The sequence below is a fragment of the Microtus oregoni genome, unplaced genomic scaffold (genome assembly GCF_018167655.1).
Source record: "Microtus oregoni isolate MIOR12 unplaced genomic scaffold, Mior012 000007F_ref0000211, whole genome shotgun sequence".
Classification (NCBI taxonomy): Eukaryota; Metazoa; Chordata; class Mammalia; order Rodentia; family Cricetidae; genus Microtus; species Microtus oregoni.
Genome location: NW_024543066.1, coordinates 19,406,197 through 19,477,744, shown reverse-complemented (window position 1 = coordinate 19,477,744; position 71,548 = coordinate 19,406,197). Strand labels below are relative to the sequence as shown.

Below are 71,548 nucleotides of genomic sequence, written 5' to 3'. Positions count from 1 at the left end.
CCTGAGTCCTGGGAGTAAATGTGTATGCCACCACTCCCTGGACTATAGTGCCTTAGTTCTGTACTCTGATCTTCAGGCAAGCTTTATTTCTTAAAGCATAAACAAAATATCATTATAATAAACCTTTGTAAAATCCCAGTATTGATTAGTAAGAAAATATTTTAAGAATTTTTCCAGAAACTTATTTTTTGACATGTATACAAATGTCATTTGTAGACACATGCAAGTTTATAGTTTTATTTTTATATAATATTTATTGGCAAAACTCTCTTTTTTTAAAAAAAAAATATAGCCTCTCTCACTATGTAGCCCTGGCTGGCCTGGAACTCAAATGTAGACCAGGCTAACCTCACAGAGATCTACCTACTTCTGCCTTCTGAGTGCTAGAGTCGACTAGATAATTCCTTATAAACATTCATAGATCAGTTTGGTCTATGAACAAGTCTGCAGTTTTACTTCCCAGATGATTCTAGCTCAATTAAAGCTAATTGAAGGAAGCAGGCAAAAGCACCTTGGTCTGAGTACTGCCATTTTGACTTCAGACTCCATTTTACCTGCAGGGTGAAATAAAGTTCAGGTTCCCAAGCCCTGGGGGAGCTGAGAACTTTCCAGTGACTGAACAACCTCCTCCCCAAACCATAGAAATGGTCATTATGCATCTTTAGTTCTCTAGAAACATTATGGTCGTTCCTAACAACAGAAGGGACAAATGAATCTGATTGGTTGGACTGAAAAACTTGCATTGTTTGTTGGTTGACAATGATGGAACCCACAAGGAAAGTCCCTAATCTTTGATTCTTGATTGGTGAACAATGTAACTGTAACTTGGCAACAAATGTTTGTGGTTTTTATGCTTATAAACCCTGCTTCTGGCCCTGCTCGGGGCTGTCAGGAGAAACAAGGTTCCCAAGTCCTTGTCCAGCCCTGATCCATTAGTGACACACTTATGTATAAATTATTAAAATCTTCAGCACCCATAAGTGTTGTCTCTCTCCTTCCTTCTGGCACATAACAGACTAGGTGTAACACTAACCAGGGCAGCAGACAAGAACCATCCAGAGGTCGGAGGCAACCAGGCTACTGTCACATCTCAAGGCATGTATTCACCAGCCCGCCATACCCCACAGGTCCCATTTTAACCAAAGCTGTTATTCTTCAGCCTTGTGGTCCAACAGCTCCCCAGCTTCCTCCTTGCTTTGTCACATAACACAGAGGTGGGGCTAAAACTGCTTCTGACACTCCTGTGCTACTGACCTTCAATAAATATCTTGCTTGGCAGGGTGAGGGGTGGGGGTATTTACGCCTTTAATATCAGCACTCTAGGGGCAAAGGCAGGTGGCTCTCTGAGTTCAAGGTCAAGCTAATCTTGCTTAAAGACACTTGGTGTGTCTCTCTGTCTCTGAGAGTGTTTTTTTCTTTGAACCTCCTCTCCTAATCCGTTAATATCTGGGGGTGGGAGAATGACGACAAATTCCTATCACACACTTACAGCAGTTATTTCTACTTTTTCGATTAATTTGTGTTGTTTTTGTTTCCCAAGACAGGGTCTCTCAAAACAGCTCTAGCTGTCCTGGAACTCCCTTTGTAGTCCAGGCTGGCCTTGAACTCACAGAGATCTGCCTGCCTCTGCCTCCCGAGTGTTGGAATTAAATTTCTTCCTTTCTCTTTTTCTTTCTCTCTTTCTTTCTTTCTTTCTTTCTTTCTTTCTTTTTTTGAGACAAGGTTTCTCTGTAGCTTTGGGGCCTGTCCAAGAACTAGCTCTTATAGACCAGGCTTGTCTTGAACTCACAGAGATCCACCTGCCTCTGCCTTCCGAGTGCTGGGATTGAAGGTGTGCGCCACCACCACTTGTAAATTTCTTTTTATTAAAGATGTATTTATTTGTATTATATGTGGGTGGGCAGTTGCCAGCATGTTTGTCTGTGTACCCCATGCATTCAGTATCTGAAGAGGCCACAAGAGGGCATCAGATCCCTTGGAACTGGAGTTAACAGACCTGAACCTGGGTCCTCTTGAAGAGCACCCAATTTTCTTAACTGTTGAGCCATCTCTTTGGCTCTCAGTAAGTTTTTTGTTTTTCTTATGGTTTAACTTTTCTACCTTCATCACCAATGTCAGAGGTCAGGTAGGTCCAGGGTGTTCCCATTCCCCTTGCTGTGGTAACAACTCAAAGGTGGAGTATTATAGTAATGTACATTGCTTCTCAGGACCTTGATGGCTAGGTTGTTTTTTTCATCTCGACTTGGTCAATCCATCCTGCACTTGGACGTGTACAGGTGCCCAGGCTGTGATCTTTCAAGGCCAGAGAGTGGAGAGATCCATTCCCAGAGCACACCAATGCTGCTGGCTTCTAAACACGTGACCTAGGAGAATGCCACGGAGTTTGACTGTGCTCACGAACACCCCAGACTGTCTCATGTTCCCCCATGTCTCAAACCACCCTGCTTTTGCATCCCACAAATCCTTGTATTCCTGAAACTATGAGTCTGGGAGGCAGAGTTAAGGTTCCTGGTCCCACCTCCTAAGGACTGGCATGTCTCGAAGTAGGCTTTTCTTCTGCAAAATTTGAAGTTTCAGTGATGAGCAGGCTTGGAGTGGGGGGTGTGCAAAACAGGCCTTGTTTGGTGACAGACTCAGACTGAGGCAATCTTGAAAAGGTATTAATTGTGTGGGTCCGTAGAACAGAGGCTCTAGAAATAAATAGCTACATTCATCAGAGTCTCAGCAAACTCTGATCACTTGAACAAATGATGCTGGGAAAACTGCAAGTCTCCAGGCCAGAATGAAGCGAGGTCCCTAACTCTAACCCTGTGTGAAGAAAGATTCAAAATCCATCAAAGACCAGGGGGCACCACTTCTATAAACATAGGCAATTTTCTGAACGGTTTTCGACAACCAGAGAAACAAACACTGGTAATGGGGTCTGAGGGAATGAAAGGTTCTTCACATCAAAAGAAGCAATAGCAGAGTGAGGCCTACAGAAGGACTGTTCTTTGTTAGCTATTCATCCAGCTAACAAAGTGAAAAAAAAGAAATAAAATGGAAAGGAATGCCTGCTCTTAGGATGGTGGAGGAGAAAAGTTTATTGCAGATACGTGGGAGAACTTAGCCAGAGGCAGGGACACAGGGAGAGTCCAGAGTGGGCACGACCAGACTGAGCTGGAGGGGAGAGGGTTAGGGAGAGGGGAAAGAGAGCAGTGAAGGGCCAAGCCCAAGCCCTGGACTGAAGAATTCGAGGTGGAGGGTGGGGCATGCCAGCCAGGAGGACTAGGAACAGGTAGGGACTGAGGGATGCTGGGAGAACCTGATAGTTCTGTTTTGATATGTTAAACAGGCACCTCAGCCATTTGTTCCAGGTTTGAGACTTAACAGGGATTAATAACTAACCAGAGCATATAAAGAATGAAAAATGAAACATCCCAAGAACAAATACCTCAATCAATCAAATCAGGAGAAAATAAACTGGATGATTTTGAAAAGAACACAAACAGGGCCAACACATGAAATGCAAGAAAATGTTCACTATCTATTCTGAGGCAAATCTAAGATACAATCTTAGAACAAAATACAGTCACAACCAATGTGTTTACCAACACTTTACTGAGTGTGGGGCTCAGTGGTAGAGCATTGTCTAGCATGCTCAGGGCCCTGGAAACAATCCCCAGCACTTCAAAACCAAATCTAAACCAAACACACGTCAGGGTGGACACCTCCGAGGCCGCTTCAGGCAAAGTGGAGCATTCCCCGAGATAGATTTCAGGTGCTGTCTGGCTTTAATTTAGCCTTCAGTTGCTGGCGGCACACCGAGCTGAGCGAGCCTTTGTAAGCAGGTTACCTGGAAGGGAAGCGATGTTAGATTAGACACAGATGAGGATGACAAATAGCTGTTAGGGTCAAAAGACAGAGAGAGAAAAAACAGGCGGTCTGTGACACTCCCATAACCCTTGGGGTCTGATCGGCCAGAACTGCAGTTCACACTGGAGAAGACGGCAGCTGAGCAGGACTGGAGCCCTTAGAGGAAAGTCCCCATATCAACGCACCTCCAAAGTGTTCTTTCTAGCGGCTACAACGAAAACTTTCCTTGGGAAAAGAAGCCGAGCATGGCCAGAAGCATTCCTATCTGCTTTCTTTCTCTCTTCTATTATGATCTCTAACTGAGCACGCACCATTACGTACATTTTAGCACTGGAGAGACAACTCAGTGGTTAAGAGCATTGGCTACTCTTGCTGAGGATCCGAGTTCGATTCCCAGCACCCACGGAGCAGTTTCCATTTGCCAACATCTGTAATGGGATCCAGGCTGTCTTCTGGCCTCTGCAAGCACCAGGCACGCACATGGGACACAGGCATGCCTTTAGACAAAACATGAGAGAGAGAGAGAGAGAGAGAGAGAGAGAGAGAGTTCTCTGTGGTTTTGCTCAATGGTAGAGCTGTATTTACAGTTTTGAACTGCACAGGGTGGAGGTTGCTAATTACCTAATTCACCTATTATAGAAATTATAATTGTTGTGGCAAAAGTTAAGCCATTGGTAAGTAAGGGGATGGGTGTGCGCAGTCTCTGGGTGATTTGGGGAAGAGCCCGGCAATTTAGAGGTCAGCAGGGGTTAGGAAACAATGTTTCAGGAAACTGTGGCTTGACCCAGTTCAGGAGTTCAGCAGGGATGCGTCAACCCTGACTAACGGCCTCAAGACTGGATTTGAGTACCCTACACCATCGCTGCTTCATTTTGACTGGACAACAAACACACTCACATATTCAGACGCATACTATTCTACATATTTTTTTGTTTGTTTTTAGTTAACAGTATGCTTTGATAATGCTGCCAGATTATTTTAATGTCTATTTTGAAATAATCCCAAATTTACTGGAAGTTAGGGGATAATGTGTAGAATACACTTTAACCAGTTTCCCTCGATGGTAACACCGTCTAGAACAGAAGCATACAGTCACGACTCAGAAACTAGCAGTCACAGTGTGGGTGTGTAATTGAGAATTTATCACATGTGTAGACACAGCCACAGTTCTGTCGTTACAATGTTTCCTTATGTGCCGCCTTCAGGGTTGCTCAGACCTTTCTCTCTGTCTCCCCCATCCCCAGCTCATGGGAACTACTACTGTTTTCTACCTCTGACCTTTAAAGAGATACTGTTTCAGTGTGACATAGGAGACTTTCAAAATGGCCGCAAGTGCTGAGCATTCACAGAAAGCAAAAAGGGACAGGACTAGGGGGTGGCTCACTTGGTAGAGTGCTTGCCTAGCATATAAAAAGCCCTGGGTTCATGGGTGGTGGTGATGCACACCTTTAATCTCAGTGCTCAGGAGCAAGAGGCAGATGGATCTCTGTGAGTTTGAGGTCAGCCTGGTCTATAGAGTGACTTCCAGGAGAGCCAGAGTGGTTACAAAGAGAAACCCTGTCTCGGGGGCAGGGGTGAGGGGGATGTGAGCCTGGGTTCAATCCTCAGTGTTGGGATCATTTGGAGTCCTTGCCTCCAGCTGCTCTTCCCTGCTAGAGCTCTTTACTTTCCTTCTGATTTGAGTTACTGAAAGCTGTGTCAAAGTTGTTTACCAGCTCTGCTTCTAAAGCACGTGTTGCCTTGGCCTTGAGGATCAGAGGATAAGGTTTTCACCTGTTGGCCCACCTGACTGTTGGGTATATAAGCCTCCATGGTGCTGTTGAATAAAAAAGCTTCTTAACAGTGACTAGAGGTCCGTGTCTCTGTCTCTCTGTGTGTTTCAATTTCCAGCCCTTGCCCGAAGCTCAAGAACTGTATGGTAGCACATAGAGTGTTGACAGGCGTTGTACACTGTGCCTCAGCACTGCCTAAACTTGTAATTCCACTATTTAGGAGGTAGAAGTAGAAGGATAGGAGAAAGTTCAAGGTGAATCTTGGCTACACAGTGAGTTCAAAGCCAGCATGGACTCCATGAGACCTTCTCACAAAACATCAGCCAAAACAAGTGTATTAGCGGCATTTTAAACTGAGTGGCTGTGGGGGAACACTGGAAATCTGGGAGATACTGGGGGCTTGTAAGATCCAGAGACCTGCCAGGCAGTGGTGGTGCACACCTTTAATCCCAGCTCTCGGGAGACAGAGGCAGGTGGATCTCTGTGAGTTCCAGGCCAGGCTGGTCTACAAGAGCTAGTTTCAGGATAGGCTCCAAAAACCACAGAGAAACCCTGCTCCTGGCAGGTTTCCCCATCCTCACTGGCTTGTGCTCCAAAAAGTGCAGTAACCTGAGGTCTATACTGTCACTCTTCTTTGGAGAGGCAGCATCTTCTCTCAGCCACTCTCAGGGTGGTACAGAGAGGAGCCACTCTGAGAAAGGAACTGTTGTCTGAGTTTGGGTGGCTTACATATCCACTGCACTGGCTCAGAAGTTAGCTGCCTTCAAAACCCAACTGGTCCAGCAAAGTTAAACTCACTGGATGCCCTGCATGGTAGGGGATAGTTGTTGTAGTCCACAGGGGGACGTGGAGTGTGCCACCCTGGAGAACTGGGAACTTGGCCTCTGAGACCAGGGTGGAGACAAGTCGAATGTGCCCCACACTATGCCAGGACTGACGGGCACCGCCCATACACTTCCCACACACCATCCTCCATGCATGCTGCTGACAGGGCGAGGGAATAGCATTTGGTCCCTCTTCTGTCTCCAGCAGTGCCCCTCTGATGTCACACTACCCCCAGGGTGCACAGCCAAAGGCGAGCTGCAGGGATGCTGAGGGCTGTCTTCCCCCGTGAAAGCAGCACATAGGGACACTACACTTCCTGCTGCCAGTCACCAGCAGAGTGTAGCATAGTCGTAGCCCTGAAGGCTACCACTGCCCCTTGTTTGAGCTTTCAAGACTCGGTATGAGGGCTACCCACAAGGGGGTGCTGTTGCTCCTGATACCGCTTCTTATTCCCACGAGATTATCATGGGAATAAACTCATACCAATGGCACCTTGGGAATCTCTTATCGCTGTGTAGGGGCAGTTTCTATTGTAGGAACAGTCTCTCAGGATTCCCCTGACATAATTTCCTGTTTATACCATAGCCGCTTGAACAGCCAGCTAGACCATCCTGTTGCATGGGTCCCATAGGCAGGGGGCTTTTCCAAATCCAACAAAGCTAAAGGGAGATAGCACTGAAACACCCAGCTGGAAGTAAAGCTGGCACCCCAAGGCACATCTCCAGAAGAACGCCACCCACAAAACATGGTAGAAATCTCAACCCACCAGATAAACAAATCTCAAAGTACAAGCACAATAAATGCGTTCACAGATACACTCAAGGAGACAAGACACAATTTCAATTACTCTCTTGTAAGATAAAAGAAAACACACATACACAAACCAGACTGTCCAACTGCTCAATAAAGATTCTAAAGAATTGTCAGGCGTGGTGGTTCATGCCTTTAATCTCAGCACTTAGAAGTAAGAGGCAGGTGGATTTCTTTGAGTTTGAGGCAAGCTTCGTCTACAAAGTGAGTTTCAAGAAAGCCAGGGTCAATATACAGAGAAATCCTGTCTCAAAGGAAAAAAAATTCTAAAGAATTATTACAAAAAATTCCAATGAGGATTGGTAGAGGGCTCATCTGGTAGAGGAGCTTGCAGCTAAAAGCCAACACCCTGAGTTCAGTTCCTGCATCCCACATGGTGGAAGGAGCAAAATGTTTCCTTCAAGCTGTCCTCGGTCCCCTGAACATACAGAAATCATGTGTGACCTCCCTCCACACCAAATAAATAAATAAACACACAAACTTTAAAAGGCCACTGGAATAGAGATAAGGACTTAAAAGAAATTAGATGATGCAGGAAATGAATGAGAAATCAACAAAAAAGCAGGGACTTTGAAAAAGAATCAAACAAAAACCTTGAAAATGGGCATCACCCGTCAAATAAAAAAATCCAGCCTTGCCGGTCAGTGGTGGCACATGCCTTTAATCCCACCCAGCACTTGGGAGGCAGAGGAGGAGGATCTCAGTGAGTTCAAGGCCAGCCGAGTCTACAAAGTGAGGTTGAAAGCCTGTGCCACCACACCTGACTGGGAAGTGAAAACGAAAAGCATCTTGGATCTTGCTGCCCACCAGCTGGAAAGGCTACAAAGTGATGTGGTCCAGTTGGTATTCTCTTGTACTGCTAGGGAGCTTGTAGGGGAAGGGTGTTTGCTAAGGCTTACTTGTGCTGTTTTTTTTTTTTTTTCCTTTCAACTTGACACAAACTAGAGTCGCTGGGGGAAAGGGGAAGATCCATGAGGAATTGTTCCATCAGACTGTTCTGTGGGCAAGTGTGGGGGCATTTTCTCGATTAATGATCGATGTGGGAGGGCCCAGCCCACTGTGGGTGGTGCCACCCCAGGTAGGTGGTCCTGGATGGTATAATAAAACAGGCTGAGCAAGCCTTGAGGAGCAATCCAGTGAGCAGCACTCCTAAGTGTTCTGTCTCAGTTCCTGCCTTATCTTTCCTTGATGGACTGTAACCTGTCAACCAAGCTTTCATCTCATTAGACACTCGGATTAGAAATTCCCTCAGTCCTCATAGTAATGCAATGGATATTCTCACACACTCACAGTGAACTCCTAAGTCAGACATTCGATGAAGTGAGTAGTTTGAAATGACCCTAAATGAAGCTGGGCATGGTGGAAAGTGGAGACAGGAGGATTGAACATTGGAACAATTGAACATTGCCCGTGCTACAGAGCAAGCACAAAACGAACTTGATTACTTGCTAAGGATATGCTGGCCCCCTGCTCCCCCCAAAATGTCAGGAGCCATTTCCCCCCAAAATTGGCAGAGCCTATCCCACACCCAATTATCTGTTAATAGAGAGCTATCTGTTAGTGGAACCCGCCCCACATTCTAACTATCTAGAGAACTAGGTGTGTCAACTTGTGACTTCCTGACCGAGGAATCAGTGACCTGACCCTTCGGTCGCAAACTCTAGGCTGATGACCTTGGACCACGCTGCAAGATCCCTTCCTGCTCTGGTCATGCCCCCCCCCCCCAATTCCTCATCCTATATAAGCTGTAACCATGACTCTAATAAATGGAGGCTTTGACAAATCTGCTTGGCCTTCTTCCTCTTTCCCGCCCATGTCTTTCAGATAGCGCCTCTCCGGGACCCTGGAATAACTGATCAGCCAGGTGGGTTACAACCCTAGACTGAGTGACCCGCCAAGGCAGTCTACACCAAAAACCCTCCAAATACAAACTCCTCTATTGTTCTCCAGTCTCTGATGTGCATTGGGACCTCAGTTACCAAAGGCTAAGTATTCCTATGGGCTCACAGGGTCAGTCCACCAGGGACTGATTTCTCTCCGATTGTCTCAGGTCATGCAGCCTTTGTCTTATGGAGGGCTGGGCAGCTATATTACTCAGTTTCTCGGTACCCACCACACTCAGATTCATCCCTTCCGAGTCTCTGTATCCCACAGCCTCACAAGTCAGGCTGAAAGGCAGTTCTTTCTTTCTTTCTTTCTTTTTTTTTTTTTTTTTTTTTTTTTTTGGTTTTTCAAGACAGGGTTTCTCTGTGGTTTTGGAACCTGTCCTGGAACTAGCTCTTGTAGACCAGGCTGGTCTCGAACTCACAGAGATCCGCCTGCCTCTGCCTCCCGAGTGCTGGGATTAAAGGCGTGCGCCACCACCACCACCTGGCGGCAGTTCTTTCTTTCCACCGTGAAAGTTCAAGAGATCAAACACAGGTTGTCAGGGTTGATAACAAGTACCTTTACCTGCTGAGCCACCTTGCTGACCCTCTGTTGGATCTCAAACCTGGAACAAATGGTTAACTGAGGTGCCTATCAAACATATCGAAGGTGACACGGCTGCCAAGTTCTCTCAGCATCCCTCAGTCCCTACCTGTTACAGGGTATGGATCACAGCATACCCTGCCTCTTTACCCTGAACTCTCCAGCCAAGGGGTGGGCGGCTCTTCTTCCTGTGGCTCTTCTTTATGTAAGCCAGCCATTTTGGTTATGCTGGCCCCTTTGCTTCTTTTGTTCCCTTGACCTCTTTGTCTCTTAGTATCTTGGCTCCCAGATCTCCCTGTTGTAGGAATTGAGCAGAGTCATCGTAACCAGCATACATATTAAAATGAACAACCTTTTTTTTTCTTTTAGAAGTACTTTGACGTTGAAGAATCCTACAGCAAACAGAGATTGTTTCCTCGCGTTCTGTAGAATTATTTTGCAGAAGGGGCATAGTGGCAAGTCTGTGACTTTGATCACAAGATGCCTCAAGCACACCCGAAGCTCTTGCATTATGTATATTGCAAAAGATACATAATAAAGGACTAAATTCACGTGGAGACGTGATGCTTTTCTTTAGCAAGTTATGTAAATTAAATTAGGGACCTTGGAATGAGGAAATACTTTGTGTGACAATCAGTAAACACGCCTTTGTAAGATTGTTTGGAGCTCAGTCCATCAAAGAGACTGAACCTTCCTGATACAACATAGGCCTAAAAATTTCAACTTGGGCTGGGCGGTGGTGGCGCATTAATCCCAGCACTTGGGAGGCAGAGGCAGGTGGATCTCTGTGAGTTCTAGGCCAGCCAGGAATACAGAACTAGTTCTAGGACAGCAAGGGCTGTTACACAGAGAAAACTTGTCTCAAAAAACCAAACAAAATAGTAGAAAAAAAAACTCATCTTGGAGAGCCTTCTTTCTTCAACCACCCTGACATCTTCCCTTTTGCCTTCCTGTCTCTCCTCACATGGCACAGGTCGGTCTTCCAGTCACATCCAGCATGGTTTCTTCCAGACGTCTCTGCCTCAGGCTATACTCTCTGAATATCGACTATAAAACTTCTCCACTACACCGAGGAACAGTCATGTCTTTTTTATATATATATTCACCCTCATGCCTTGTTAAAAGTTTGTTGTTGTTTTTCTTCATTCAAGCAGTTCAGAGGCAGACTATTCTCTGATCACTATAGTTTCCTGGACTGGGCTGACACCAAGGCTCCACCCATTTGCTGTGTGAGGGCTTTTCCTCCTCAGTAATCAAGGTAATCAAGGTTAGACCTGAGGGCTCTCTCCTATCACATCTACCTCACTTTCTCCTGCTATCTGATTCTTCTCACTGATTCCAAAGTTTTGGGTTCCAAGAGAGGGCCTGTTTAGCACAGGTTTATTTTGTATTTTCTTTCCTTTAGTGTTCCCATCCCCAGCAATAAGAAACAAGCCAGCACCTCCATCCCATTCTTCTTCTTTGGTTCCTTCACTTTTCCCAGCAGCTTAGAGGCTGATGTGAAGGACAACATCACACTTGTTTTTCTCATTGTAATTTCTCCCTTACACAGGTAATTTCTTTCTGGGCAGATGCCGTAGCCTCCAGTTGCATGTCTTATGTCCTGAACAAGGCCTACGCAACTGATGTCACATCCTGTTTATGCTCCTGTCTAACACATGCTGCATTTGGGGGCTGTAATATATACTTTAGTCTATAAGTCATAAGACAACATGGGGTATCCCCATTCATTCAGGAAGCATCCCACTCCGTACTGCATAGAAGATGGCTATTATGGGATTCTCCTCACAGACACAGACACTACATTGGAGCAGCCTTAGTTGGATCTTTTCACCTACAGTAGGCTGAAATGTTGGGCATGAAAAGGAAATAGTCGGGGAAATGTAGTTGTTACTGCAGCGGCAGAGCATGCCAGTCCATACCACAGGGGAAAAGAGCCGCACTGGATTGCCTGGGGTTTGCCCCACCTTCAGACAGCTCAGCTCCATTGTAGGTCTGATCACCCACAGTAGAAACAACCCATGTTCCTCTCAGATACATCTTTGGTTCTTTTATGCTCCTGTTTACAGTTCATGCTTTTTCTATCTATTCACCCCAGGTAGGGCACCAAAACCAGACCTCAAGTTTAGGTGGGTGAGTTAATGAGTTCAGTTGGGGGTGGATACTTACAGGAGCATGGGGAGGGGTAACCCACAGAGCATATATACCAGGCTTTTTCTTTTGGGCCACCAACCAGCTCCCAAATCATGACATAGAGACTCATTATTAGTTTTGAATGCTCGGCCTTAGCTTCTGCTCACTTCTGGATAGCTTTTTTTTTTAACTTTAACTTAAATTAACCTATTTATCTTCATCTACATTTTGCCTTCTGACTTTTTACCTTTCTTTCTATATGTCCTACCTCTGTGTCTGCTGGCCCCAGGTGTCTTCTTCTCTTTCTCCCTCATTCTCTTTTCTCTTCTTCGTTATCCCTCCTCTACCTAACTATTGGCTGTTCAGCTCTTTATTAGACCAATCAGGTGCCTTAGACAGGCAAGGTAAAACAAAGGTGACACATCCTTATTATCCTTAAACAAATGCCGCATAAACAAATGTAACACACCTTCACACAATTAAAGTAGTATCGCACCGCATAAACAAACATAACACATCTTTCCATAGTTAACTATTCCACAGCAAGCACAGACAACTGATAGACAACCACACTGCATAATTCTAGCAAGCATTAACTAGGGTACACCCTGGGGAAGGGACAGTGCTTTGTGCCCGTCTAATGCACTCCTTCAGAAGCCGCATGAGCCCACTCTCCCTTCCACACGGAACATTAGTGGATCCAGTTTTGGGGGGGCGGGTTTCATGTGGGTGTTATCGCAGCTGCTCTGACAGCAACAACCATACAGTGCCCAGAGCACAGTTTTTGCTACCTGGAAGCCACTGAAAAAACTTAGAGAAGACACAATTAAGGCCAGATGATGAAGCAAAGATTGGAACGGTGTAGCTATGAGCAAAGGGATATCATGGGCTTTGGGTAAATGCCAGAAGCTAGAACAAGACAAGGAAGGATTCTTCTCTTGATGCCTCAGAGGTGAATGGCTGAGCTGACATCGAGATTCAAGATTTTTGGCCTCAGGAAGGGAGATGAAAGTTGGTTTCTACTGTGAAAACATACCCAGTTTGTGGTTATGCTATAGAAGCCCTGGAAACAAATACAGAATGGAAACATGGAAATTCTTGGTACCACATTAATCGTGATAGAAAAGCAGCTCTATTTGGGGGTAACATGCTATGTTCAAATATTTTAAAACATCTTGAGACACTCCTGCAGTATTAACAATTAAATTATTAATAAATGGTGACATTGAATAACGAGCACAAATCAGTGTTAGTATTGTAGACTAACTGTCACAAATAGAGCCAACAATGTAAAAGGGCTCCAAGGGAACATAGTTGATTTATAATAGGAACAGAGCTAATTTGAATCACTTCCCCCATTTGCCAAGTTACATTTTCTGCTGATTGTAGCACTCACTGGTCGGACCTCTCTAAGAGTTTAACAGGAACTAAAGAAGTCCTTAAAACATGCACTGTACCCAGCACCCCTTCCTCAAAATTTCCTTGAGAATTTTGCCGGCAAGCAAATAGAAAACTCTTAAGCTGCTGCCAGGTGATGTTGATGACATTCCTGTGTGTATCTGTAGTTCTGGCATGAGTACAGGTCACCACATGGCACCTGTGCGTGCGTGCGTGTGTGTGTGTGTGTGTGTGTGTGTGTGTGGAGCTGGCAGTGGTGTTTTTGAACATCTGAATCAGATCACAGGGAACCAAAACCAAGAGGCTGGTATGTAAGGGAGTTTCCAGGGTTTTCCAGTGTTCTGACAAGGGCATCTTACTTGGGTCAGGGTAAAGAAAAAAGAAGTACAGCAAATGATTTTGTAAATGAGTATTTCTTGAGACACTTTCTCAGATTTTTGTTTCCTTTTTACTATTTTTTTCTTTTTTTGATTTTCGAGACAGGGTTTCTCTGTAGCTTTTTGGTTCCTGTCCTGGAACTAGCTCTTGTAGACCAGGCTGGCCTCGAACTCACAGGGATCCGCCTGCCTCTGCCTCCCAAGTGCTGGGATTAAAGGCATGCGCCACCACCGCCCGGCTCCTTTTTACTATTTTTTGAGACATGGTCTCTCTATGTAATCCTGGGTATCCTGAAACTCACCATGCAGACCGGGCTAGCCTCGAACTCACAGATACCTGCTTGCCTCTGCATCCCTAGTACCAGGTACCGCCCAGATTTCCGTTTACCTAACCATGCACAAACACTTACTAGCAATAGGATCCTATCTCTGAGAATAGGAGTAAGCCTATTTAAATTGGTTATGAGAAACCTGTTTTTATTTGCATATAATTTCACCATGAACCATCAAGAATGTTCTATTAAGCCAGTTAGCATCTAAGACCCATTTTTCAAATCATAATTTAGGCAATATTTACTGGGCCGGTTTGGCGCCACCCACCTCCCAAAGATGGCGTTCACTGGCTTTAAAAACCACACCTTCACCCCTCCTCTGTTGCACAGGCCGGGAAAGACTAGGTGGACCCCTCTCTGACCATGCGGCCCCGCCCTCCAAGACGTCCCCCCCACTTCCGGACACGGCGCCCCGCCCACCTCGCGTCTCCGGAATCTCGGCTCGGCCTGGCTCGATCGCTCTGCGTTGTTTCTCGGTTCCGATCGTCTGACTTCGGCGCTGTCTTGTTTGCGACGCTGTCGTGCGCTTTACGGTGCGCTTTACGGCAGCGGGCGGGGGCTAGGGGGGGGAAAGCCGCGAACCGGTGCCAGGGCCTTTCGGCCGGGAGGCGAGACAAGCAGGCGAAGTTGATGCCCGGCGGCGGGGTGAGCACGGCGTCTGGCCGGCTCCACTCCGCAGCGGATCCAAGAGGAGCGCGGGAAGCGGCCGCGACGTTCCGGAGCGGCCCCGCGGGCTCGAGCGGAGGCCGAGGCGGAGCAGGTGGCTCCGGGCCAGGGAGTGGAGGCCCCGGGGGGCCCGCGGGCAGGATGAGCCTGACCCCGAAGGAACTCTCGAGCCTGCTCAGCATCATCTCCGAGGAGGCGGGCGGCGGCAGCACCTTCGAGGGCCTCTCCACAGCCTTCCACCACTACTTCAGCAAGGCCGACCACTTCCGCCTGGGCTCGGTGTTGGTGATGCTGCTGCAGCAGCCGGACCTGCTGCCCAGCGCGGCGCAGCGTCTCACGGCGCTCTACCTGCTCTGGGAGATGTACCGCACCGAGCCGCTCGCCGCCAACCCCTTCGCGGCCAGCTTCGCGCACCTGCTCAACCCCGCGCCGCCCGCCCGCGGCGGACAGGAACCCGACCGGCCCCCGCTCTCAGGTACCGTCCACAGTCAGCTGTGCGGGCGCAGCCAGCTGTTCTGTCGAGAGCTTGCTGGCTAGGACAGTCCAGTCTCTTTGGAGAGAGAGGATCATCGCCTCCCGCCCCATTTACACTCTAACTAAAATAGGGAAGAGGTAGCCAAAAGTTCCAAGTTGGGTGCTTTTTATTTTTATTTGTTTTTTTTTTTTTTAATTTGCTGCACTCCAAATGATCCTTCCTAACCGAAAAAGCCAACAAACACATCGTACAGCTCACCGAAGGGCTGCACATAGCTTAGTGTGTCAAATACGGCTCATTCATTATTTTAAGACCCTGGGGTATGCGAAGTTAAAGCCAGTGACACCGAGTCTACCCCACTCCCCTTTTAAGTCTCAGAGTAAAGAAGTCGGTGTTGAGAACATGAAGATGTGGCAGGTTGAAATCCGCATTACACAGCCGCCTTCTTAGGCTGCTGGAATGTCATGTGGGCAGAGGATGACATTCTTCTCTAAGTCATGTCTCCTGGAACAGATTTGTAGAATGTTTACTTTTGCAGCATTGCCGACATCAGATGTAGGTTAGATTCGAGGATGCACCTTTAACTTTGGTACCACAGATGGACAGGGTCACCCCCTCTACTCCACAAGCCTAGCCCAGGACTCTAGAACAGCTATACCCACCCACTCACACCCTCCACCCCGTCACAAAGCTGCATTTTAGATTTTTTCTTAAAAAATCTATTTTTATGTTCATTGGTGTTTTGCCTGAATGAATGTCTGTGTGAAGGTGTCAGAAGCCCTGGAACTGGAGTCACAGACAGCTGTGAGCTGCCATGTCAGCGCTGGGAATTGAACCCCGGTCCTCTGGAAGAGCAGACAGTGTTCTCAACTGCTGAGCCATCTCTCTGTATCCCCCTAGATTTTTTTTTAAAAAGTGTATTTAAACTGGGCTGTATTCCAAGCCCTAAAAAAGCCTTTCTGAATGCTACCCTATGTAAGCTTTAGCCTTACGCAGGGATTGAAGTTTTTGATAACAGAAAACTCTGAAGAGTTATTATAGCCATGCGTTTCACTGACATTTCTCTAGATCGCAGAATCTCAAGTGATACACTTGTTTATAAACTTTATATTTGATTAACCGGAACTCAGTTACATTTAGTTATAAAAATAGCCTGGTGTGGCAAGTAGCAAGTGCTGTTTTACCAGATTCAAGTGAACTTAAAAAAGTAACCATTGGAGAGAAATCGGTGTACATTTTTATTTGCAGGGTTTTTGCCTCCTATAACTCCACCAGAAAAGTTTTTTCTTTCCCAGCTGATGCTGGCACCCCCAAGGGAACTCTTCAAAAAGACACCTCGCCAGATCGCCTTGATGGATGTTGGAAACATGGGGCAGTCCGTGGACATTAGCGGCCTTCAGTTAGCCTTGGCAGGTAAGGAAGGGCCGTTTGAGCATTCTTGTCTGTTCACGAGAGCCTCTACTTAAAATCCAGATTTATTACTTTTATTTTTTTTTAATTTACCCATGTTCTGCCCCCATCTCCCTGTCTGCCACTGCCCTTTTGTTTGTATTTTTTTGTTCTTTTTTTTTTTTTTTTTGGTTTTTCAGGACCGGTTTTCTCTGTAGTTTTGGAGCCTGTCCTGGAACTAGCAATCCAGGGTTTCTTTATGGCTGTTCCTGGCTGTCCTAGAACTTGCTCTGTAGACCAGGCTAGCCTCTAACTAAGAGCTCCTCCTGCCTTTGACTCCTAAGTATTGGGCTTAAAGTATTGTTTACCAACCGCCATGGCAGATTAAGCCCTTCTACCCCAGCATCCCCTCTTTCACTTTTTATTTTCTGTGTTTTGTGTGCTTTTAGTTGATGCCCCCGTCCATCCTCTCGTCCCACCTCCCTGCTGTCCACCCTTGCGCAGACCTTTTACTCTAGCACCCCGTTCCCAGTCATTTGTGTCAGTGTGGTATCGCCGTCCTTTCCCTCCTGAAAGCCTCCTTTTACTCCCTCAGGTTCCCGTTCTAGTTTTCCAGAATTTGCAAACATTACCACACTGCATATACATATATAAGCAGAGTTAATTTGTATATGTGAGGGAACCTTCTTTGTTTTGCCTGCAGGAGAGAGTGACTATCGGGGCTTTCTGTCCTCCCCTCAGATGAATGCTGTCCAAATCCCTTTCCTCCTCAGAGCTCACCACACGGTTCATCTCTGAGCCAGACATGGTAGCACAGGCCTTTAATTCAAGCACTCAGGAGGCAGAGGCAGGTGGAGCTCTGATTTCTGTACCATCCAGGGTTACATAGTGAGACCCTATGTGAAGAAAATAAAAGGTAAAGCGAACATCCCAAATCCAGATCATCTGTGTAACACATGAAGCAGATATCTTAGTAAGATCTGTGTACTAAAGTTATGTTTGCGGGTGATTTCTATTGTGTTTTCTTAGTTTTACAAACACAAGCAAACAAATTGAGCTTTAGTGACTGCACGGAGCAGAGATTTACCATTAACAGTGTTCGTTTCAGAAGTTTGATTTAAAAGTCCCAACAAATACCTGTTATATATTGATTGGCTTTCTAACTCTTAACTAGTTATGTGTTTTTCTATATCTTGGTTAATAGTTGTTATTTAACTTCTTTTATTTTTATAATCAAGAATGAAAAGGTGGCATTGGTTTATTTCAGTTAGCATTTTTCTTGTTTTTTTTTTTTTTTTTTTTTTTTTTTTTTTTTTGGTTTTTCGAGACAGGGTTTCTCTGTGGTTTTGGAGCCTCTCCTGGAACTAGCTCTTGTAGACCAGGCTGGTCTCGAACTCACAGAGATCCGCCTGCCTCTGCCTCCCGAGTGCTGGGATTAAAGGCGTGCGCCACCACCGCCCGGCTAGCATTTTTCTTGTTGACTGAACAAGACTGAATATCATATGGAATGTTTGAGGTATCTTTTCATATGTCTTTGGCTAGTTTTTCAGTGAGTTGATGGTCTTTATCGTCTAATTTTAAAGCACTTTTTATCATGAATTTAGTTCTTTGTCAGTTAAGCCTCAGAACACCAGAGTGCATCAGTATCATGTTAAGGAAAGAAAGCTGAACACTTTACCTTGGATTAATTTGACCAAGATTAAACCCAAGTTTGACTTCTTTTCTTCTTTCTCTATGTCTTCCCTCAGTCTGTAGTTTTGGTCTGGCTTGTCTGTAGTCTCTCTGTCCCCTTGTCTATGTTGTTGTCTTCCTCCCATCCCCTCAGGGTTTCTCTGTGTAACAGTCCTCGCTGTTCTGGAACCCCTCTATTGACCAGCCTGCCCCTGCCTCTCGAAGGCCAGGATTAAAGGTGTAAGCTACCACTGACCTGTAGTCTGTAGTTGCCCTGGCATCTGTAGTCTCTCTGATGTGTGAGTGTGACTCTGTCCCAGTGTTCCCGTTGTCCTGTCGTGTGTATCTTTGCCTGATGTCTAACTGTCTCTAACAAAGGCCATTACTCTGTTTGAACATTGTGGCATCACATGGGAGAGGAGTGAGGAGACTTAACAGGAATCCTTATCAGCACCTGGCTGTATAAGGTCTCTACACACTGTTTCAGATTACAGCTGTGCATTTAGTTCATGTTGTAAAGCTGATACATGGGAAATCCAAGAGCAAGTCAAGTTGGTTGTTACATTGTTCTTTGAGTAGACAGCAAGTTCTTAGGTCAAGTCTTAAGTGACCTCAACGTATATTATTAACTTGGGCTGTGAAGTCCAGAAAGAATTCCAGTTTCTTAGAATGTAAGAGATATTTTACAAGAGATTAAAATCTTATAAGAAAATATCTTTCAAAAAATTGTATCATTAGAGTCTTCTGGTTTTGTTTTATTTCTTAGATTTAGTTTATATACATACAGATGTATATACACATATGTATGTTTATGTACATATGTGTATATACATCTGTATGTATATATATATGAGTGTTTTGCCTGCATGTATATATATATACATATGTGACTGGTGCCCTTAGAGTCAGAAGAGGGTGTGGAATCCCCGGAACAGGAGTTATGCATGGTTATAGGCTGCTGTGCTGATGCTAGAAATTGAACCCAGGCCTTTTGCAGAAGCAAGTGCTCTTAACCACTAAGCCATCTCTAGCCTCTAGCCCTTTATTTTTAAAATGTCAGAGTCTGAAACATGGCTTTGTATCCTCGTTCCTAACATCGCTTCAAATGTTTATTGGCCATTTATAGTTTCTGTAAAATGTCTGTTAAAATCATTAGTTCTTTTTTCCTTGTCGGGTTATTTTAATGTTATTGTTGTTTGGTTTATAGGAGTTAAAAGATAACTATTTTGTACCCCTGCTCTATTCATGGTGTTCTCAATTTCAAAGTGTCCTTTCTCCCCCCAGTCTCAAGTAGCTAAGGCTGGCCTTGAATTCTTGATCCTCCTGCCTCCACCTTCCAAATGCTGGGGTTGCATGTGTCTTGTCCCCAGGTCTGGCTTAAAATGTTTGTCTGAATCTCTTCCAGAACGTCAGTCTGAACTGCCAACCCAGAGTAAAGCTAGCTTCCCAAGTATCCTCAGTGACCCAGACCCGGATTCCTCTAACTCTGGATTTGACAGCTGCGTTGCCTCTCGGATCACAGAGTCTTTAGTTAGTGGACCAAAACCGCCTATTGAAAGTAGGTATATTTGAATTAACTTTACATCTGGCATTGCTCGGTGGAACTTTTCAGTTTTTGTAATACTTGTTTTCATTGAATCTGATGAGAGACTTCCTGCCTTACTGTCTAGAATATAGTAGAGATGAACGGTAAAATTCAGTTTTTTTTTAAAGCAAATTATACACTAGGATGCTTATTACTTATTTGTTATATGCCTGTCTGGAGATAGAAATTTGTATTTTATTAAAATGAATCTGAGTTTGTTTTGTTTTAATAAGACAGCCTCTTGTGTAGAGTAACATTGAAATCTGTGCAGCTGAGGATGACCTTAAAATCCTAATCTCCCAAGTGCTGGGGTTATGTATGTGCCATACCCAGCTTTTTTGTTTTCTTTAAAGTGTTTGGGATCAAACCCAGGACACTGTGTAAAAGGAAAGCACATACCCAGCTTTTTTGTTTTCTTTAAAGTGTTTGGGATCAAACCCAGGACACTGTGTAAAAGGAAAGCACTCTACAGTGAAGCTACACCTTCAGCCCCTGAAACGGACCTTCGGTAACTTCATGTCTAACAGGGTCATTTTATACTTCTTCACTAATATTATTATTACCTTTTGTCTTTCAGTTTTACTGACTTGATAGCCTTTATTTTACTTTAATAGAGGAAAAAAACAAAACCCCCAAAACCCACTGAATTTGAAATAATCTAGCTGTACCATTTGGTTTTACAAGCTCCTGGGTGATTGAAGACAAAGACATTCTGCACGGGGATAGGAACATCATCTCCTAATTACAGAGCACCAGGACTTGGAAGCTTCCAGTGTGACTTCCATTTGGGTTAAAGTGGTTTTACTGTTTGAAGTTTCAGCTAGTCACAAGCATGTCACCAGATCCATGGCACATGGTGGTTTTTGGTTTTTGCAGGCAGGGTTTCTCTGTGTAGCCCTGGCTGTCCTGGAACTCACTTTGAAGACCAGGCTGGCCTTAAATTCACTGAGAACCACCTAGCCTCAAGTCAGAGATCTGCCTGCCTCTGGGTTTGATTGCACAGGCAGCCAGCCAGCTGTGTGTGTAACTGGGTGTAGCCACACCTTGACATCTTTACCTCACATAAAGAGCACTTCTCTGAAGAGCTGAAGACTGTAAGTGGTCTGAGGAGAGAGAGACACAGGAATTCATTCTGGTGATACTAGTGAGCAGACAGTGAAGATGTGTGCTTGGTGTTACTTTGCCAGCAAGACTTTGTCAGTAAATTCGAGATTCATCTCAAATTTGGCAGAGCCTAGGATCCAAAACAGGACATACTACCTTCTGTCCTATGCGGGAAATGCTCTCTGGGAGGCTGGCAATGTAACTGGGTAAATGTCACTGTTAGGACAAAAAGAGAATCAGTGGAGAGGGAGGGAGAGTTCTTTGTCACAGTTTGCTAGAAGTTACTTGGTTACTCCTGGGTCTTTTGTGGGGTTTATCATGCAGGCAGGACCCATAGCTGGGTATTTAGGTGGCTGGGTGTCTGTCTTGTTAAGTAGTAAAATTTACTGTGCAATTTGTCTTTCTTGAGACTGGCCACTTGGATATAGTACTGTGGGTCACTGGGAGTTAGGCCACAAGTGTTTATGTAAGATATTATAAGCCACTGGGGGCAGGCTTGTTGACTTGGTTGTCATAGTATGGGGTTTAGCTTTTCATCTGTGTAGTGACCAAGTGAGGTGTGATGTTAGTTCAGGAGGAGTTTTACTGAGTTTATTTTACTATGTTGATAACTTACACATCAACCTTGAGTTGCAGGGATAGCTCCAACGACTCCATGTAGCACTATGAGTTTCTGAGTGCAAAAATAAATAAAATCTTAGTTATAAGCTGGGTGTAATGGCAAATGCCTTTAATCTCAGTGGCAGATCTTTGTGAGTTTGGGATCAGCCTGCTCTATGTAGTAAATTCCAGGACAGCCAGGGCTATATACTGACACTTAAAAATAGTAATATTAACAATAATAGTAAAAACTGCTAATTTTTATCTGCAGCCTAATGGCTACATACTTGACTTTAAAAATTCATGCACATGATTTCCTCTTTCCAAAAAGCACATTTGGTTCCTGGCATCATGCTGATTTTGTGTGTGTGTGTGTATTTTCTTAGTTATAATTTGAGTGGAACTCTGATTTTATATCATTACTTTTTGAAGCATGAAGTTGATCATATATTCTTATTAAAGGCATTCTTGCACTTCATTGAATGAAATGAATATAAGGTGTGTGCAGATGGTAGCTCAGTGTACTACTCTTATTATAGGCCACTTCCGACCAGAGTTCATCCGCCCACCACCACCTCTCCACATTTGTGAGGATGAACTGGCCTGGCTAAATCCTACAGAACCCGAGCATGCCATTCAGTGGGATAAATCAATGTGTGTTAAGAATAGCACTGGTGTGGAGATCAAGCGAATCATGGCCAAAGCCTTCAAAAGCCCTTTATCTTCTCCCCAACAAACCCAGGTAAGTATGTATGTATGTATGTATGTATGTATTACAAGCAGTGTCCTATCCTCCCATAAGTGATAAGTCGGCATTCAGGAGGAAGCGATCTCTGAAGCTGTGTTCTGGCCTTTCCAAAATTTGAAAATTTTGCTCTGATGAGACAAGTCTAATGACTGAAAATCTAGACTCTGTTCATTTTGTCTCAGGGAGAGGTGGTGGAATAGGAAGGGTCTCAATTTGGGGCACTGTCAGCGCATATCAGCTAGGTATATCATGTGCTTTGCTATATTAGGCTGGACAGTAACTCGAGGATGTGTGGAGTTACTAATATTTAATAAGCAATGAGGTTCAGGGAGTAAGACTTTAGCATACGATGTTTAATGGTGGACTGAGGTTATATCTCCTGCTGTTCGAGATTACTAGAGGGACCCCTTGGGGAAGAAGAGCAAAGATACTCCAGGTTATGTATTTTATTAGGTTGGGATACTTTCAGGTTAGAATTGGTAGGAAGATACTGTTACCTCCAATCCAGCTTACCACTTAAAATATGCATTTTAAAAAGATTTGTTTTATGTGTATGGTTGTTTTGTTTGCATGCATGTCTGTGCACCATATGGGTACAGTGCCCATAGATGCCAGAGGAGGGCATCAGATCCTTTGGAGCTGCAGTTAAGATGTGAGTCTCCATGTGGGTGCTAGGAACCAAACCCTGGTCCTCTAGAAGAGCAGAAAGTGCTCCTTACCACTGAATCATCTTCTAGCTTCCCCACAAATATTTTTTAAGTGATGCAATAGCAATTGTTTGTAGTTTCTGTTTGTAGTCCAGTGTGGAATATATTAGTAGATAGAAGGATATAACAGTTAAGACAAAAGGGCATGGTGCATGCCTGTAATCCTAGCACTTGGAAGGTAGAGACTGAAAATCAGAAATTAGGTGGTGGTGCACGCCTTTAATCCCAGCACTCGGGAGGCAGAGGCAGGCAGATCTCTGTTCGAGGCCAGCCTGCTCTACAAGAGCTAGTTCCAGGACAGGCTCCAAAGCTACAGAGAAACCCTGTCTCAAAAAAAAAAAAAAAAAAAAAAAAGACCACTGGCTGCTCTTCCAGAGGTCCTGAGTTCAATTCTTAGCAACCACATGGTGGCTCACAACCATCCATAATGAGATCTGGTGCCTCTTCTGGCCTGCAGGCAGACATGCAGGTAGAATACTGTAAAAATAATAAATAAATAAAATCTTTAAAAAAAAGAAAATCAGGAATTAAAGGGCAGGCTTCACAAGATAGGGTCTCAAGACCAGCCTGGGCCAAGGAGACAGCCTCAAGATAAATGATTTTGTTTTAAAGAAAAAGTGTGTATTTGGAGAAGGAAAACAATATTTCCATCTCTTTGAATTGCAGAGTGTGGCTGTAACTTGAACTTTAAAATACTATAGGTAGAAGACCTGAAGTGTCTCCTATTCCATCCCTTTCTAGAGTATTTCTCTTTTTTCTGGATAAGACAGGGCTTGGCTCTTGTTCTGAATTATTCTGTGGTTTATGGAGTTGTGTGTGGCTTTTTTTTTTTTTTTAAACTGAAACAGGGTCTTACTATATATACCTCAGATAGCCTTGAACTCACTCTGTAGCCCATGCTGGCTGCCTCCTGCTCTAATGCTTATATTACAGATGTGTGCTACCACACTCAACTTGGCTTGTATGTTTTGGGAGAAGTTGGTAATTGAGATTTTAAGGATGACACTATTATGGTCATATTGTATACTCCCAGACAAAATCAAGACTGTCATGTCTATAGGAAGAATGACTAGTGGATTTACAAATTGCCTTTTATTTTTCTATCATCACAATTCAAATCTGAAAAAGCATCAAGACATAATGAATATTGCTTTGAGGGAAGAAATTTAACAGATTAACTCAACAAGGATAATTGTATAATTCTTATATAAGACATGGGTTTATATGTAGGAAACATACTCTAATATGACTCAAGAACCTCTCACTTTGGTTTTATTTAGCTCCTTGGTGAGCTGGAAAAAGATCCCAAACTTGTTTATCATATTGGCCTTACTCCAGCGAAACTTCCAGACCTTGTGGAGAACAACCCTTTAGTCGCTATAGAGATGCTGCTGAAACTAATGCAGTCGAGCCAGATCACGGAGTATTTTTCTGTCCTGGTCAACATGGATATGTCCTTACATTCAATGGAGGTCGTAAATCGGTAAGCTTTCATGTTCCACCAGAAGTATAGTTAATATTCAAACCCTTTTCCTTGTTCTTTCTTTTCCTTTTTCTGATACTGTTAGCTTACATTGAGTCTTAGTATTCACTACATGTGAATTTAGCCTCCTCCATTTCTAAGAACTCAGTTGTTAAATTTACACCACTGTCTTTTGTGCCCTCTGCAATCCAGGTATTCCATTTCTTGGCAGCCAGTATTGGCAGCATGCACATGTGGGTCTTAGAATCGGACTTCTAGGCATGCGGTCCTGAAGATTGCTAGTGTTCTCCCAGCTTTTGTTACTGTTGTTGTTGTTGTGAGTCAGAGTCTCTATGTATCCCAGACTGCCCCCCCAGCTCTTTCTTGACTTTGCTCTTCAGTGACCCTCAAGGGTGTGTTCTATATAGGTTTCACCTTTTATTTTCTTTACAGATGTATTTTAAGGTAAATTGTGAATTAAATGTACTTAGGTGGGTGGGTATTATTTTTCTGAGGTAGTCTTTACTGTTTTTCTTTTGAAATAGGATCTAATAGCATCCTGGCTTCAAACTAATAGCAGTTCTGAATGCCTCATTCTTTGAACCTTGGATTATAGGTGTGAGCCAAAACACATTTTTTGAACATCTCTATATAAGTTGGCAACTATTTTAAACTTTAACTGAAGAGTGTGTTAAGTCAACTGGTGACAAAAGCTTGGCAGGTAGCTCGGTGCACAAGAAAGAGGCGGGAGAAGAAAGGAAGCATGAGCTTTCTAATTACTTTGTAAGCATTGTGTCACTGTGGAGCTGGCTGGCTACCTGTTGAAAACATGCTGTTTGCATGTTCTCTTTGCTGGGACCTCCTTTATCATAGTCACAATTGCTGTTTTTGCATTGGCTAAATTTGCCATTGGATGGAGCAATCTGAGTGTTCTTGGATTCTGCCTCACTGCATTCCTGTAGTAGTGTCTTTACCAATCAACTACTGGTTCTGCTTGTTTCCTAGCACTCATATAATTTATCATTCGCAAGGATGAAGCAGCTTTGCTGCTGATGCAGATCTCAGAAGGCAGAGCGTGGGTAGCAGCTTTCTTAAAGTACTTCAGTGCCTTAGGTCAAATAGTTTGCAGTAGCCAGCCCTGTGTCTTAATATTTCCTGGGTTGAACTTGACCTCAGTGTGGAATATTTGGTTATTTTCCTCTAAGGCAGGGTTTCTCTGTGTAGCCCTTACTGTCCTGAAACTTGCTCTGTAGACCAGGCTGGCCTCAAACTCAGATCTGCTTGCCTCTGCCTCCCAAATGCTGGGGTTAAAGGTGTGCGCCATCACCATCTGGCTGACCCATTTCATATTTCATTTAATGCTTTGGAAAATACCCTCTTGAGTTTAAAGACTCTTAAGCTTGTTACACAGTTGCTAAGTCTTCTTCAGGACTTTGTAATGGTCAGTTCTAAACCTGTGTGTCTTGTTCTCAGGAAGGCCTGTTTTGGTCTCTGTCTATTCAAGTAACTTTACCAGGTTCATATTACTTCTGCAAAGCTTCATTTTAATCTGATTATATGTTGTGCTGTTTGGTCACCTTCATCTCAGACACACTGCCTCTCACAGTGCTTATACTTACAGGACTTTTCTACGTTATCAATGATGGTAATAACTGTTGAGGTTGAGCTTGGAAGTGGGTAAGACCAAGACTGACAGTGATTCAGCCAGGAACACAGTATGACACTCACTGCTTAATGGGTAATTACAGAGTAAAATATGTAAATATAAACTTAACAGGACTGTCAGAGGTTTAAGTGGCTGTGGCTCTTGGGTTTAAAACTAGAGAATTGGGTCACATAAATTTTCACTAGATAACCACGGGGAAATTTTGACTTCATGCTTATATTACTTCTTAATATTAGCAAATACAGTTAACAGCTCAAATTTTCTTTCATGAAACAGACTAACTACAGCTGTTGATCTACCTCCTGAATTCATTCACCTTTACATATCAAACTGCATCTCTACTTGTGAACAAATTAAGGATAAATATATGCAGGTGAGTAGTAGAAATGCTGTAATATTATCATCTGCCAGGAAAACAGGTTTCTAAAACTTGCCCCTTTTTCTTTTCCAGAATCGCCTGGTGCGTCTTGTATGTGTGTTTCTCCAGTCGTTGATCCGCAACAAAATTATTAACGTGCAGGACTTGTTTATAGAGGTACAGGCCTTCTGTATTGAATTTAGTAGGATACGGGAAGCTGCAGGCCTCTTCCGGTTGCTGAAGACACTGGATACTGGGGAAACCCCTTCAGAGACCAAAGTATCAAAATAATACCTCACCAGAACTTTCCCTTCTGTTGCTCAACTGTATTTGGATTGGTTGTATTTGGATTGGTTTTTAAAACTGTTCAACTCTTGAGTGGATTGCTTGCTTTATCTAAGAAATATAAATGACACTATTTACTTAAGCAAAATTTCCTTTTTCTTAAGAGGAGTTTCCCATGGGTGAATTTTGGTAAGAACTTGGGGAAATGTATTTTTTAACTCTCTTGCTGATGACAATCCATAGGAGAAATAATTATTCTAAAAAGTTATTGTAGGAAAGGAAGTGCAGGTGTCTTGCTTTTTTTTTTTTTAGTTTAAAACAAATCACCCACTTTTTTCTAGGAGAGTAACCTAAAAGCCAAATATTGTCCTTTGTAGCTTCTAGTACAAAACATGTTCAATGAGAGTAAGTGAAGACACTGAGAATTCATGGTTCAGTCTGTGCTCAGAGCAGCTGAGTGTAGTTATTAAGCAGAGTCTGAACCAAGGACTTAACAATTCAAGGTTTCTCTGTGTAGCTTTGGCTGTCCTGGAATTCGACCAGGCTAGCCTCAAATTCAAGAAAGCCACCTGGGGGCTGGAGAGATGGCTCAGCGGTTAAGAGCACTGACTGCTCTTCCAGAGGACCTGGGTTCGATTCCCAGCACCCACATGGCAGCTCACAACTGTCTGAAAATGCAGTTCCATGAGATCTGACACCTTCACACCAACAAACGTAATAAAGTTAAGTAAAAAAAAAAAAAAAAAAGAAAGCCACCTGCCTCTGTAGTGCTGGGATTAAAGGTGTAATCCTGGTCAGCATACACTTCTTAGCAACAGTGTTTCTTGAGCTTCTAACAAATATGGGCACTCTCATGCAAGGACCTTTTGCTAAGCTGTAATAGCTGGAACTTTATCAATGGTAGCCTAACATGGGCATGTTTTTTGTTTTATAGTTTTCTGGTATACCAGAAGGGTGTACCCTAGATGCCTGTTTGGTGGGGAGGTAAAGTAAGGTCAGTGCTTAAGACAATGGTGCCCTAGACAGGGTCTATGTAGCCCTGACTGTCCTGGAGTTCTTGCTATATGGACGAGGCTGACCTAGAATTTAGAGATCCTCCTGCCTCTGCCTGGTAAAGGTGTGTGCCACCACATCCAGCTATTATTATTTTTTTAATATCTAACTTTGACATGCCTTTTTATTTAGATTATGATTTCTAGAATAAATTTATAGGGATGGAGCCGGGTGGTGGTGGCGCACGCCTTTAATCCCAGCACTTGGGAGGCAGAGGCTGGTGGATCTCTGTGAGTTCGCGACCAGCCTGGTCTACAAGAGCTAGTTCCAGGACAGGCTCCAAAACCACAGAGAAACCCTGTCTCGAAAAACCAAAAAAAAAAAAAAATTCATAGGGATGGAAATCTGTTCTCCAACATTTGGCAAGAGTTTAAGGAAGCCAAGCTTGGTGGTTTTGTTTTATTTTACAAATTAGTGTTCTGACAGTGGGGAAGGAACAGAACTCCAGATGTTTGATACATTCTTCTTATTCTTAGGATTAGAGGAATGGGCATTGAGCCCCTGTAGGAGTGACCCACATCTGAACTAAACAGGTGACTTCTCTCAATGCCCCAAAGTGGCCACCACCATTTCGAAGATGGCACTGGGCAAACACTGTTTTTTTTTGTTGTTGTTGTTGTTTTTTTTTTTTTTCCGAGACAGGGTTTCTCTGTAGCTTTGGTGCCAGTCCCGAAACTAGCTCTTGTAGACCAGGCTGGCCTCAAACTCACAGAGATCCGCCTGCCTCTGCCTCCCGAGTGCTGGGATTAAAGGTGTTCGCCACCACCGCCTGGCCAAACACTGTTTTAAAATGACAAGTTTTGAAGACTCACTGTGGGAAACAGCTTTATAGCTGATGTGCATGTCTAACCTCTAGCTAGCCCAGGGTAGCTCTAGCTGTAGCCCAACGCAAAACTGAAAACTTAAAATAGCATTTCAAGGATGGTGTGTGCATTTTTAAAGCTTGATTATGTGGTTCTTGAGTGTGAACAAGTGTCCTGTCAACATGTCAAAAGGATGGTTGCATGAGTTTAGGAAAATAATTTAACCTGTAGCCAACAAGGACAGAACTGGGACCCATGAATACATGCCTAAAACTTATTAACATATAAAAGCTGTCAGTCTTATTAAGCTGACACCAGGAAAAGATAATTCACCACATTTATTTTAATGTAACTTCCAAGACAAATGCAATGATCCCCACCCTGCTAAGGTACGAGTTTGGAAGGGACCCTTGCAGTGAGAGCTGCAGCAAAAGACAAAAGCAACTCAAAAATTTCTGCACATCAGAAGACAAGCTGTGTTGTGGCACACAAAGGAGAAATCAAGTGTCCATATTGATTTTGGAATCCCAAATGAAATTCTCAAATACAGACCCTACAATGAGGAGGTCAAGATCACAATTGTGGGTCTCACTAGGAAAACAGAATATAAAGAGTAGCTGTGGTTGGTGAACATTATATGTACATAAAGTTGGTAGCACCACTAGGTTACTCTAGGTTTAGCATGTTTACACTAGGTACACACCCTGGTTCAGCCCTGTCATCCCAGCTATCTGGGACTACTGACAGGATTGTGTAAACATGGAAAATTAAAGCCAACCTAGGCCACAAGTTACCTATCATCTCCAAAAAAGGAGGTAGAGTTAGAATCTTAAGTGAGACTGAATAACCACAATCAACTTTTAAGCGTAATTAAATGAGTTTAATTTAACATAGGTTAAACTTCATGACATTTTTTTTAGTTCAATTTAAATCTTCAAATCACCTGTCCAAAAAAAAGAACACTAATCAGTAACATTTTAATAGAAGTTTTTTAAAAACACATTTTGGAATCCCAAAATACAACCACTTAAATTATTCAACAGCATTTATTACCAATTTTATCAATTTTACAGAAACGAGATCACTAAGTTTATAGGACACATTCTCATACCTAATTTTAAGTAGCACACTTCATATATTTTAGGTAACATTTCCATAGTAATTGTGTATCTCAGAAATCTATGATCTACCGGGCAGTCTACAATATTTTGAATAGGTCTTGTTAACAGGGGTATTTTATCTGAGAAATTAGCAATTAAGAAAACTGTCTACATTAGGAACATCCAAGACTTACAAAAGAACTGACACACAAACCTGAGATTCGGTTACTACAATGGGCCCACAGAAAATACTGTTTTTCTCAGACTTGTCATCAGCCCAGCACGTAACCTGCCATTTGTCATAGAGACTGACTGACCTTATATTTTCAGTGAATGGGCACAGATACTTCAACTCATGATTTTCTAGACTTTGCTGAGAAAGAAGTCTCAGCAAAGTGTGTGGCAGATACCACTATAATGAGTGATTCAAACTATTTCTGAAAATGAAATGCTGATGTTTCTAAGGCTTTAAAAGCAAGATTGAGCTGGGAAAAAAAAAAGACATAGGTAGCTTTTCTAATGTACTGTGCCAGAGAAACACATCACATTATACCACAAAGCTATCTCTGCTTCAGGCCAACACCTAGTGCTTAGGAAATGGCAAAGCAATGTTTTCCTGACCTTAAGAACTGCTTTTGTCTCAAAACAGTGTCCTCAAGTTCCAGCTAATAATAGATACACACTGATTAAACCTCATCCTTCCTTGAGCAAATAATATCAACTTGCCTCAAGGAAACTGCTGCCCAATTTAGCTATCTTACTCTGGAAGGGCTACTATTACTTTTACAATTCTAGCAGTCCTTGATTTGGTAAGTGTATCTAAAGGAACACTGATTCTGCTTGATCAGGGTAGTTAGTCTGAGACACTGATTATTTTTCTTAGCGTGGGAAGGCTTTTCCTAGCTCCTCCTGGAAAGTTGACCATAGGCAGGAAGCTTCCACCCTGGCATTACTGAGGTCAGACAGTGATTCGCTTCGGGAGGTTTTGTCATCGTGTGCCCACATAGAGAGCAAACTGTTGATGGAGACACTGCAATTCGGCCTTTTATTGTCATCATTCCTCAGCAGCCATAGGAAGAATCATCTGGGAAGAAAGGTTTAAGACCCCAATCAATTCAGCATGTAAGAAACAATTACCTGCCAAGTGAGACCATGTGCTCACAAATAAGGTTTTCTGCTGAGAGAGCCAAAATATCAATCAATACTGCAGAGTGAAAAGCCAGGAGAGCAGGAACCACAGCAAACCACCGTCTGTGTCATGGACACTGCCTCTTTCAACCACTGCCTCCAATCTTCAAAACACTATTCAGAGTCAGAAGTGGTCCACATGCTTGTAATCTCACCACTGGCAAGGCTGAGGCAGAAGGATGGTGAATTCAAATTCAAATTGCATTAAACAGTGAGACCCTGCCTTAAAAATTCTTCAGTAATCGTAAATAATTAAAAACAATTTACATCGCCCTATCACAATATCCTTTGTAAAAGCCAGCTTCATTTACTGTTGGAATGATGACATTTTCCCTGGTATGTCTTAAAAGACAGCACTAATCTACTTGGTAAAGAATTCCTATTTGCACTGACCACAGTGGTTCAGTAAGAATTTGTAAACCCAACTGAGTCTCTTCACATAAGACAGATTTTCTACTTCAACAGCTCATCATGTTCATCTGGTCCTACATTCTTTCAGTAAAATACACATTTTACTATGAGTAGCTAGAATCCAACTGTAGAAAAATAGCTTAGTAAGACACTTTCATGTCTTAGATACAGTTTTAAGGATAAATTTAGCCTTTAAAATTGTATTTACTTGGGGCTGGCGAGATGGCTCAGCGGTTAAGAGCGTTGCCTGCTCTTCCTATTCAATTCCCAACAACCACATGGTGGCTCACAACCATCTGTAATGAGATCTGGTGCCCTCTTCTGGCCTGCAGGCATATTATGTAGACAGAATATTGTATACTTAATAAATATTAAAAAAAAAATTGTATTTACTTGGTGCTGCCTTGGCATAGCCTCTGCAATTCTCTGGAGACCTGGGGCAGCCCTTGATGCTGATGCCTGTGAAGATGGAGGTGTATGGTGCCATGGTGCTGCCCTAGGGCCAGCTGTAGGACATGGTATCCATGCATAAACAGACACTTGTATGTGAAACTGTCAGTTATTACTACATACAAAAATCTCAAAATTGTACTGACTGGACTCATTTTTAAAATGATAGCAATTCCAGGCTGGAACAATTCCTATATATTATGGAAGCAGTATGTATAATAGTCCAATATACCTATGACTGCTGGACACATACCATCCCATTTTGTTAAGCCCACTAGTTCAGTGACTACTGAAAGCATGTGGTTCAAAATGGGAAGATCTACCTTCCAGCCTTTTGGAGCTTATTCAGGTTATGACTGTAATGCTTAGAGAAGGACCTTTGCAGTGTTCTCCATCCTATCATTTCTACATCCTTTCCACTGCACCTAAAAACAGGACCATCAATGACCTATATGCCAGGCGTGCCAAGGGAATTTATATACTCATTTGGATACCTCTCTCCCTAATCCCAGTGGTTCTGCCAGCTGTCCTTACCCACCAGGTGGTCCATACTCTGCCACAAGTTCCCACTTTTCAGACTCCTGTGGTCAGAGATGACACAATCAGTAAGGACACTATCGGAGCATCTCTCAGCAGTCAGTGACAGAGATGGCAGATGGAGGAAATGCATCATACCTAGGGAGGATTCAATGCCTTGAAACAAAGAAAGACCATAACAGATCACTGGAAACTAGAAGAAATGGTCACCCATTTAGATAAAAAGTAGCTGAAGTTGATCAAAGCAGAACTTGTGAAAAAAGATAAAGAATTAAGTTTTGCGCTGGAGAAAATGGAAAATTGATCTGAAAATGATACTGATGAAGTTATTCCTAAACCTGTATGCAGAAGAGATGCCGTGAGGATACTTATCTTTTCCCTAGCAGAAGCCTCGAGGACAGTAATAGATCTGGAAGTGTTTCTGACTCCTGTTTGTCTCCTGTCCTGTAAGTAGTTTCAGCTGAAGGCATTAATGCAAAAATCAAAAAGACTATGGATCAGTGAGCTCCAGTGACTTGTGGTGCCAGCCAGAAACACTTCTTAAAGCATTCTTTCCTTGGACTGGAGAGATGGTTCAGTGGTTGGAGAACCCAGGTTCAATATCCAGTACCTACAAGGTGGCTCACAACCTTCTGTACCAGTTCATCAGATCTGATGTCCTCTTCTGGCCTCTTTTGGAACTAGGCATGCAGATGGTACACAGACATACATAGAGGAAAAGTACCCATACACACAAATGAACTTTATAAAAGCACTCTCAGTTTATCACTGAAGTGTAAAATATTTTGAATCAAGAATATATTTTTCTCTGTCCTTTGGGCAAAGACTGGCTTTTATTAATAGACTTTTTATCCTTTGTAAACTATTTGTGCTGACTGTTGGAACTATGCTAAATAAAATCTGTTACATAAAATTTTTTTGTCAATAAGCATTTATTTTTGTCTACAAAGTAGACATGCAACACAAGTTCAGGATCAACAAAGGACTCCTCACTCTTAAAAAGTGTATTTGACCACTCTAGAACTTAGGCAATGACCTTAATAGGCTTTACCTGTAGGAACACCAAGCAAAGACAGATAAAAGGTCATAGAGAAACTGAGCTATGTTAAAATCTCATTAGAAAAATGTTAGTCTAACAACAAGAATCAAAATTTTAATTTAAATCTTTTTAATTTTAAAGATTAGATCCACCGAAATATACTTAATTTAAGAACATCACAGTATGCCTACTTGAATTTCTCAATCAATATTTTAATACTTTTAATGTGCAATATGGCATTCCTGCCAATTTTTTTTTTTTGGTAGAAAAAAACATGGATAAATGTCCTCCTTCAGGTAAAAATGCAAACCATAAAATCAACTAGTGTTTTTTTTTTTTTTCCACAATTCCAAACAATAAAAAGGTATGCTTGGTTTTGAAGTCTCTATGGACAATATAGTGCAAGACAGTTGATTTCTCTCTTCCCTCAGTTCCTTCTTTTTGGCTTGAACTCAAAATCCTCTTGCCTCAGCCTCCTGAGTGCTGGGTTTACAGCTGTACACCCTGCCTACGGCAAGATTTCTCATTTTACAAGTTCTAAAGAGTCTCTGCTTCAGGGAAAAGTCATTTGATCAATTACTGAATTATATTACACAATTCTACTTTAACTTAGTGAGCTTTGTCTAAAAGCCCGAGAAACAGAATCTTGGTTTACAGTACCACAGAAGCTAGTCTAGTACTCAGAACCCCGCCCCCCCCAATCTGTGACAGTCTGACACAACAAAACTTATAATATACATCATACTTTAGTAGATAAATAGATCAAGGCTAATTAAAAGTCCTTTTAGGAATAAAATATCTCAGCCCTTTGTATATCAAATCTGAATCTGAAAGGTAAAGTAAAATAATATCCACTGTTTTCAAGTATACAAACTATGCCCTAGAGTAAAAAATTAAATGTCCTGTAGTTCAAGCCAAGGCTCTGTCGGTGAGGCTGTCAGTGAGGATGTGTGCTAGCAGATGGATCCTCCATGTTGAGGGTCATTCCTGCCGGCTCCTACAACAAAGCATCAGAAGCCACCCTAGGTCAGTAGGTCTGTCCAACCTCAGTTACACATTGGAGAAACAAATTATAGAAACATTTAAATAAAACTTACATGTAAAAATGACAACCATGTCAAAGAATGCCAGTAAGAGAAATACAGAAATACCCCTTCCTTCAGTGTGACAGACAGGCTTTCTTTCCAGTGTTACCAGAGCCAATATTCACCCAGTGACTGCCTTTGAAGGACCTCTGTGTTTACACATCTCACAAGTGGGGACATGCTCTTGAGAAAAAAAAAAAATATTTTTTTTCTGGATTCTGAACTCAGTGGCCTAAATCATAGTATGAACTTTGTCTCAACAGGATTTCTAAAAGCAAAATTCCTTACTCTACTGAATATACTGCCCTGTAATGTCAGTTCAGTGTTAGCCATAGATATGGTGAGATCAAGGCCCAGCTTTATGATCCTGTGAAATCCATTCCCTAGTGCTTCTACTCTGATGTATTCCTTTTCCTTTTTCCTCTAGTATTGGTTTAAATTTAAAACTTATAGGAGTTTGGAAGACGGTTCAGCTCATAAGTGAACCCAACCTCAGCCCAACCCCCAGAACACTCATAAAAAAGATGGGCATGGTAATGTATGCTTGTAATCCCAGGGCTAGAAAAAGTGGACAGGGATGATGGATGCTGTGGCTCCCCAGTCAGCGTAGCTTATGAGGGAAGTCCCAGGTCAGTGGGAGACTTCACCTCAAAAAATAAGGTAGATAATGCCTTGATGGTGACCTCTGGCCTACACATGTGTGCACAACTGCACTTACACCCACATACACATGTGCAGTCCACCGCCCAATACACACATATATGTATACAATACAAACTGAAGTTCTAATATTTCTATAAGTTTTCCTAAACACATTAAAAGACACACTGATTCAATTTGAATCCTACTGTTTTGACAATCTTTTAGGATGGCCAAATTCAAAATTAGAAGCATCAATTATTCTCAATGAAAATAATCTATAGATTAATTCAATTCTACTAAAATATTTTTTTTAAATTTTTTATGATTTATTTATCTTTATTTTATGTGCATTGGTGTGAAGGTGTCAGATCCCCTGGAACTGGATTTTTTCAGACAGTTGTGAGCTGCCATGTGGGTGCTGGGAATTGAACCCGGGTCCTCTAGAAGAGCAGTCAATGCTCTTAACCGCTGAGCCATTTCTCCAGCCCCTCTACTAAAATATTGGTGGGGTTTTCTTTTAACAGACAATATAAAAATTTTATTTTATATGCATGAGTATTTTGCCTGTATGTATGTATGTACGCACGTATGTACAACATGCATGTCTGGTGCTTGTAGCAGCCAAAGAGGGTACAGAATTTCCAGGAACTGGAGTTACAGATGGTTTTGAGTCATCATGTGAGTGCTGATAATGGATCTCAGAGTCTGAAGAGCAGCTAGTGCTCTTAACCATGGAGCCATCTCTTTAAGAACCCCCTCTTTTGTTTGCGGTGTGGGGGGGTCTCACAATGCAGTTCTAGCTGGCCTGAAACTCCCTATATAAACCAGGCTGGCCTCACACTCACAAAGATCCACATGCCTCTGCCTCTCAAGTGCTGGGATTAAAGATATCAAACCAGGCTCAACATAATTTCACAATTAGTCTTTAAAGAATGCAGAAGAGGGTAAGATGGCTCAGAGGGTAAAGGTACTTGTTGCCAAGCCTGGCAATCAGAGTTTGATCCCTGGGACCCATGGCAGGATAAAACCGACTACCACTTGCATGATGGTACCCCAACAAATAAATGAATAAATTAATTAAAAGGGGGTAGAAATGGAGACAGAGCTCAGTTGGTAGAGTGCTGGCTTAGCATGCATACAACCCCGGGTTTGATCCCAAGCACTGCACAAAACCCTGGTGGTAATTCATGCCTATAATCTCAGCACTTGGGAGGTGAGATCAGATAATCAGAAGTTCAAAGTCACCCTCAGCTACCTAAGGATTTTGAGGATAGGGTGGTCTACATAAGACTAGGCTGTTTGAAAAAAGAATTTGAAATAAAGGGGGAAAAAAAACCCCACAAATATTAGCAAAACACAGGTCAGTAATTCTATAACCAACACCAAGAAAAAGAAAAGTTTCCTATTTAGCATTCCCTAAAAGGTCTAAGGAGACCCAAGAAGATAGAAAAATTAGAAAGAAACTGAAGGATACAGAAATTAGGCACTGGAAGATGGCTGAATGTCAGAGTTTTCCATTCTTAGCACTTAGAAGAAATAAACGGAGGGAGAAGATACAAAATACATGACAAAGGTCTTATACTTTCAATATTAAATTTAAAAAAGTTCTAAGAAGGAGCTAAGAACATATAGCTCATATAGCCCTTATTAGACAAGCCCAAAATCACAGGTGATTGACATCACTGCAATACAAAAAAAGCTTTTCTAGAGAGTCTATGGTGGTTTGAACAAGAATGTGCATAGGCTCATATATTTAAACACCTGGTACCCAGCTGGTAGAGCTGCCTGCCTGGGCAACATCAGTGGTACAGTCTTATTAGAGGTGTGTCTCTGGGGGTGGGGCTTTGACGTTTCAAAATCCAGTTCTTTTCCTCTCTCTGCCTTGAACTGTAGATGAGATGTGAGCTCTCAAGCCTGCCTGCTGTCATGCTCCCTACTGTGGTCATGGATTCTAACCTTCAGGAAGAGTGAGCCCCAGTAAGGGCTTTCTTTCAAGTTGCCTTGGTCATGATGTTCTGTCAGGGCATTATTAAAGTAACTAAGACAAAGCTTGAACTAAGAATTAGTATGAAAACATTAGTTGTGTTGAGAAGCAGAGGCAAGACTGTGAGCTATGCTATACTACACAATACAATGAGACTACAGAAAACCAAAGAAAACACAAAATAAAATAGAGATAAATTGAGCAACTCAGAAGAATATTTAAAAACTTAAATACAACATGGTCATAAAAATTTATCTACCAATGACATAGAAAAGAACAGTTTTCTGAATATTTACATGATGTTTCTTGAGAAAGTATTTATCAAAAGGTTAAAACGGTATCTCTAAGTGTGAGACTGTATGCTTTCATATTTTTTCTTCCCATTTCACTCCATCACTGATAACACCATCACAGCTGCAGCCACATACCTAGTAACGCTGTGTCTTCCCCTGCATCTTCTTTAAAACTGGGGCGGTGTGGCGCAGAGTCACTCGAGGAAGATGACGGAAGGTTGCTTTCTCCACTCCTGTCCTCATCTTGGGATGTCACACTGAGATTCCCAACAGAAACACTTCCTGGGGCAGCTTCTGGAATGGGCTCCTGTGTATCCTCAGGGTCCCCCTTGAAAGGCAGACAAAGGGCAATGGTTTTCTCAGTGACATGAGCACAGTGTGGGGTCTGTTCCTAGTAACTTAACATAAAACATCTGACTTTCTACAGGGAAGCACACCACCTCTTCTATCCAATGTCATGATAAAAAGGGGTTAATTCTCAAGACCTAAAAGGTTTGGTTTGGTTTAGTCTAAACATAGTTTTCCAGTCTCATGAAAGTTGTATCTGACCTTTTAAACTATTTATTCACCAAGTGGCTCTTTCCAACTGTCTTCCTGTAGAGTCTGTGAACTTGTGCAGCCTCACTGATGCTCCCTCAAGAGGCAGCCAGGTGCCCTAACGACAGCCCCAGACAATTTTGCAGCACAGCACTAGAGTATCAGAGATAACCAGGCTCTAAACAGCTAAAGGCTTTAGATTTTTGTTTGTCTTCTTCCTTATATATAGTGCCCTCCCTCTTCTACTTGATGCTTTGAGGGAAGATAATGAAAGGAAGGTCAGAGACTCCTTTAGCACCACTACATAAAGCCTCAACATCAGCGGGTGGGTGTTCTAGACATTCTTTTTGGTTAATCAAAGAACTAAAGCTGCATGCAGGCAGATGAAACTGCAGGAAAATGACTAATGGATGGTAGCTATAAGCATGGGAGTCACAGGCACAGGCACTCAACTTCCTTGGGTTCTCAAGATGCCCTTGGTCTGCTCTATGAGCATTTTAAAATCACCCCTTCCTCCCTCACTGGTAACTAGACATCCTAGACACTCAAAACCGTTCTTCCCTGGCACCAACTCCTAACACATTCCTGTCGTAATGTCACAATGCCAACTCCTGTTCAGCCCCATCCCAACCTGTTTCTCTAAACACCTGCCAAAACCAACCACATGCTAACCTTTAACCTGACAGTTCATATCCTTGTGCACACACCACCTACCTATTACACCCTGAGTCAAAGCCCTCATCAGTTCCACTAAAATATACTCTCTCCATCTTTCCATGTCTAACAGGCAGTACAAGATCTTTCTTTTCTGATCCAGATGGCATTTACTATATTCCCTCGTTATGCTGTATCTCTGGATATGTACTAGTTCCATTTGGCCTAAAATAGAAATCCCCAAGAGTCCTTATCTAGCAAAGGAGCTTGCTTATCTCTGAGCCAAGCTCAGTGTAACATCTTGGATAGTATCCCTCTGATCAGTGTCTTCGCAATGAATGCAGTGGACACAGCTGCAAACCAAAGGACTGCCTTTAAAGTCTGCGTAAAGGGTTACTGGTAACTCTTGAGTGCTTACAAGGGAATAGGGACCTCTTAAAATTGAAACATTGAAGGACACATAAATTCTTAGCTTTGAAGTTATAATAACTTTCTGTCCTTTACAAAGTAAGTCATATATATATATACTCTGGTTCTCTATATTCTATCTTAGCACAAGCTTAGGAGTGGACCTAAGAAAGGGAGTTCAAGACTTTTTCAAGAAAACATTTCACTAAATTCTATATTTTTTCATTTAATATTCTGAACCATTCAGCTTCTTGCTGAACTGTGGTTTCTATAGTAGAGGGCAAGAACCAAGCACATTAGGGAGGTATGCTATCCCAGGCTAAAGGGACTGAAAGAAGTTTAGGTATTCTCTAAGAAAGATTTCAGGACAAAGCAGGATGGGGTTGTGGTACAGTAGTTCTTAGGTGCCAACCTTTCCTCCCTGAAGGGCTATTGCAAGAGAATTATGAACTACTATGTGAAACATTCTACAAGGCATGTCAGCAGCAAGAGGACACAGAAGTTAGAGGATGATGTCACACCTGTAGCCTATGAAGACAGTTTTGTTCCATGGGCAGTTCATTAGTGACACCATTATAGAAGCTTACATGGCTATTATGGCTTAAAGTTTCATAAAATGTACATCCAGTTTATGTGCTGTGGGGAACTGACTCTGAGGCTTCAATGCAAGATATACAAACTACATTCCCAGTCACTTCAAATTTTTATCTAAAATACTTTATTATTTAATCAATAGTATTTTGAGTAATAATAGATCATATGGGTAGGTATCTAAAAAACAAACAACAACAAAACAAAAAAAATTAAAGAAGACCTCTCCCCATATCTTCTCTACGTAGGGAAAAAATAACTTATGTTTAAAGCCAATTCCTTAACAATTAGCTATAAGTTTTAAATTAATAGAGTACGGACAATAAGAGTGCTTTATATAGAGGCTGTGAAGATGAAATGTGGCTAGACAGTCTCTTTCATTTTACTCTTACATCCCCTAAGAAAGGTCCTTGCCCATCAAACTATCACAAAATAATAGGCAAAATACAGGGCAAATTTAGCCTGTATTAATGAACTGTGAAACCCAGCAACAGTGAACACAGATGTCAAAAACTGTAGAGTGTATTATGTGTAAAATGTGTCTCTGAAGCCAGAAAATGTACAATGTTCTTCTGTTTCATACATTCTATGATTCAGGTTTACGTAAGCCAAACACACACACACACACATACACACACACACAGAGGACACTATACAGAACTATACTGCTCTAAGTAGTAAAAACTGGGCAATATGCTAGCATAATTTTTCTGTCATAAATCAGTTCACTGACTTTCGTGGACTACTCTACAAATTCATTTTTAATACAGAAAACTTCCTTAGGTAACAGCAAGGATACTAGAAGGAGCATTGTGTCTGTTCCTCTTGCCTCTAGTCAGTGATAAAAGTGAGATATTCAGAAAGAACTGGGGCAGAGATTGAATATAAACAAAAATGTAACAAACCCAGTATCCCAGGGCTTTGATGACATCAAGTTTACACATTGGACACGTTCGGTGATCCAAAAGCCATGGGTCAATGCATATTCTATGAAAAATATGCCTAAAAAAATTAAGTATGTATTAATGCCTTAAAATAAATGTTTCCATCTCTTATAAAGGAAATAATGCATTTTACCAACACATTCCTCCATTAACAGTTAACCATTAACAGTATAGCAACACTGTAGTCTAGTCACATATCTATTTTCTTTTCTACTTTCCATTTAAACAGATTTTGGATTTAATAGTGAAATGTTTTTTAAAAAATAAAACTTATCTTCATTCCACAAAAAAAAGGATGGATCAACTTCTACCACATACTAAGCACATCTTTTGTGCGCATTATATTTTTTTGAGATATGAACATGCTATACACTCAAGTTAGCCTAGAATGTGCTATGTAGTCCAAGATTGCCTTTAATTTAGAATCCTCATACTTCTGCCTCCCAAATACTAGAATTAGTGTTATGTGCTACAATGCCCAACCACTTTTAATGTGCCTTAGTAGAATACTTATAAACCACTTAGGCTAGTAAATCCCATAAATAAGCTATCGCTAATAAACTAACCCTAAACTGGTCATGTCTTCTTTAAGTCTATAAATGACTCAAGTGAAAATACATGACAATACCTGTGAGTGGCAGGAAGAAGCTATTTCCTCTTGCGTACTTTTATGAACCCTTCTTTAATAAACATCTGTTGCTACACACATACATGTTCCCTTCTTGTTGGTTTATCTTGGTTTCCTGCCCCTCCCATGTTATGTATGAAGTTAAGCAGGACAGATTAGGCTCAAGCACCAGTTGTGACTAGACCACAGGACCACAAGAAGCTATGTATCGCCTAATTTCTACACCTACACCATGGGCTTTTCACGGTATCTACAAGTATATACCCAGTAACTGTTCATTTTTATTACTTTTTATTTTGGAGACAGGGTTTCTCTGTATAGTCCTGGGTGTCCTGGGAAATTGCTCTGTAGACCAGGCTGGCCTCGAACTCCCTGAGACCCACCTGCCTCTGCCTCCTGAACACTGGGATAAAAGGTGTGCACTACCACTGCCCTATTTGAAGACTTTCTTTAGGCAAAAAGCTTCAGAGCCATTAACAGCAATTCTTAATTATGAAACAGTCTAGTCCAGCTTATCATTTAACCTCAAATCAATACTGACTGACCCAGAAGAGGTTTCCAAAAAACAAGAAACTTCCAGTTTTGCTGGGTGATGTTTAACTCTACTTTCAGTGCTTTTCTGCATACCATGATCAACACAGACTGGCCTCAATTCATTGAGTGGCTACTGTGCTGACCTTATATAAATGCTGACAAATTTTAGACACTTTTCTCAGGGAACCCTTATTATTTTGATACTCATTTTTTTTTTATTTCCTCAACAGAGGTATCAAGAAGGCAATCTTCTAAAACGTCCCATAGTAAGAGTAAAATGTTTTGTAAAAAAAAAAAGCAAATACACTAACTTGAAACTTGATTCTAAAATATGTAAAGTATAACTGAAATTTATCAGACTTTTTTAAAAACTCTAATTTTTATACATACAACAAACTCTTCTGATGATCAGCAGTTGTTTTTAAAAAAAGTAGCAGATTATTAAAAATGAAATGGCTACTTCCCAGTGTTAAAACTCCACCTGTGCTACTGAAACCTGAGAAAAGGGAGGAATGTTTTTTTTTTTTTGTTTTTTGTTTTTCGAGACAGGATTTCTCTGTAGCTTTGGTGCCCATCCCGGAACTAGCTCCTGTAGACCAGGCTAGCCTCGAACTCCCAGAGATCCGCCTGCCTCTGCCTCTTGAGTGCTGGGATTAAAGGCGTGCACCACCACCGCCGGGCCGGGAGGAATGTTTTTTTACACAGCTTCAAAAGGAACCCACACCCAGGGCATAAATAATAGCAAACTACTGCCTACCTTTAGATCATTGAAGGCCCTAGGTCCTTCATCCTTTCAGTACAAGTTCTGCTTCACTAGGTTTATAATAGTCTACACAAGCCCTGATAAAACTAAAAGCCAGTCTAAAACAAAGATATAATGGATCATAGTGGTCACCTAGAAGTCTCTCAAGCAGAGAGACTTTAACAAGTCTTGAAGACAATATGAAAGATAAGATAAAACAACCACAAGATCTTCCTATCAGAAAAAGCCTGGAACTCTTTTGTCAGAAAACTAAAACTTGTTAAGTCATTTTTAGATTTTAGTAGGAGAAACTTATTCATACTTGCATGGCAGGATTCTGATAACATCCTTTACTTTAAAGTTTTCAATACACACTGCACAATTCTCGGCATCAACATCAATTCCCTGCAAAGAGAGTTAAGAGTTACACACACACATTACACATATAATAAGTTAGGAAAAAAAAGAAAGCCAACTAAAACAATGGATTCTACTCTATGCTGGAACAATCTGATCCAAAACCACAGATAATCACACTTGACATTTACTTCTTACCACTATTAAGCAGTTATTTAAAGAATCTGAATAAAAAGGGGAAAAAAATTCATTGCCTAATCAGGCATTAGCAGTATTTTAAATAGTATATTGTGTTTGAAAAAATAGACTATTAAGGACTGTAGAAATACAAACCACATACTTTTTTCTTTTTTTGAGACAAGGTCTCTTGTTTTCAGGCTGGCCTCAGGTTCACTGTATAGCCAATTATGACCTTGATTTTTTGATAGTCCTGCTTTCATCTTCCAAAAGTTTAGATTATAGCAGTGAACCACAAAGCAAAGTTTATATGGGGCGGGAGATCAAACAGGACTTCATCAACGCCAGAAAACACTCTACAAAGTTAACTACATTCCAATCTTGCTGGCTATTATGGTTAAAATATTTTCAAGTATAAAACTTGAATATCCAAAGAAAAAAGCTATTTGTCTTCTGGAATTATTTAAAAGAAATCTGTATCTCTCTTAAAGAACAGTTACAACTTGGAGAAAGTACAAATGGCTACATATCTGAAATTTTACTTCATTAAGTGTTAACATCCACCCCCTCCTGATTAGAATGAGTCACCACTTTTGCCTAACAAATGAACAAAGGCACAAAAAACCAAAAAAACAGAAAAACAAAAATTGCTGGCTGTAGGGTAGCAGAGTTGGCAACATTCCTACAACTAAGAATCTATAGGTCATAGACTTTCTGTGAGTTAGTAGGTGTCATTGTAGCCAGGACAAGCTAAGATACTGACACAGGGATTCAGAACACAAGCAGTGTGTACTTCTGAGGCCACAATGTTGGCAGCTTCACAGTACAGAACACAGCCACACTATCCTTGAGCTGTTATTTAACCATACCCTTAGCCAGGTGTAGCAATTAACCAAGAAGCAGTAAAAACCTTATTTAGTATGTACAGACCATTATCAAAGATTTAAAATTAACTTTAATAGCATTTTAAATTTTATGTTGTAATATTTTATGAAAGATTTTCTTATTATTTTTATATGTATTCTTTGAGTTTATGTAAACAATTTACATACACAAAGCCTCAGAGGCCAGAAGCACTGGATTCCCTCAACTGTAGTTATAGGTATGAGCTGACATGGGTGCTGAAAACTAAAGCCAGGTCCTCTGCAAAGCTGTTAGCGCCATCTTTCCAGACCCTTAAATTCTATGTTAGTAAAATTCTATGAAAGTAACAAAATACTTTCACTTCTATTTCATGGTATGCAAGAAACTATTTATAATTCCTTAATAATTTACAAGCTTCCACATTATCACAAGAAAAGAAAAAAAACTAAAAACACTTGTCTACAGAACTGGATAAGATGTAGACTGCAAAAACTCATTTTCCTGTGTAAGTTTATAGAATGTAGAAATGCTTTCAAATCCAGGCACACAACACAGATCATTTAGTGATCTTTTAAAAAATTATTTTGACAATTTTAAAACAGGTTCCTGGTATCATACTTTAATAAATGTTGGGTATAGGAAGAGAATAGCATCAATTTACTTATATTCTCAATGGCTTGGATCAGTAAGTTACACATATGAACCTGTCTTCTCACATGTAAGCAATGAGATTTTTTGCTAAAGAGGGGGGAAAAAACCCATGCAGCAGGTCCAGTAGAATTTTAAGTTTGTATAAAGTATTGATTTCTTCCCTGAAAATGAAATGAAGATTTTTTTTTTTTGAGAAAGGGTTTCTCTCTTGAGTGCTGGGATTAAAGTCATGTGCCACCACCACCCAGGAAAGAATACATTTTTAGAAATCAATTCTCACAGCCTCGATCAGCATCCAATTTATAAATCAGCAGAAGAATTTCCTATTTAATACCCATGAAAAACTCTACACATACTCTGCCTGGCTAGTCACTAACTGGAAACTCTCCTGGTGATTTGCAGTGTAAGGAATCAATACTTTACATCAACTATTCTACAGTGTAAAAGTTATTGGGGGAAGGAATGATCCATCCATACAATCCCAAGCATACCTTAATCCTAAATATACCACAGAAGCCATTAATAACAGATTTCAACTTTTAACACACAGGTTTATAATGTAATGTCTTTTAAGGAAGTCCTGTAAGTAGGGCAGAGAAAGAGAAGGAAGTAGTTTATTTTATATTCTTCCTTCCATGAAGGGAAGGGAGGACTGTAAGATGAAACAGATTGAGTCTCAAAGCTAATGAGCTAAATGAGCAGTATCGACTGATTCCGCTCACAGCTACGAGGTGACATGTTGCTGCAGAGGACGGCCCACTATGAGACCAAATGTTATGACATTAACAAATTTTCCTTCTAAGGGCTGTATGCTTGAGGAGTCAGTGCATCTGGAACAGTGACTTTCCATCTCTGACTGAGCATGAAAAAATGGTTCCCCTTTAAAAGTACAGTTTTTCTTTTCTTTTTTTTTTTGAGACAGGGTTTCTCTGTGGCTTTGGAGCCTGTCCTGGAACTAGCTCTGTAGACCAGGCTGGTCTCGAACTCACAGAGATCCGCCTGCCTCTGCCTCCCGAGTGCTGGGATTAAAGGCGTGCGTCACCATCGCCCGGCTAAAAGTACAGTTTTTAAAACCTTTTCTGTCCTCTACAAATGTTTAGTGTTTTCCCTGTAATTGAGGGGCTTTGAGAGAATGTACAGTCTCAGATCCAACAGATGTATAGTATTACAGGTTCATATTTTTAAATGCAAATCATCTTTATAGTCATTTACTTTGGCCTACCATAACTTTCAATGACAGGAATATTGGCACACTGTTGTCACTGCGTACATACAATGTAGGAACTATCTTTTAAATTAAATTTAATTCATTTAACCTTTTTTGGGGGATGGGGTACTGGGGTCAATCCAGGACTTCATGCATACTAAGTAAGGGCTCTACTACTGAGCCAGACTGTAATTCATTTACATTAATAGCCATGTGACTAATGACTGCTATAATGGCTTCTTCATTCATTGTATTTCTGTCAGCCTTTTTTTTAAAAAAATATTTATTTATTATGTATACAATATTCTGTGTGCATGCATGTCTACAGGCCAGAAGAGGGCACCAGACCTCTTTACAGATGGTTGTGAGCCACCATGTGGTGACTGGGAATTGAACTCAGGACCTTTGGAAGAGCAGGCAATGCTCTTAACCACTGAGCCATCTCTCCAGCCCCATTAGCCTTTCTTTAAAATACTGAAACACATGTATGAAGGCTTAGCAAAGCCTCACATGCTTGTCACTGCTGAAGAGTAGACTGGAAAGAAAGTATTTCTCAAACACATAAACATCCTCCAGTCTGAACCCCAAAGCACAATGAAAGTATTACCTTCTCTCCATGCTTTACAGTGTGTAGTGGAAGCTGGCCAATAACTTTCTTAGTTTCCTTTCTATGATTCTTGGGGAGGAAAACAGTATTATTAAGTAGTCTTTTAAAATAACCCACATAATACAATGTAAACAAAAGTTTTCATTAGTAAAAAAGTTAAATGATTACTATAAAATAAATTAGAAAAAACTTTTGATATATAAAAGAGCCATATAACATATAAGCTACTTGGTAAGAATTACTATTTTTCTTTTCTTTCTCCCTCCCTGCTTTTTGGAACTAATGCTTTACTCTAAAGCCCTACTTGGTCTTGAGCTCAAAACAACTTCTGTCTCAGCTTCTGAAACACTAGGATTACGTGAGCTACTATGACCAGCTAAGAATGTATTCATTTACTTACTTGCTTATTTGCAATTAAGTCTAGAGTCTCACACATGCTGAACAAGTACCCAACCACAGAGCTATATCCCCAGTTCAGGAATAGCTGCTTTTAATTCCATATCTGGAAAAGAACACTTTTTTTTTTGGATGTTGGAGTAGAACTGGAAACTCCTAGCACTCTAAACATGTGCTGCCATTTAGCCATACTTTCACAACTTCCATAAAAACAATTTCTACACTTAAACACTGGCATGAAAGTAACGATGCTCAGAAAGAAGGCACCACCCCCTCTCCATCAACAGTCTCCAAGAGCCCTGCCTGCTTATCAGGCCAGGAAGCCCTACTGTGCATAGAACTGAGTGTGCTACTGGAAGCTCTGGCTCTTCTCTCTGCTCAAGAGTTTGCCTTCAGGTAAATGGCTTATCAGCTACTCTAGTGCAGACAGAGCTCCCCTTTGCTCCTCAGCTTTATGTCAAGCTAGAAAACAGGGTTACATGTGCTCTTTCTGTCACATGCCCTTCTGCTAGTCCTCTCTCTCTATAAAAAGACAAAGAGGGTATGGGTACCTATAGGAACCAAATGTACAAAAAGTGAACTAGACTTAAAAATACATTCCAATTAAAAAATTTATCAAAGTTACGAGTACTTAAATAACAAAACAAAATAGTGCGCTTAAGTGTAACTTCAAGTAGTATATAAAATATACTGATGAGCTATCATTTATAATGAACCAAACTGAATTAATAAATTAAAATGAATAGTTATCCATAACTACCTGACTTCCAAACTGTGAGCCAGCATATAGGAAACGCTGTATGTAATAGAATATTAGCCATGCTAATGAGATAATCATCATCGTGATGAAGGCAATGGCCACAAACACCACAGACTGACCACTGATGAATTCTTGCATATGACGAGTACCAATCCCTATGGTCATTTTTACTGAAATTCCTTTTTGCACCAGATCAAAAATTTCTCGTCCTTTTGGGTAGCTAATCATAATGACAACTGTATTTCCCGTTCCTGCACAGAACAAAGAGATGAACAAAGGCAAAAGTTAGATAAAATTAAGAGTATGTTCATTACTACATCAAATACATTTGAAAACTTCAACAAGCTGGGCGGTGGTGGTACTCGCCTTTAATCCCAGCACTCAGGAGGCAGAGGCAAGCAGATCTCTGTGAGTTCGAGGCCAGCCTGGTCTATAAAGCAAGTTCCAGGACAGCAAGGGCTGTTAACCCTATTTTGAAAAACCAAAAAAAGAAAACTTTAACAAAAATGAGTAATTTTCAGAAAAACATCAACTGCCAAAATTGGTTCCTAAAGAGAAAACAGGCTGACTGAAGCCAGGACACCATTTAGACCCACAGGTGAATCATCAGACCTTTAAGAAGCACAAAATACTAATGGTATTGTTTAAACTGTTTCATAGCTAATTAAAAGGACACTAACAATTTTCTCTAAGCCAGGCATGGTGGACATAGAAGACTTCAGTTTAAAGATAAGCCTGGACTACACAGTAAGTGAAGGTCAGCCTGGCTACACAGTGAGACCTTGTCATGCACCAACAGCCACCCCGCCCCCACAAAAAAACCTACCCCCCGAGAGCTCGATGTAGCTCAATGGTAGAGTACTTGTGTAGTATGTACAAGGTCCAGGGTTCAAATGTCAGAACTATAAAAAGTCTATCTAGGATTATAAAACTCAAAATAGTAATAAAAGGCAAAAGAATCATACAGATTAATTTCACTTATGAATATGAATGTAAACTGCTTCAAACATGCTCATTAGAATTAGGGAATATGTCTACAGAGTGGGTTCCAGAATCGCCAAGGGCTATAAAGAAAAAGCCTGTCAAAAAAAAAAAGGAAAGAAAAAGGGAAAAAAAAATTAGGGAAGATGAGAACTCTATTGTGATTACTACCATTTGTTTTTCTTGCCCTGAGACAGCATCTTATCTCATGATGTAGCTCTGGATGTCATAGAACTCATTACATAGACCAGGCTGACCTAGAACTCACAGAGATCCACCTGCCTCTATCTCTCCAGTGCTAGAATTAAAGGCATGAGCCACCTTGCTAAGCTTGTGATCACTACTATTATTAATCCTTTGAAGACATGGAGCAGCCCTGAGACAAAAGAGGGAGGAAAAAGAGAAAAAAGGGGTGGTGGTGCAAATAAAGCTTCACTTTTATTATGACTAGGTATAAATTAATATAGCAGCCACAAAGTATCAACAAATTAAAAAAATACTCCAAGTCACATAGGGAAACTTGTTAAACAATGAAAGCTGGACTAGTCTTTACAGTTAAAAGTATTAAAGGAGTGTGGTAGTAGCAGATGAAGACATCCACAGAAATAAACCAGGATAGCAAATGATAACAGAAATCAATTTAAGAGAAATGGCTTTAAAAAAAAAACAGATAAAGGCAAATGGTTATGATACTGGGGGAAAATCTACATGTTCTTCTCACAACACATGCGAAAATAAATAACTAAATCTAAGATGTTAAATATGTAAAAAAAAGAAAAGAAACGTACAAAATCCAGAAGAAAGAAGAGAATTAAAAATTCAATTAGAAAAATCCACCTAGAGGACTGTTAAGAAATGTGGCTGTGATAACGCACAACTTTCATCCCATTACTCAGAAGTCAAAGGCAGGCCAACCTGGTCTACAGAGCGAGTTCCAAGATAGCCTGGGTACACAGCGAAATTGTCTCTAAAAACAAAGACTGATAAGCATTACCATCTAATTCTGTACCATCCCATCAACTTAAAAAGAAATCCTACATCTATCCATTAGCAGTCATCTCCCAACAAATGAGTCTTAAATGTATGAAAACATGTTTTCAGCTATCTGTAACACATTAGCAAAAATGTAAAAGTTTCATATATTCTACTGGCAATAATATGCGCAAGTCAGCATTTTGTATACTGTGTATGTGTGTACAGGGCAGGGGAGAGGGGACAGGAAAAGAGGGAGAGATAGGATATGAATTACTCTTGTATGGGAGACCACTGTATCCAGAAACTTAGATGTATTCACATATAAACATGGCAGAATATTTGTAAAAATATTCTTATTCAGTGATTTAAAATTTAATTAAAGATGTTTACTTTATGCATATTAGTGTTTTGTTTGCATGCATGTTTGTGAACCACATATGTGCCTGGTGACTGTGGAGGCCCAAACAGGGTGTCAGATGCCCTGCAACTGGAGTTACAGACAGCTGTGAGCTGCCATGTGGATGCTGAGAACTAAATCTGGGTTCTCTGGAAGAACACCCAGTGCTCTGAACTACTAAGCCATCTCTACAATTCCTTCAGTGAGTTAAAAAATAAAAATCTTTAAAAAAAAGTCAATAATAAGGATTCTTACTGTCAAAAGCATCCTAATGATGTCCTGATAATTTCAGACTCCAGGACCGCTAAATGAGATCGGCCCCACGTCAGTAAGACAGAATCCAAAACAAATGAACTTAGGTATTTCAGACTGTTCAGGAAGTGACTGGACATGCAGAGAGAGGACAAACACAAAGGCAGTCTTTTTATTTCTTTCTCTATTAGGGTATATGCTACATAAAGGCGTGAGGCTTTTTTCGAATGTTGAGTGTCTTTTTTTTTTTTTAAGACAGTGTCTCATGGCGGGCCTTGAATTCCTCCTGCCTCTGCCTCCTGAGTGTTGGGATTAAATATGCATTACGATGCCTGGCAAAAATAAAACAAATTTCTTTTCAGAAAACTCATGAATTTTTTTCACTAACCCCTTCCCAAAGTTTCAAGGACAGAAACCAAAATAAGGTGACATTAACTGAAAACTGTAACTGTACTTACCACTTTCTTTGCTTTAAAAGTTTAGAGCTAGGGGAATGGCTTAGCAGTGAGCGCGCACCTACCAGGCATAAAGCTGATTTCTACTTCCAGGACCAGAGGAAAATAAGTTTAACATCCACTTATTAATACCAACAGTATGCTGAATTTTTTCCTTCAGTTAGTTTTCAACCCAGTTGAAGTTAAACCAATCTAAGTGAGAAAGGATAAACAAGACTAGTGTTTAAGGGGTTGGGAAGCCGTTTAGTGATATAATGTGTGCTTAGCATGGAAGAGGCAGAATTTAAACCCAACTACACTCTCTAAAAATATGTTTATTGCATACTATATGAACGAGACAAACTCCTTAGCATGCTTGAGACCCCAGCTTCAGTCCCCATTAACAATGAGAGGTGGGAAGCAGGCATGAAGAACTGGCTGCAAGACAGAGCTAAAGAGATACAAAGCAGGTCTTCAAGATGCTAGGTGCCTCCAGCTTTGGCTGTTAACTGTGCCCACACCTTAGGCTCCCTTATTGATGAGGCTGCAGGCAGCACCAGCACACTCAAGGCATATTGATAGGGATAAAAGAATTAAGAAGCCTAGGTTTGGGGATATCATAAACATCATTTACTTGGTAAACAACAATAGAAATTCTGGTGTGGAGTAAATAACACAAACATAAGCAATGAGACTCCCCAAATATCACTGCTCAGACCATTTGAAGATACCATTTACAAGTGGTACCAAAAAAGTCGTATCTTCCAGCAGAGAACAAGTTTTGCAGTAATGCTTCTCAAAAAAATCAGTTCTTTCTCTAGCTCTAGTCTCAGTTTAACAGATTTTAAACAACACACCTTGAGGGTTGGTTGAGATGACTTAGCAGAAAAGAGCACACATTGTTTTTGTAGTAATTTCAGTTACTGTAACTCCAGTTCAAGGGGATCTGATGCCTTCTGGCCCCTTTGGGTACTTATTCACATATGGTGCACACAAACTCATAAAACCGCAAATACATACATATACAAATAACAATTCTTTTTTAAAAAAAAAAATCACATTCTTTCCCTGAAGAAAAGGCAGGAGCCTACAATCTGTTACCGCAGCGAACTGTGGCATCACTGATGGACATACGTAAATGAGGACAATTGTCTGGTTTCTATAAACCTAGCCACTTTGGCTACATGTCTTCCTTGATCTCTTGGCCTCCTGGCTCGCTCTGGGCCTCTTGCTTCTGGTCCCTCTCTTACCCTCTCTCTTCTTCCTCTCTTGCTCTCCCCATTCTCTCCTCTCATAGCCCAGATATATCTGGCTGTGCTCTCTCTCATATCTACAATAAATCTCCTCAACCATACCATAGGGCATCAAGCTCTCATTTTTGTGTGTTTGTTTTTCTCAAGAGATGGTTTCTCTGTAGCTTTTTGGAGCCTGTCCTGAACTAGCTCTTGCAGACCAGGCTGGCCTTGACCTCAGAGATCCGCCTGCCTCTGCCTTCTGAGTACTAGAATTAAAGGTGTGCACTGCCACCACCACCGGGCATGTTCTCATTTTTTTCATTCATCTGGTGAAAACAAAGCATGTACTATTTTATCTTGGTGATTTCCACTATAATCTTAGCCACAGGAATTTACTGAACTGCCAGAAGGGCACCCTTGTAATGTGGCTTCTGTTTGCAAGATGATGCTGAAACCAGTTTGAGCCTAACTAAAGGAAACTATGGTTTCTTCAACATGTACAATAATGACCCTGCTGTCACTGAGAAGACATACTGAGAGGCAGGTATTGACTACCTTCAGGAAAATATCCAGCAGTCCAGAAACATGAATAGTAACAACTACAACACAGCTATAACCCACCTAACATTATGACAAGGTACAAGTTAAAGGCCTGTTAATAAAAAAAGAACCTTGCAGAACATTTCAAATAGAAACAATGGTATAATTCTGCCATCTTGGTTAAAAGCTTTTATACTGAAACCCAAGTGGCTTCTACACTACCAGTTGATAACAATTTATGGTGCCAATATCATCACATTCTTTTTGACAATGAGAGATGGGGTGTGCAGGGGCAGGGGAGACCCATCACAAAACATCGCGTAAATGCCATATTGTCATTTTACAGCTGCGGGCTCAGAAAATTTCAGGGAGTTGTTCAATGTTACACATCACCTCGAAATGCTGGTTCTTGGGGTTGGAAAGCTTATGTCCAGGCAGTAATCATTCCTTTAGTGTTTTCCATAGGGTGTGTAGTTGCAGAGCCAGACTTGGGCTCAAATCTCATCTTGTTCACTGCCTGAGGGGAGGTGTGTGCTCCTGGACAAACTGCTCTCTGAGAATGATTCTTCTTTGTTGTTGTTGTTGATTAGTTTAAGAATGATTCTTCTTTGGGCTGCCACTTATAAGCACGTAGAACAATAAAGAGCTTTAGATATGAGGGATAATCTTGCTTGGAGTAGAGGGACTCTACCCTGATAGGCACATTTACACTTTATCTTCGTGAATAGAAAAAGTTTAATGAACCAAAGGAAACGAACTCTTCTCGGTCTTGAAACAATAACAGAATCCGATCTGAGATGGTTTAGTAGTTAAGAACACTTGCTCTTGTTCCAGAGGACCCAGGTTCAAATCTCAGCACCCACATGAAACTTGCAACTGTCTCCAGTTTCAGGAGATCCAATGCCCTCTTCAGTCTCTGTGGGTACTACACATCCATGATGCACAAATGTGGTGAGTTTGACTCCTCTCTGGGTCAAATGTGTACAGGATGCAGAAACTCAAAAGAAAATAAATCTTTTAAATACTTATATTTAAGATGATGAGTCTAGCTTGGTTAGTTACTAAAAACAGGCATTTTGTTGAATGAAGAGGAAAGTGAAAAGTTAGCCAACATGAGAAAAGTGCAAACTCGGTTTATTTACAGAGTGAAAAAAAATTATAGCATGTTTTAAAAGTTATAGCCTGTATAGGCAGTGCCTAGGACTGGGGATGGCTTGTTATCTAGCAGTTTCAGCAGCAAGACTGCTTCCAGAACCTATTTTAAATTGACAAAACTCAGTGATGACTTCTACCCTGTGATTTATTCACTTTTCACAGCTAATCAGGAGGCTGGGGCAAAGGAGTTCCCCAGGGCCAGCACGATCAATATACCAAGAACAATTCTCAAAGAAGGCGCAGGCAGATGAACAAGCATCAAGGCAGATGGGTAAAAATGTACAAGCTCTGAAGTGAGTTTGTGCACAAGTTAAGGGATGTCACACACATCTACCAGAGTCCCTCAAACTTTATTTCCTGCCAAATCACAGGCTCTCTGATCCAATCCAAAAGAACTAATCTGCTCAAGTAATTTTGTACAATTGTGTCTGCACTGGCACAGAGAGAAAAATCTCAGTTAAACAGGTGAATTTCTTCACAGGTGGCACAGAGAGACTTGAAGCATAAGAAATGAGCCTTTGGAATTCTTTTTCTTCCCCAGGGCTTAGTGCTGTTATCATTCTTGCTTGACTAAAAAATGTCTTGCACAATCTCGCCCACAAAGTAATCTCTATACTTTACATTAGGCAGACAGCTCCCTAAGGGCAGTTTCTGTTTTATCTTTGTCTTCAGCTGAGCACAATGTCACAATGTCATTGTACAGAGCAGCATCATAAACCTCCTTGTTGAGTAAGATACTAAATAGTATTTTTAGCAAGTTAAATTACCAATAACAGAATTCCAAATGTTCCCATGCCAAAAATAAAATGGCTTCCATTTCCTTCTCAAATTTTTTGTGCTCCTCTTGCTACCTTGTCAGAAACAACACAGTTGTAAAGGATTAGCACTTGGACAATAACTTCAAAATTTAGGATTAAGACTTATGACTGTAATGGACCATTTCTCCTCGCAAGGTAACTAAGTTTACTTCAGTATTGTCTTGAAGGAGATAAGAACCACTGAAATATTTAAAGTAGTAGATTGAATTTCTGGTGGAAAAAAAACTTAATTTAACAGCAATAATTGATCTTGAGGTTCCAATAACAGAACCTCTTAAACTTTCAGGTTTTCCTTTTTATAAATAAACTGCCACATTGTGGCCATTTCTATCCCCTAAGAGAATCCTCAACAAAACCAAGATTTAGTGCAAACTCAGCTCTATCTGCAGTCACTGTTATTAATTTTGTGTGTTACACACACACACAAGTGAGGTTCCCATGGAGGCCAGAAGGAATCAGATTCCCTGGAGCTAACTACAGGCACTATGAATCATCTAACATGGGCTCTGGGAACTGAAATGGGGGGGGGGGGCTTCTGTAGAAGCAATACTCACTCTTAACCACAGCACCATCTCTCTAGCCTCAGATACCTCCTTCCATAAATCTTTTCACATTTCTTTATAGGTCACTCTTCATTAGATGGAACAAGTACTACCTGTTTAATTTATCAGGTTTGTGGCATGGCCTGTGGAAGGTTTCTTCATGAATGAATGGATTTGAAAAACTAGCTCATCTCCCAGGACTACAACCAAAATAACCTAGGACTCAAGAACAATGGCAATGGGTTTCTGATCCTACTGCACGCACTGGCTTTGGAGGAGCCTAGGCAGTTTGGATGCTCACCTTCCTAGACCTGGATGGAGGTGGGGGTTCCTTGGACTTCCCACAGGACAGGGAACCCTGATTGTTTTTCGGGCTGAGGGGGGGGGGGGGACTTAATTGGGGGAGGGGGAGGAAAATGGGAGGCGGTGGCGGGGAAGAGATAGAAATTTTTAATAAATAAATAAATTAAAAAAAAAAGAATTACAGTAGAGAGGAAGTAATCTGGAATGTCTTCTTTGCTGTAGAGCTTAAGCTGAGTTTGCACTAAATCTTGTTAGATAAATGTTTAAAAGGTTGGCTAGGGTGAATGAGGAGGACACAATTCACAACTGGGCAACATAATTATAAATATTTTTGTATGACTTGGTTTTAGTCAAAAATATTGGGGTGCAGGAAGACCTGGAGAGATGGCTCAGTAGTTAAAGAGAACTTGGTGTTCTTTAGCAGAGGACCTGGCGATTCCCAGGACCCCCATGGTGACATAAAAGCCACCATAACTCCAATTCTAGTGCCCTCATCTGGCCTTCATGGGCACCAGCTATGCATGTGGTATGTTTCCATACATGCAGTCAAAACATTCATACACATAAAAATAAATCAATAAAAAAATCTGGCTAGTATGATGATCCATGCCCATAACCCCAGCACTTGGGAGGCTAAGAAAAGATCATGAATTAAAAAAGGCACGAGCTACTTAGCAAGACCCCAACTAAACATTCAAACACAAACAACAAAACTTCACCACCACTACCTCCCCTGAAAATACATTTGTTGAAAATTATACTGAATACTTCTCCTGAGAACTCTTTCGCAGCCTTTCCATGTTAGTTCACTTCAGAACCTTTCAGCCTTTTGCAACATGGAAGACTTATAGCCCACCTACTCTACATACACATAACTCCCCAATGTCCTGAACCTGTCCATAAAGTCAATATTTCTGGGGAACTGTCCTAGTTGACCACATCCTCCATGAGGCTGTTAGGGTGCCACTTCTGGTTAGTTAAGCACCAAGATAAATTTTAAATTCAAATTAAAGTTGTAGATCAGTTGAGAGCACATTATCACAGATAATCAATAACTGACTGAGCATAAAAGACCATGTAATATGCTTTGCCAATATAAAATGAATACCTCTTAATATATAGCTTCTCTAAAGTTGGGTATTTCCTTTTCTTTTTTCCAAGACTAGGTTCTTAGAACTAGTCACAGTGAACTTTTAGTTAAAAGCCTTATGTCCCATCATTACAATATTGTGGCCATTTTCAGGGATCTTAAAATTAAAAGACTTGTATTGTCTTTAAAGTATTAAAAGACTTTGTAATGTAGCATCACCATGGCAAACTTTTTCTAAATGTCTGCAGAAATGTTCAGGTAAACAAACTGGCTGGCTTAGCTGGGTATTTCTTATCTATCTCTGAAATCCTCCTTCCAATTCAAGCCCTTTCTCCAGCCGTTTGCCAATTGTTTGGCACTTGGTAAATAACATTCAAGGATGTAAAATGCCATTCTTAAAAGGCTGTGCCAAACTTTCAGCTAGAGGAGTGTGTTACTTATTAACCTACCATAACTACAGTAAGGTCAACACTAAGACTTTAATGATTTGGCTTCTATCTATTTTTATCTATCTTGGTCAAGATAATTTCTACACCTTTCAGCATCAACACCCAGCCTTTAGGCTAAGCACCTGTGCATATAATTCAGTTAAGTTTAAACTCTTCTGGCCTGGAAAGTTATGTTTATTGACAGACCATAAACTCTTCAGAGGCAGGCATTCATCTTAGGTATTTCCAACTCTGAGTAAGTACAATACTTGGTCCTGCTTAAGACTGTTTAAGAAAGAAAGAGAGAGAGAGAGAGAGAGAGAACATTAGCATAACTCTAAGTCCTTACTTATGTTTCTGAGATAGCATCATCACAACTTAGAGACAATCCTCAGTTTTAGCAATGACTTAAATTTTAAAAGTTATCTAGAGCTAGATTCCAGTGAAAGGAAACATGGATTTAAGAACTGGGGAGAAATTCTCCCCACAATTTAGGAAGATTATCAGTATGCAGTTTCAGAAGCACATGCCTACCTGTTTCATAGAAATCCAGTGTTACACATCAGCACTAAGAACAGCTGAATCAGTGGATTTTCCTAGCTTCAGTTACATTCTGACTATACAGAGGAAACCAACCTAAGTCTAAACAGCCTCAGTGGCTCTAAATATTCAGCTCAAATTTAGTCTGTCAAAGCTGGCTTCTCCCATCTTCTATTTTTTGAGAAAGGGTTGCTCTGTGTAGACCCAGATGTCCTGGAACTCACGCTGTAGACCAGGCTAGCCTTCCCCTCACGGAGACCTGCTTGCCTCTGCCTCCAGAGTGGTGGGATTAAAAGTGTGTGCCACCACTGCCCAGCCACAAAGTGATGCCATTGTCATTCCCTGGTACCCAAACGGGCTAAGTTTCATGAGAGTCACAACCTTTCCACTTTTGCAGTCCCTACAGACCCAGAGTTTAAAATGTTTCCAGCCTTTTCTATTATCAATTGCACAGCTACCAAATTAATATTATATTCCTTTAGATCAGTGGTTCAAAATGCTAGATAATTTTGTTGCCCCCTTAAGTTCTGGCAAAAATCTCAAGGCATTTCTGGTTGTCACAATTGTGCGGAAAGCATCTAGGATGTGGGAAGACAGGAATGCAGCTAAACATTCTATAGGGCCACCAAGTCATCTGGGCTAAATTTAAAAGGCTTTTGAGTATGTTTCCTTACTCGAAGAATGGAGTTAGGGATCTACCTTAAAGGGCCTGCAGAAGATTCAGTCACTTACTGCATCACATTTTTTGATGCGTGTATTTTCACACTATTTTTTTTAAAGGTGCTAACTTTCCCTTTAAAACGTCAGAATTATCAGGCTCAGAAGGCTAGAAAGGAGGCAAATAATGGGAACAGAAGTGTCCCTCCACCGAAGACTCTAATTAACATTACTGAAGTGTTTTCTGGGACCGGATAAATTATATGTCAACAATATAAACAAGGTTGCTGAGCCATGGTCAGAACAAGTGTTGTCTGCTTGGGAGGATGTTAATGTCATTATCAAAAAATGCAGCAGGGTAGAGTTAGAAAATTGTAGGGTGATGAGCCTGTCATTTAAAAAGAAAAAGTCTGCATGAAGATGCGTATGCACCTAGAAGTGCACACACCCAATATCAAGGAATCAGGTTCAGCACCCGGGCCTTTTTTCATTGACAGAACTAATTTGGGAACGCTGTAGATGGGGCACATCTATAATGTTAGGAGTCTTGTGGAAACAGAGTGTGTGGACAATGACAATTAGGCCAATTTGTAATCGCTGGATTAACTGCACCAAAAACTGTCTGACCCAACACCACCACGGAGACATATGTGGGGACATCTGTACTCATTCTTACCTACCTTGTGTTCTCAAAGACCCAACTTCTTCAGTCATTTCTCCATTCTAGCAGATTACTTTCATGCAATTTCAAAGTCTCCCCACCTGCTCCTACTCCACCCTATTATGCTCCAAAACTTTGAACCCGTTTCTCTGCTAACCTGGAGTCAACCTGGAGTTGATCCGCAAGTGGAGGTCACTTCCTGGCCATCAAATAGCCATCGTTCCCGACCGTCTATAAAAAACGGTCAAATCCATGTCATTTTTACTTTATAAATTCTGCGTTGCATTCAAGCCAAAACAGAACAATAACAACAGCACATAGTACAGGAAAAGGATGTCTGGCTTAGTAGCAGCAGAAACAAAAAACGGTAATCACAGGAAATTCAGAATGAGTCAACTGTGTGAGGCCTTAAAACTAATGTGATTTTAGAAGATGCACCAGAAATCCGATCAAATTCTGGGTCCCTGGAGAGAACTCTGTCCCAAGGATGGTATTTTGCTAACTCATCCTTGCCTGAGGTGCAACCTGCTGTCCCTGGAACAGTGTGCTTAAGGACCGGCCTCCCGACAATGAATACGGTGAAATGATTTCATCTGAACGCATTACTGTCCAAACACAATGGGCGCGTGTGATCGCCCTCCAGGTGTCGGGAGCGCCCAGCAAGCCCAGGTTTCCCGAGTCGAGGTTTTGATATATTCAGAGACGCCTCGTCAAAGTGAAGACACCAGAGAGCCAGCAAGCCTTCGCTTTAGGCTGGTGAGAAGCAATGCGACCCTGGAGTGCGCCGGGGAAGAATCTCCCTCCGCTCCCACACAGGCACCACTTAGCCAACTTTGGGAGATGGTGAAGCGACCTTAGGCGACCCCGACGATCAGGGAATCTGGAGACCTTTTGAATCGGGAGGACCTTCCTCCGGCGGAGGTCCTTTGCTACTCCCCTGGCGAGGCCGCTTCCCGGCCTTCTCACTCCCCACCCCCACCCCGAGGGGAAAGCTCCGAGCCAGTGGGGGCACGCACTTCCCTCTCCACGCCACCCGGGAAACCAGCAGGCTCGCCCCTGCCCCGGAGAGCGGCCCTGCGCCCGGCCTGCTCACCCGCGTGCGACATGGGCTCGGTGGCGTTCCCGTAGTGCTCCAGGTTGTAGACCACCACAGCCGAGGCGTTCCTCCGTGCCGCCGCCAGCACCTTGTCCTTGAAGGTGCAGCGGCCTCGGGCCACCAGCGCGATCCAGGGCGCGGCGCCCAGGCGGCCGGGCGCGAAGAAGCGCGTGTCGGGCGAGCAGCCCTCCTCGTCTCCGTCGGCGCGCGGAACGCCCACCAGGCCCTGCTTGTCCTCCCTGGGCGAGCTGTCGCCGAAGCGGCCGCTCTCGGACACGCTCCACACCGTCTGGTTCGACAGCGGGTCCACGTACTCGATGCCCACCACGGCCGAGTACCACTCGAGCGCCCCGCCGCCCACCCCGGGGGCGCACAAGGCCAGCGCCAGCAACGTCAGCGTGTCCCGGGCCCCCGCGCCAGCCGCGGGCCGCCGTCGCCGCGCAGCCATGGCCGCCCGGCCGGGCTGCCGAAGAAGAAGAGCTCGAGCGCCGAGCGACCCTGCACGCTCCAAGGCCTACCCGCAGCTCTGAGGAGGCGGCCGCCGCTCGCAAGAAACGGCCGTGGCGCGGCGGGGGCAGGTCCCGCGGCGCACGCGCACCTGGAGGGGCGTGAGCGTGAGGGCGCGGCGACGGAAGGGGTGGGGCCCCGCTCGCCCGCGGCCTCAAGGTGTGCGCAGGCGCGGGCTTCTGTGCCTCTGGGGCCGTGGGCGGCCGTGCTGGAGCTTGCAGATGCTAAAGGCGTCTTGTGTAACCGGACGTCTAGAGTCCCCAAGTCTGGGGAAATTTGTGTGGTTCGGGCAGGCAAGCGTGGGACTGCGGTTGTGTAAAATCTCTCAGAGGGTGGAGTTGCCTGCGCCAGGCACACAGCAAAGGCCTGGCTGTCTAAACCACTTCAAAACAAAACGAAACAAAGCCGCCCGCATGTTATCCGGATGCTTTTTGTTAACCGACTTTGGTTGATTCTTTGTTGCTCTTCTCTAAAGGGTTCCCGTCCACCCTTTTTGTTAGTTTATATGTAACGCGTAGGCTTCTATTTGCATGAAGACGAAGGTGCCACATCAATCAAAAGAGAAAAGGGAGGAAGATCTGTTTGAAAATAAATGTTAACTGATAAATAGTCCTATGACAACAGGGTGGGTAATTTTTTGTGTACCATGAAATGATCCTGAACACCCTTAACATGGTTAATCGCATGCATGATAACTCTTTTCTCTGGTAAAAACTTGGAGGGTTGGGTAGAACTGAGGTTTGTTTCGCTCCCTGGTAAAGCATCTCCCGAGATTGGAAAGTGTTTCTCCTTCCTTTGAAGAATATGAAGTCTTACTGGACCCCAATGGATATGTGAGATTTCTCCTTCCCGCTGAGGTGAGACATCCATCATACATATAAGAGCTACCAAATATCAAAATACATTTGAAAAACTTGGTCATATACAAGCTACTGAATATCAAAATACATTTAAACCTAACAATTGGGCACTTTTAAGAACTTAGCATAGTTATACACTGTCAGTCATTTCTCTGAAGACAACACGCACACACACACACACACACACACACACACACACACAGAGAGAGAGAGAGAGAGAGAAGAACATGCTGTGACAGACCTTCAGCTCATCTCCCAAGCCTGACTTAGCCACACTCACACTATCCTCTGGCTCGGAGGGGCCTCAGGTACCCTCACAGATCTCTGCCGAATGAGTTAAACCAGTTTCTTCTGAGAACCACGGACATAAAGGTGCCCTAAGTCTTTAATTAGACTGGCCTTCCAGCAGAGGCCTGCTTCTCTCCTGATGGAGCAACCGAGCTCCCGATTTCAAAACTCACTGTGTGGTTGTGCTTCTTCTGCTAAGTGTGATCCCTGTGAGATTCTTTCGTGTTTTTCTCCATTTTTAAGTAGTGTGAGCAAAAGGCCAAAAGTTCCCTTTGTGTGGCAATAAGCTGTGAGATTTGCGAAGTCATATTTTGTTCATCTCTTCATTTCCTCCAAGCAAACCACTAAGGGGCTGAAAAATGAAGTTTAGAGCTTTGATTTCGGGTTGACTCGTTTCTCTTCCTTCTCTGCACAGGGTCTATGATTACAGGAGACTGGTTGTTGCTGCGCAGACCATGTGTTTTCTGGCAGACCTTAAGCCCTCTCTTGCTTCTCTTTTGTCTCTTGGATTGCATCTGTGGTCTAAAACACAGCCTGAGCTCCAGCTGTGAGGAGCTTTGAGGTTGACTCTCTTCTCCCACTCCCATTACTAAAGTAACTTTTATTTTTGTTTTATGCATATGAGAGTTTTGCCTGCATGTCTATCTGTGCACCAATGCCCTTGGATATTCCTGAAACTGGAGCTGTAGACTGTTGCAAGCCAACATGTGGGTACTTGGAATTGACCCTAGGCTTTCTGGGAGAACAGTCAGTGCTCTTAACCTCTGAGCCATCTCCCCTGCCCCAGTAAAAGAATTTTTATTTATTATTTATTTATTTTGGTTTTTTGAGACAGGATTTCTCTGTAGTTTTGGAGCCTGTCCTGGAACTAGCTTTTGTAGACCAGGCTGTCCTCAAACTCACAGAAGTCTGCCTGTCTCTGCCTCCCAAGTGCTGGGATTAAAGGCATGTGCCACCACTGCCCGGGTGAAGGAATTTTTAGAAGCCAATAGGATTTTAAACTTAAGACCTTTCCTGTGTTTTAGACCCAGAATAAGGTTGTATGTTGTGGCCCAAGGAACAAGCTCTAGAACCCTTCTGACATGTCTCAGCCATGCAAATACTTGCAGTCCCCAGAACACATCATTGTGGTTTCATGCTGACACATTACTTCCTTCTTCCTGAATGACCTCCTCCTTCTGCCTTTTGTTCTGGCAAACACTACATTGGTCTTAAATTTTTAACCTCTTGGCTGTTTCTTCTGTAAAACCTGTCTTGGTTGCCTATAGGGTAGCATAAGCACTTTCTGTTTCCCATGGTACTTGAGCACAATATATACTCACATTGTTTTCATGCTACTGATGCTGATTTCCAAATAGGGTTTAGGGTCTTCCCAAGGGCCAGGATTACTTGGTTGCTCTTTCCACATGCCTATGTCAACCAGGAGTATAGGAAAGCTATTTATATGGACCAAACACTATTCTACAGTAAAGGACTCGTGATTAATCAAACACTTGCTCAAAAAAGTCAACTTGGCTAATGGGGCAGCACAACTTCTTGGTTTTTAACTTGTTCTATTTTTTCTGTTTCTGAGACAAAGTTTCTCTGTGCAGCTTTGGTTGTCCTGGAACTTGCGTTTAGACCAGGTTTTGGCCTCGAACTCACAAAGATCCTCCTGCCTCTGTCTCCAAAATGCTGGGATTAAAGGCGTGCGCCACCACTACCAGGCAGGTTTATACTTTTTCATCACCAGACCACGCCTCAGCTGGTTTTCCCTGCTGTGAAGCGCTACCACTGGCTCAAACTTCTGAGACCCTCCTTGTGTACTGACTGCCAAGTACCGCTCCACCTCCCTTTCCCCAGAAGGGCTAATAGGACTTATCACTAACACTTGTTTTTGGAGGGAAAGAACAGCGCTATCCTTACTTTTTAATCGTTTTAGTGTGGGACACTTCAAATAGTTCTGAGACTAGAGAAATAAACAAATGGAGCTCTCTGCACTCCTAACTCAGGTTCGAGAATGACCAGCACATGACCATCAGTTTTAGGTAGACATATAGCTAACTTTCTTTCTCTTCTATTACATTACTTTGAAGGATACTCCAAGGATCGTATTATTTTTTTTGTAATACTTTTACTATGCACTCATGACTATTGCTTTTTGTTCAGTTGATTGGATTTAGACTCGCTGTGGAAACACGCCTCTGGATCTGTGTAGGACATTTCCAGGAAGGTCTAACTGAAGATGTGAGTTAACTGACTGTGGGTGGGACCAGCCGGGACCCCAGAACGAATGGAAAAGGAGAAAGCAAACTGAAGAGTAGAATTCACCTCTCTCTGCTTCTTGTCTGCAGACGGAGTGTGACTGTCTCCTGCAGCTGATATCATTACTTCCTGTCCTTCACAGACTGCACCTTTGAACTGTGGGCCCAAAGAAACCCTTCGCGCCTCTTATAGCCTTTGTCAGGTCTTTTGTCACAACAACAAGGAAAGTGTCTGAACCAGAAGATTGGTACCAAGGGTGCGGTCTTTGCTGTGATGAGCCTGACCATGTGATCCCGACAGCCTTTGAAGCTTTGTGGGAGGAAGGCAGAAGAATTTGAAGCTCAGTAAAAATTCCAGAGTCCCTGGAACTCTGTAAGCTGAGCTCCGTGGGCCAGGTTGTGGGAGTCTGGAGAGCTAGGATGCTGAGAAAAGATGTTTCAGAAGGGAACAAAGACACTCAGGAATTGGGCTGGAGGCCATTTGTGCTACACTCCAACAAAGGGTCTGGCTTCATTCTGCCCAGCCCTTTGAATTTACGTGAGGCAGAATTCAAAAGCAATGGACCAATGAATGTTTGGTGGAAGAAATTTCAAGACAGCAAAGAAGTCAGGCTGGGGCAGGACTGCTGCGCAAGATGTTTAATTTAGAGCTACAGCGAGAGCAGCACGGCATAAAAAAAAATACGCAGTCTGGTGAGGAAAAACAAGAAATTTAGAGTTGTGGACAAGGAGGTTACAGACAACACATCTATTAATTGTTAACAAAGTTAGCAACATTAAAAAGAAACCTCACATTTTTCACAGAGACAATTGGAAAAGTGCGCTGTGGCAAGACCACATTTATCATCGAAAGCTCCAACTTGTGAAAATGTAGGTTAGTAGGAAGAAGAGACCCTATACTTAGGATGCCACCATAGCAGTCTCCTGCTTCAAAATGGTCACCTAGTACAGTGTTTCTCCAGGCCAGCCCTGAAGACACACAATTGTCACAGCAGCTGTGGCAGGCCACAAAGGAACCTTTAGATTCAGGACCCCCAGGACCAAGTGCTCAGCATCAAGGAGATTTGTTTGCCCCAACGGACAGAGGACAGGGAATAAGAGACAAAGACAGGAGATAGAGGATGAGGGAGAAGGGGAACGGACAAGGGGGGGGGTAAGGGTGTCTGTCCCAGAAGTAGAGACAAGCAACTGCCTCTGGATAGAGGAGACAGATGTGACCCACAGACAAAGGGTTAATAAAGGTAAAAGGGGAAACCTCTGTGTCAGGATAAAGTGTTTAATTTTAACTGGGCATGTTAATTAGGTGAGCCAAAGGGGACTTTTGATTGTTGGGCTTCATTACTTTGATAGCTGGAGCTTGGTAGTCAGCCTCAGGAGGAGGAAATGGCCAAATAATAGAATAGACCTTGATGGCTAGCTTTAAGAATGTAATCTAATGATTTTTAGCAAGGCAGAGGGAATGGGTGTGAAGGGCAAGGCCTGCCAGAGTCACGTGGCCGTGCTTGACTGACCAGAGTCCCCTCATAGGCTACATCTCAAGCTGATAGCAGACCTGGGCAATGTTGTCCATGTAGTATTTGCTTTATAGTCAAGAAATATACAAAGTAAGAGGGCTATAGTTGCTTAAACCAAGGTTCTGGACAAGACAATGGGACAAGACAATGTACAGTATGGCTAGATTCCCTGCAAGACCTGATAGTCTTAAAGCCAAGAAGATGGAAGCCTAAGTTGCAATGAAATCCAAGTGTCTTAGGGTTTCTATTTCTGGGAAGAGACTCCGTGACCACAGCAACTCTTTTAAAGGAAAACGTTGAATCCGGGTGACTCACTTACAGTTCAGAGGTTCAGGCCATTATCAACATGGTGGGACATGGTGGCATGCTGGCAGATATGATGCTGGAGAAAAGGCTGTTACATCTTGATCCATAAGCAAGAGGAAGTGAACTGTACTATACTGAGCATAGCTTGAGCATATGAGACCTCAAAGCCCACCTCCCAGTGACACACTCCCTCCAAGAAGGCCACACCTACTCCAACCAAGCCACATCTCCTAATGTGCTCCTCTCTTTGTGGGTCATTTTCTTTCAAACCACCACACCCAGGCTGCTGGGACTGTCAACAACATGGGATGTGAGCAGAAAAATTCTGCAGGCCCTTAGTGGAGCTACACCAAGAGAGAGGCTATGGTGGAGGATATGGTGGAAAGAGGCTTGTAGGAGTCAGAACTAGAGGATCTAAGATGACCAAGGCTATTGGAACCTGGATGATTCCATCATGAGCCCCACACAATGGACATGAGTCTTCAGGACTTAGTGTTTGCTTTGCTTGGTTTCAGTCTTGCTTTGTCCTGTCTTTGCCCTTATTCCTCCATTTTGGAGTAGGACTCTTTACTGTGTGCCATTATATGTTGAAAGTAGGTAACTTCTTTTTTTAAAAAAAATTACTGAGGTTTATAATTAAGAGATTGATTTGCATTTCAGAAGAGACTTCAGGCTATTTATATTATATTTATATTTACATTTATATACTTATTAATATTTTACATATATTTTAAGCATATTCTTTCTTTCCCTTAACTCCTTCCAGATCTTCTCTACCTCTCTGCCCACTCAACTTCATGATCTCGCTCTCTCTCTCTCCAAATAAAAACAAAAAAAAACTGAAAAACAAGGACAAAAAAAAAGCACACAAAAATATGGACTCTGTTTCGTGTTGACCAACTACTACTGGACATGAGGTCTATTCTGAAGTGGGGTTAATGTACCCAGTGACACTCCCTTGTGGAAAACTGGTTTTCTCTTTCCCAGCAGGCCTGAGTTGCAAGTATTTTCTTGTTTAAGGGTAGGGCTTTGTGTCTACATCTTTTTCTTGGTCCAGGGATTTTTGTCTGGTTAGACCTGTGCAGGTTTTGTGTGTGCTGTCACTGTTTCTGTTGTGTCTGGAAGTTTCCTTGGAGTCATCCATCAACTTTGATTCTTACAACCTTTATCCCTCCTCTTTTGCATAGCTCCCTGAGCCTTGAGGAAAAGGGTTTGATAAGAACATCACATTTAGGAGTGAGCACTCCAAAGCCTCTCATTCTCTGCACATTGTCCAGTCGTGGGTCTCTGTGTTAATTGGCATCCACTGCAAGAAAAAACTTCTCTGATGAGGATCAAGCAATGTTCTGATTTATGAGAATAGCAATATGCCATTAGGAGTCCTCTTAGCAAAATAATTGTGGTAGGTTTCCCCGAGGACCTATGACTTAAGTAGCTCAGGTTCTTGGTCACTTTGGCAGTGTCATGCATGGGTTCCCTCTCATGGAGTGGCCCTAAAATCAAATAGTAAGTGATTGCTAACTCCCATAACATCTGTGTCACTAGTCCACCCGTCCATCTTGGCTGGTGGACTCTCTGTTGGCAGGCAGGTTTTGTTGTAGGTCTCAGGGTTTGTAGTTGGGTGATACTGATGATAGCTTTTCTCCCCCAGTAGCAGGCAAAGAACCACAAATACTAGTCAGTAGGAGCGAAGCTTCTAGTTGGGCACCAGTTTGATTTCTCATTGTTCAAAGACACAAGTTAATCTTGTTTTCAGCAACAGGACCTTATTATCAGGTTGTGGAGAGTAACCAGTACCCTTGGGAATAGCCTGCGGTGTTTGGGGAAGAGGTCTATGGGACCCTTTGGCGAACTCAACTCAACACGATGTCCCCCATTCCTGGCACTACAGGTTTTACTTGGTGGCATAAGATATCTCGCTGGGGCATTGTCTCCCTAATTATATGGGATTTAAATCTCATTTAAATTTCTTTCATATGTGTATTTTTTTTAGGATACGTATACAGTAGTAGGTTTCCATATGGCTTTAGAAAAGACTTCTAGCACTAGTTTCTCTCTTCATGATCTCTCCTTTGCTACTCCCTTCCATCTTTCTCCCCATTTAATCCTCCCATTTTAGTTTCCCTCTATCTCTTTATAACACTATATTCTATTTCCCCTTCCTTGGAAGATTTCCTCCTTCCCTCTGGTCCCTTATTAGAAACCCAACCTCTGTGGTTCTTATGATTTAAACACACACATATCTAAAGCTCAAAAGCTGACATCAGCATATGAAAAAAAAATGCAGTATTTGTCTTTGGGCATCTGAGCTACCCCAGAGAGATTGTTTCTATCTATATCTATTTACCTGAAAATGCCTTAATTTTCCTTTTCTTTACAGCTAAATAATATTTCATTGTGTAAATGTACCACATTTTCATTATCCATTCATCAATTAAAAGGCATCTAAGCTGTTTCCAATTTCTGTCTCGTATGAATAGAGCAGTAATAAACATGGATGAGCAAGTATGTCTATATTAAGATGTGATGGTCTTTGTGTATATGACCAAGAGTAATATAGCTAGATCTAGTTCCAGCTTCCTGAGGAACCTCCACACTTATTTCCTTAGTGTCTGTACCAGTTTGCACTCCCATCAGCAAAAAGTAAGTGTTTCCCCTTCCTCCAAATCTTCGTCAGGCATATGCTGTCATCATTTGTTTTTATTGATCTTGGCCATTCTGACTGGAGTAAGATGAACTCCCAAAGCAGTTTTAGTTCACATTTTCTTGCTGGCTAAGGCTGTTGGACATTTTTTAAGTGTTTTTCATCCATTTGTGTTTTATCTTTTGAGAACTCTGTTTGGCTCTAAACCTCATTTTTAAATTGGACTATTTGTTTTCTTGTTGTTTGGTTGTTTTGTTCTTTACATGTTCTGGGTACCAACTCTCCGTGAGATGCATAATTAGTAAAAATTCCTCCCTCCACACCCCTGGCATTCTGTAGGCTGGTGCTTTGTTTGAATGCTGGCTGGTGTCCTCTGCTGTAACACGGAAACTCTTTAGCTTTGTGAGGCCTGGTTTATTATGTGTTGAACCTGTGCAAGTGGTGTCCTGTTCAGAAAGTCCTTCCTTATGCTAATAAGTTCGAACCTACCCTCACTTTCTCTTCTATCAATCTCACGGTATCTTATATTTTGTTGAGGTCCTTGATCTATTTGGAGTTGAGTTTTGTGCAGGGCGATAAATATGGATTTATTTGAATCCTTCTACATGAAGCCATCTAGGTTGACTGGAACCATTCATTGAAGACACTGCCTTTTCTTCATTTTATTTATTTATTAATTTATGTAGAGACAGGGTTTCTCTGTGTAACCTGTGGAGCCTATCCTGAAACTAGCTCTTGTAGACCAGGCTGGCCTCAAACTCACAGAGATCTGCCTGCCTCTGCCTCCCAAGTGCTGGGATTAAAGGCATGCGCCACCACCGCCCAGCACCAATACCATGCTTGTATTACCAGCTCTGCAATACAATTTGAAATCTAGGATCTAGCCCTCATCTGATCAGAGATCTGGGAAATATGGCATTTAAATATTTAATTATTATAAGGCTTTTCATAACAAAAAGAGACAGGTTGGCTCCTAGCAGCAGCACTCTATTTCCTTCCAAGAAGACAGAAAGACAGATGGACACAGAACAACATCCATCCAAATTCATTTCAACTGCCAAGCGCTGACCACTGGGAAAAACTCCCTTTCATCTAAACTGAAGATCACCAGACAGTGGGCAGAATCGCTGGAATCGACAGCCTAGCTGCTCAGGTCAAGGTAGGCTTGTCTTCCTCCAGATTTCTTAGCCCACAGGATCTTCTGGAGCCTGGCAGGCTCTGCGCTAAATAGCAAAAGAAAAATGTCACTCTCAGGGACCATGGAGGACCCTGAGGAGTAGCTCTAGGTGCCAACCAAGTAATTTCTCTGTCATATTTTAATCAATAACTCAAGTAAAATTTTATTCTTCTCCAAGATCTCTGATGCGGTTTGAGAGGTTTTGTCAGTTTAAAAGGACAGCCTCACCAAATTTCAATAAGATATTCTCTCTCATGCTGCCTTTCATAGTCTTAAAGATACTTTTCATTATGCAAAAAATCTGTCAAGCCATTCTAATATTAATATGCTGCTGTTTAAAAATTATGTTTTCATAAACCCAAAAAATTCTTGTGAGTTCCAGGGAGCCAAATTGAAGGCTCTACCTTAAACAGGTCAGATATACCCCTCTCAACTCCCTGGTCCTAAATTTTTTTTCCCCTAAGCTTAACTTTGTTCTCTATTCTGCCAATAACTTAAACAGGTGTAAGAGACACCAGACATTTCCATACTACAAACACCGGGTAGGAACAAAGAGACCAGCTACCTCAGGATGTGACCAGCACCAAGGTTTCTCAGGTTCCTCCCCCATGACAACACCCACAAATAAGCAGGAAGCAGTCTTGAGAATCTACCATCCCAATTCCTTTAACCTGTTGTGCCTAAACTCCTGCCTTTTTATTATAACAAAGAGATGGGAATGTAATGGTCTGTCCTGTCCCTTTAAGAAACAAGCTATGGATACCACCAAAATTGATAATGATTAGACTCAAATAAGCCTTGCACTTTCCCATCACACTGAGACTGAACAACAGCTGGTTCTCCCAGAACTTGATCTTTATTTCAAAATTTTCAGGGTTCCCTAAAGATGTTGTCACTCCCAGATAACAGGGAGTAATTTTAAGAACACAACATCCATATTCCCAAGAGGTGGTGTGGGTGTTTTTTGGTCATTCAATGGATGTTTATCATTGTTTAAAGTAGTTGGTTACAAGATGTTTTTGGTCATAGTCAGGGAGGAAATTAAGCAAAGGAAATTAGGTCCAGGGATCTTGTTCTGAACAGAGAAAGGGGGATATAGGAATGATAGGATAAAAGAGTAGATTATTGAATCTACTTTCAAACTAAAAAAGGCAACTACTAGTCTCAAATATTTTACACTGATATGGATTTTTGTATATTAATATAAGTTTAAGGTTATTTTTATGCTGTATTATATGTTTATATTTCTTTTTAAAAGTATGCAGTATGAAAGTATTTTACTTAAAATGTTTACATTTTTGTTCATAAGGGATATTGGTATATAGTTTTCTTTTGGGGGTGTGTTTGTGTGGTTTTGGTAACAGAGTGCCAGTGGCTTCACAAACAGATTGAAGATGTGTTCCTTTGTCTCTATTTTATAGAATAATTTGAGATATATTGACAGGCTTCTTTGGAAGTCTGATAGAATCCATTCTGTGTTAGATCCATCTGGTCCTGAGCTTTTTTGGGGAGGAATGAATGGGTTTTAGTTGCTGCTTCTATTTCACTGGGGATATGGGTTTAAATCAGTGGTTCCCAACCTTCCTAATGCTGCAACCCTTCAATACAGCTCCTCATGTTGTGGTGTCCCCACCCCCCACAACCATAACATTATTTCATTGCTACTTCATAACTGTAATTTTGCTGCTGTTATGAATTATAATGTAAATATGTGATACACAGGATATCTGATATGTTCCCCCACCAAGGGTCATAACCCAAAGGTTGAGAACCATTGGTTTAAATTGTTTATTTCATCCTGATTTAACTTTGGTAAGTTGTGTATATCAAGAAATCCAGGCCGGGTGGAATACATATTTTTAATTCTATCCTTATGATTCTGTGAATCGCCTCAGTATTTGTGATGTCTCCCTTTTCATCTCTAATTTTATTACATTGGATCTTCTCTCTCTGCTTTTAGTTAATTTAGCTAAAGCTTTGTCAATCTTATTGCTATTTTAAAAAACAAAACAAAACAAAACAAAAGTCCCTCAAAAAAATGCACAACTTTTTGTTTCAATGATTCTTGTTTCCAATTTATTATTTTTGGTGTTTTTCCTCTTGTTTTTCTTGCACTTTCAAATGTGTTATTAATTTATTAAAATAAGATCTCTCCAGTTTTTGATGGAGGCACTTAGTGCTATTTGCTTTGAACTTGAGTCTTAGAACTGCCTTCATTGTGTCCAATAGGTTTGAGTATGTCGTTTTTTCCATTTTCATTAAATTCTAAAAAGTTATTTTTTTCTTGATGTCTTTCTTGACCTGATTTTCACTCATTAGTGAACTGGCCAGATTTCATGTGTATTCTTTCTGCTGTCCCTATTGTTGATATACACCTTTAGTCCATGGAGGTCAGCTAGGATGCAGGGTGCTACTTCAGCTGCCTTAGGACTGTTGAGATGAACTTTGTTTCACAATACGTGATTAATTTTGGAGAAAGTTCCATGGGCTGTTGAGAAGAGAGTTTATTCTTTAATATTTGGGTGGAATGTTCTGTAGATATTGTTAGGTTTGTTTGATTTAGAATGTTATTTATC

At 41.9% G+C, this 71,548-nt stretch overlaps 2 protein-coding genes and 1 non-coding gene across 7 annotated transcripts; 1 reads left to right on the top strand and 2 right to left on the bottom strand.

The window, feature by feature from the left end:
• The first annotated feature begins 14,529 nt into the window (after positions 1-14,529).
• Cnot11 (CCR4-NOT transcription complex subunit 11) lies at positions 14,530-26,829 on the top strand. Its single transcript, XM_041656620.1, has 7 exons — positions 14,530-15,112; positions 16,361-16,525; positions 19,578-19,730; positions 22,001-22,203; positions 24,197-24,399; positions 26,321-26,417; positions 26,496-26,829. The coding sequence occupies exons 1-7, from the start codon at positions 14,602-14,604 to the stop codon at positions 26,691-26,693; spliced, it is 1,530 nt and encodes a 509-aa protein (XP_041512554.1). The 5' UTR covers positions 14,530-14,601; the 3' UTR covers positions 26,694-26,829.
• Positions 26,830-29,011: 2,182 nt separating this feature from the next.
• Rnf149 (ring finger protein 149) lies at positions 29,012-60,037 on the bottom strand. Of its 5 annotated transcripts, XR_005974612.1 has the most exons (9): positions 59,431-60,037; positions 47,330-47,580; positions 46,174-46,242; positions 42,633-42,715; positions 40,368-40,464; positions 37,408-37,600; positions 32,227-32,385; positions 30,781-30,997; positions 29,012-29,486 (listed from the first exon to the last, which is right to left on the bottom strand). XR_005974612.1 is itself a non-coding variant. In XM_041655378.1 (8 exons), exons 1-8 carry the CDS (start codon positions 59,879-59,881, stop codon positions 30,918-30,920), a joined length of 1,383 nt encoding a protein of 460 aa, XP_041511312.1. In that variant the 5' UTR covers positions 59,882-60,037; the 3' UTR covers positions 30,734-30,917. The 5 variants fall into 5 exon arrangements, 3 of the variants coding, with proteins under 3 accessions (XP_041511314.1, XP_041511312.1, XP_041511313.1); XR_005974613.1 differs by lacking the exon at positions 32,227-32,385 and having other exon boundaries at positions 29,016-29,486; positions 59,431-60,036; XM_041655378.1 differs by lacking the exon at positions 29,012-29,486 and having other exon boundaries at positions 30,734-30,997.
• On the bottom strand, positions 30,595-30,709 carry LOC121451146. Its single transcript, XR_005974679.1, has one exon. It is a non-coding gene; the product is annotated as a small nucleolar RNA SNORD89 (small nucleolar RNA).
• Positions 60,038-71,548: the final 11,511 nt, after the last annotated feature.

Coding starts and splice junctions, on each gene's coding strand:
- Cnot11 (XM_041656620.1), top strand. CDS start 14,602: ATGCCCGGCGGCGGGGTGAGCACGGCGTCTGGCCGGCTCCACTCCGCA. Junction 16,526..19,577: donor CCTTCAGTTAGCCTTGGCAG/GTAAGGAAGGGC, acceptor AATCTCTTCCAG/AACGTCAGTCTGAACTGCCA. Junction 26,418..26,495: donor TTAAGGATAAATATATGCAG/GTGAGTAGTAGA, acceptor TTTCTTTTCCAG/AATCGCCTGGTGCGTCTTGT.
- Rnf149 (XM_041655378.1), bottom strand. CDS start 59,881: ATGGCTGCGCGGCGACGGCGGCCCGCGGCTGGCGCGGGGGCCCGGGAC. Junction 42,716..46,173: donor CTGTAAAGCATGGAGAGAAG/GTAATACTTTCA, acceptor CTCTCTTTGCAG/GGAATTGATGTTGATGCCGA. Junction 32,386..37,407: donor GGAAGACACAGCGTTACTAG/GTATGTGGCTGC, acceptor CTTTGTTTCAAG/GCATTGAATCCTCCCTAGGT.